We start from the raw sequence: 60,948 nt of genomic DNA on the forward strand, positions 1-60,948 counted from the left end.
GAATGGTTATGTTTCATTTCATTAGAAAAAAGCACTGCTAACTGATTAATTATTAGAATAACATTAGAATCAAGCAACCAAATTCAAAATCAACTTAAGTTTACCAGTATATACATTTTATGAATCTACTGGACAGCTGGACTGCTGGCATATATTATTGCACTGAAACAGGAAACAACAGCACATTTCTGTAATGTGTAATTTGTGTTTGCTGTAAACATGAAAGTCCCTTTTGATTGTGGAATGATGATCTCTAAAGGTATCACATTGAAAATACAAGAAAAGCAAAAGGTACATTAGACTGATAATGCTTCATTTTTTGTTCAGTCTCTGTCACTGAAGCATTTGCATGTCTTGTGTTATTAAGCTTTAAACAAATTAAAACTCTTGTCTTTCATACAAAGTGGGTAGACGCCTTGAAAATACATTTAGTTACATTTCTGTCAGCCCTGTCACAGTCTCTACAGAGCTGAGTATCAGAAATGCAATGCACCAATAAAAAAAGGGAAAAAGGTACAAGTGAAGAAAAAAGGCACCCAAGAATACAATTTATCCACTTTACAATAATTTTCAGACAAATGAGAGTGTTTGGATGGACAATTGTTTATTAAATAGAAAACAAAGGGTACTGTAAGGGGTGAATGCTCAAATTGGGGTGTTGCAATTAATTTCATAATTAATTTATAATAATTTTTCAAAAGATGAAAAAAGAAAAAGGAAAGAAACATAAATATGTTTTCCAGTCCCAATTAATTTGCGTTGGCCTGTGAAGCTAAATGGGTCTTACAAAACTTGTAACACAGACAGCTTGAGATTAATTAAAACTTGGAAATGTAGTATAAATGGGGACTCACATGTTCTGTTGTTCGTGATATTTGAAATGTGAAAGTGCAGTACTATTCATGTACATAATTCTGCTGGTTAGCAACAAATAAATGTAAAACAGCACAGCGGATAGAATTTTATCATGTTATCAATAAAATAAAATTAACTGCTACTGATCATAAAGACCGGCATTGAATGTATCTTCTTTCCTGTTTATTGATCTTCAAATCAAATCTTCTCCATGAATGGGTTTATTTGTAAAACACAGAAATAATTTGCACTACATGAATAAAATGTGGATCCCATGTATAAGCTCTGTAAAATTTAAATTGCTTTTAAAGTTGGTGATAAACTCTTTAATTGTAATATTAACAAGGAGGTGAATTGAGATCTGTTGATCCCTGGATGTTTTAAAAACAGCTATTTTTAAAAGAATAATAGTCTTTGTATCCCTTTTTGACAATATAAACAGAATAAGCCAGTTAAAGATTAATGACTACTTGAACTAATGGCATGAGATCATCAGGAAATGATGGTGCTTGCTCACATTCTAGCAAATTTTATTTTTAAATTAATTTAAAGGCTCATTTCCTTGCTCACAGCACAACCATCTGCTACAATGAATAAAAAAATCTAGAGAGCCTGGTCAGAACAACACAATATGATACTTTTTTATGTCACATGGCAGACAATGGCAAACTGCACCAGGTATGAAAATACTGCTTGACTTCACATAAGGTCATATGTAAATTAGTTACACCTAAACATGCAGCATATAAACAGCCCATGAAAACACTTCAAAAGCCCACAAAATGTTTTTATAGTGTGACTGAAATGTTGTACTCAGACTTCATAATTATGATCTAAAATAGTTTTAATAATTATTAAACCTAGAATAGTTAAATTGTTACTACCAAAGAGCTATTACATTTGAATGTTTAGGAGAGCAGGAAGAAATCATTTTTAGCACAAAAATTCTTGATGTAAGATTGTAAGATTTGTTTTAATTAATTAACAATTATCATTAATCTTACAATTAAGTTGAGTTGTCTGTCAGTAAACCAGATTCTTAGATTATGATGGTAAATCAGTTACTAATCTGTAATGGTTTCTGAAGGATATAAGGAGTTTTACAGTCTTGCCTTTATCAGATTTTTATCATTGCACTCTTTGCTTCAGATTTAATGTCCTTCTGAAGGAGCAGTGAGAGAAAGAACCAGATCTTTACAGAAGAGTATCCTGTCAAATCTGGTTTAGATCTGATACTTATGAAGTCTTCCTTGTATTTCTGTAGATACTTTGTAAGCAATAATAATTGGACATACAGTAACTGAATCATTATTAATGAAACAACATAATGCCATCAAACAAGACACTGTTAGTTCTGGTTTAGGACACTGTTTTCCTGCTCTGTGATGTTATCCCCCAGGATTTAAAAAGTAATTAAGAGATTTTGTTTTAGGTTGTGAAATAATTTTCCTGTTTTACTTGTATTTCCAGCAGTAGTTTTTCTAGAGCTTCCAGTACCCACACCTGTTTTCTTTCTCTTAAATATGCTGCTGCAGTCAACCAGCTGAAAAAGAAGGAAGAGTTTCACAAGGTCTATTGTGTTTTTGCTCTGCGTGTGTATTCATTGTTCTATTATATCTAAAAACATGTCTTCCAAAGGTCATCTTAAAGTACTAATCCCTCAAAGCTCAACTATATTCTTCAATGGCTCTTACACTGTATTGTACTCATATTTTTAATTCTCAAACTGTTCATATAATTTGCTGATTACACTTATTCTCTGTAGAAATAAACACATACCAACAGAGTGTTTACATTACATTACATTTACATTGTTTACATGCACTGTATCCACAGTATCTATATTATATTTTAGTTCTTACTAATTTATTTGGTTTTGCAGCACTAGTGCTGGTATTTGAGCTCGTGCTATCTTTTATTTTTACCTTACTGTACATTCACTATTGACCCTCATACTTACACATAAGTATTTTATATATATAGTAAGTTGCCTTGGTAAGGGCATCTGCTGAGAAAATAAATAATACATAAAAATACATAAGCTATTGACAAGTGTGGCACAATGCAATAGTTAGCATTGCTGCCTTACAGCACTTTGACCTTGGGCCCAATTCCTGGGCTACTATCTGTGAGGAGTATTTGTGATCTCTCCATGTTCACATGGTTTTCCTCCAGGTGCTCCAGTTTCCCCACAATCAAAGGACATACTGGTAGGTTAATGGGCTTCTGGGAAAACTGGCCCTAGTGTAAGTGTCTGTTTGCGTCTGTGTGAGCCCTAAAATGGACTTGAGCCCATTGCTTGCTGGGATAGGCTTGGGTTCCCCAAGACCTTCTATTGGATAAAGCAGCTAGAAAATGGATAGATGGAAATAATTGACATTGAGTCAAAACTGCTCTTTATTGCAGTATTATTGAATTCACTCTGTATATGACAGGATATTGAAAGGAAATGTCATCCAATTGCATTAAAAATGCACCAGCTGTATGTGTACTTTACCGCACTATTTATGTAATTACTGTCAATTCCCAGATAAGGCCTTTGCCATCTTGTTTTCTTCTGCAAGACCACAAGTAAGCACTTTACAGAAGATGCATTTTTTATATACAGTATGCTAATGGAAATGTTAGAGTCATTTTGTAAGGCAAAGAGGAAACAGAAAAGTTCTGTATGGTTTCTGATAAAAGGAAAAGGAATTCTGGGAAATGAGCAATGGAAAGTAGTGTAATGATTTTCAGGCACACCCCTTCTTCAAATGCCTTAGGGCTTACAAATGTTCAAAATGTCACAGAATGTAGATTCAGCCCTCCTAAACAAAATGTCTGGTGTCATATGTGTCGAAAGTTATCCATCCAGAATGCCACACAACTCTCTCTCCTAATCACAAAAATACACAGAAACAAAATAAATTCAAGCATAAATGAAACCTAATCAGCATGTCTTTGTGAGGTAAAAGGAAACGCACACAAAGGAAAAGCCAGCAACATGCAGAGCAATTTGGAAACGTCCAACACTGCTGGAACTAATCATTTTCATACCACTACACTGACTAATAAGCAATGCTGGAATCAAACTCTGGATCCTGGAGGAAAGACAGCAGTGCTAACGACTATCCCAAAAGAGTTCATAAGATTTGAATCTTTTCAAAAAGTTTTTTTATTTGGTGTGATCACAGCGATGCTATTGAGCATCAAAAATAGTGTAAACAGTCATATTTACTCATGTAGACTTCCTTTGCAAAAGTACTTATACTGACCCCCCACAAAACATTGTTTTAATGAATGAATACCATTATGTGTTCATTAGTAATGAATGATATTATGTTTTACAAAAACAAAGAAAAACATTTTTGTAAATCAGTTATATTATCAAAACTATATTATTTGAAATTAAAATCAATCACATACAGTTCTGTATACCCTGCCTTTGAGTTCTCCTCTTACTCATTGCAATCAATAGTTATTTTTTCAGCTCTGGGTACTGTATATTTTAGGTGGAATTTCTGTTCAATTATTTCCACATATTTCCTTCAGCTTCATCAAATTGGAAGTTTCATTTATATAGGGCTGTAGTCAGTCTATGGCAGCTCCACTAGATTCATCTTCATCTATTGAGAATGACAGTCAAGAATATTCTATACATCTGAATTCCTCTGTGTGAAATAATAAAGAACCAGCTCCCAAAAAAGACTGAACTATAGTTTTCCAATTCACATTCCAACACTGAGAATGGGTGAAAGCCCTTTTGTAAAACAGGTAAATGCAAATCACATCTAAATTTATCTGATCTATCTTTAGTTTTGCAAGTTAAAGTTAAGGTTAAAACAGTATACCTGCACTGCCTAGAGAGTATCGGGAACTTATTTTAGTGTGAACCACCACATTTTAAACAATATCTTTTTTTCACAGTGCTTAAAAGTGTTGTATTTGTTGTTTCTTTTAGAACTATGATCACCAATTAAAAATAAAGTTACAAAGAACTAAATTTTACCACCACTAAAAATGACATGCTTCATGTTCATTTGTCCTTGACAGAAAATTTGAATAGGCTACTTTTATTGGGAGCTCACCTTTCTCAATGACTAAAAATGTGAAAATAGTGCTTATTAATACAAGTAAATAATTGATACATGAATGTTATTTAGAGTTCTGATAGAATGGAAGGCAGAACTCTAAGGCGCTTCTCTGGGACCAGAAAAGAGGTTCACTCGCACGCCAGATAACAGAATGATAAAGATTGATCCCATGTGGCCTTTTCCCCATTACTTGGAAAGTGTATTCCAAAACCAACTGTTTGATGCAAAAAGTGACTTTGTATTCTTATTTAAGCTCTTTCCAGTAACACTAAGGGGTCTCTTTGCTGCTGAGTATACAGGATCATTAGTGAATGATCACTTACAATTTAAGAATTAGAGTTTTTTTTTCCTTTCACGTACCCAATGCTTTTTTTGTGTTGTGCAAGGGTTAAGTGAAATGAGGCATTTCTCAGTAAACAATATTTGCAAATGTTTCAAAGTCCCATCGGGATGATGTGGTATTTCTCTGCAATAGCATTAGCAGTTCACTAGAAGCACAATACAATTCCTAAATGGACAGTAAAAGCTTTCCAATGCAATTACAGTGTTAGACTTCTTGTATGGAAAATACTTATTTCCCTCAATCTATGTATAAGACCTTCATCTTGAGCTGGGGTCTTTTGACACACAGGCAGATGTTTACACCGCTGAATGTTTTGAGGAAAATGGCATTTTTTCCACATCTTTGAGGTCATTTCAAAACTCCTCAATTGAAACCATACAACAATAGTGCTTGTAATTGACAAAATTATTTGTGTTTTGACACACAGATACACTTAGACATTTGGTAATTAACAGCTGTTAGCTTTTAAATCTGGAAATGAAAAGTAAATATTATTGCATGCATTCTGAATAAAGAAATTAGAGTGAATGTTACTCTTCTATTTTTTTTAGTTGAAAAAGTACAGAGTACAATAGCAGTAGAGTAAATTCAGTAATATTTTATACACTCCCTTTTCCTCTGTAATTTGCACTACAATCACTACAAACACTGCAACTACAAGAAGACTAAAAGACAGTAAAAAACTTTAAAGTTGTTGATGGTCATCTTATACAGAAGGTATCATGGCATCAGTTTTCATACTCTAGAATTTTTGTTCATTGAGTTTTTTGTATTTGTATAAAGGATGATTAGTCACGATTTCAAATTGAAAACATGCTCACAAGAAATATTAAAAATGTTTTGCTTTGAAGTTGATTAACAATTACTTTTCACAAATATATTAAATGCATTTGAAAACTCAATAAATGGCACATCTCTAACAAAATTAAATAATTGTGACTATTGGCTGTATTAATAAATCATATTGTCACATATTTTTTTATTTGCCATTTAATTAAAAAGACCTTGCTTTATGAATCAGAGCCTTTCAGCTGAAAACGTGTAGCTCAGTGCGACACCTGCTGTTAGAAGCTGATTGTAAATTTAATATTCTCACCTGATTCTTCTCGATTGCCACTGAATTTTCCTAACTAGACGATTTTTAAAATTGGAGTACAGACAGAGAAACTCAAAAAGATATAACTGTGTACTTTAAAATAAACTGATTTATAACAACATAATAAATAATTTAACCTATTATCATAAATTATCTTATCATAGCTATTATCCCCAACTTCACACCATTAGGTAAAAAATTGGAAAGATCCTCTCATTTTTCTAAAATATATTATATACACCTGAGGAACGCTCCACGGCCAAAACATTGTGTTTTCTTTCTTCTCTTTTCAGTATGGAATAAACCTATTACTTGTTCCTTATCAGATATATGTACTTGTGTTTTTTTATATTATGATTCAGTGTGTCTTCTAGGTCTGGATTGAATTCTGACATTTACACTTTATTTACTAAATTACTTTAATGACATTTATATGTATTAAGTATTTGTATTGTGATCTGTTCCCTTTTTATCTGATAATTCATGACTCACCTAAAGTCATTTTAGGCAGTGAGTTGTAATTACAAGTTAAGAAGTGAAGAAATACTCCTTAACACTTATTTCATGCTTGATGAGTATAACATTCTCTACTGTTGATTGAACTGGTTTAAGTACTGACTTAATCTCATTTTACGAGGTGTTTTACACATTAGTTTTGTGTAAACCTGTTTACACCGGGTTTAACTGGTAATGATTTTGCAAAGTGATGGTGGTCAACCTTTCTGATTCTCTGAAATGTCTTAGGTGTGCAGTCACAGCTGTTTTACCATCTTTTAGCTTCAGATGTGAGTTGTCTAACAAGGCTGTCTAACAAGTACTGGGAGATCTCCCAAAAAAAAGGAGGACCACAAGGTGGCACTCTTCCTTTCAGATCACAATTTCCAATGCCCCAACACTGGCCAGGTGACCAGAGAATTGTACGGTGGCTCCTAGTCCTGGTCCTGGTGACCCACACACTTGTTGGGTTTTATTCCAGCCGAGCCCTCAGTGACACAATCAAACCCTCCATTGACTTAATAAGATTAATTGGAACTGATTGGTCCGAATTCTTGAACATGTTGCAGTTTTAACCTTTATATTTTGAAGTGAGATAAAATCCCAGTCCTGTGACTAGAAACAAAATGCAAATATTCCCCTGAAGCAACGTCTTAGATCAATGAAGGCTTCGATGATCTAATTAAGGTGGGATGGAATGAAAAACCAACAGGTCTCAGTCATCAGGACTAGGTTTGGGAACCACTGCTCTAGGATATCCTTTGGATTAAGTTCCTGACTACCTGGTCATTAAAAATCCAAGTGCATTGTTTGTAAGAGTAGAGTGCAGATATAGGGGCTTTTACCCTGGTATCCTACATTAATAATAGTAATAATAATAATAATAATAATAATAATAATAATAATAATAATAAACTTTATTTTATATAGAGCCTTTAAAGGTGGCTTCTCAAAGCGCTTTACAGGATGACAAATTATAATTATATTATGGTCTTTTTTCCTATGTAAATTCAAGCAGTTTCTACACCTTCTAGAGGATCCCAATACAAACACAAGGAGAACATACATGCTTCATGCAAGTCAAGAAATTAACTCACAGCACACACTCTGCAAGGCAGCCATGCTAACCACTGCACCACAGTGCCACCCTCATGTAAACATTAATCTACGTAATAACAATATTTATGATACAGTTTGTTTTTGTTATTCTTTTATTTTTTTCTTTCCATAATTATAATAGTATGGGATATCAGTTGGGACTAATTGTTTCTTTAAATGCAGCACAAATGGGCTGAATGAAAGTACTGACAACTCTCCCTAAGCCTTGTGTCTTTCAAAATCTCACAAGAACAACAATTTATTTGTTTTATTTATTTTATAGATTTGAGCAAGTCTAAACAAAAAAAAAGAACATATCCTGCTTTTTTTAGCATACCCTATGTAATCAGAACTGTAGGTGGGGTACACCTACTGTATAAATCAGCTTTCAATCTGTGAAGCAAATTGAAAACCTCTTTCCCCAGGAATATTTTTATTTCCTTCTTGATACGCTCACATAAAAGGAATAATATGAGAAATGTTCGCTTAATGACTATGATTCATCCTACTCATTTTTGACAAACTGCAGTGTTTCATTTAATGAAGAAGTCTGTGTGTAGCTTTTCCTAGTCTAAAAAAAAACCCATAAGAATTAGAAGTGTAGAGTTCAAGAGGAATATTATTGGACCCTAGTGAATGTACCCTGCTTTTACAGACGTATATGCTTTTACATACATATATTGTGGTGATTTTTTGGTTTGTTTTTAACAGATCCTGAATCAGATCTAGTCACACAATTTTATAGAACTCTAATTTAACTTTCTAAATATTTTGAGTACTTTATTGTCAACAAAATAAAAAGCACAGCCCAACTGATAGTTAACCATAAATCAATATAAGCATGTATTGTTCTAATTGGTTCCCTTTTAGTAAAATTGACTATTTTAGAACAATTTATTAAGCAATTCTTTAACACCAATACACAATAATATTATACATGATAAATTGTGTGTATTTCCATTTTGTCCTGTTTCAAGAACCTATGGCTTCCTGTCCAAGGTATATCCTGCATTTTGCCTGTGCTTGCCAGGATAGGCTTTGGCTCCCATGCAACCCTGTATTAGATAGTGTTTAGAAAATGGATGGATAGAAGTACTAGCGGTCTGAATGAGGAACTTCAATGATCTGCTTTGGTGCCTTTTTCAATTAGAACACTAGATGGCGCTGCTTCATCACCATTCACTTAGCTGATCCGAAAACCTAACCTTTATTGCAGTTGAGTTGATCACCGTGTACATCAATTTATCCAGTTGGTTTTCAAACGCTTAATAAGCCTGCTCGATATTTTATTATAGTTTTGAAAATCATTCAAATACATTATACTGATACATTCATCCAGAAAAGAATATATTTTGCTTTATACATTCACGTGTATATGTTTAAATATATATGGGAGAAGTTATGTACTGTATGAAGAGGAAATCGGTAAAAAGACACACCCTGAATAAGATGATAGGCTAGATTGATCGGATGCAAATGCACTTTGCAGACACTCGGAGAGGTTCTCAAGAACTATTTAATTTGGAGAGCAGGTTAACATATTTAGCCAGTCAGGAACTGGTTACTGCAAACGTTAATGTGTGTTAGACAGAAAACATCTACCAATTTGAGGTTCTCAATTCTCAGTCTAACATTTTGAGGTTGATGTACCTCGATTTGCTGTGAAAACTGTGCAGCTCTCAGACAGAAAGACTCACAATGGTTTGACCATTCACGGGACATGAACTACAATGAGCATGCATGGGCTAGCCCCATTAATTGGAGGGAAATCACCTCAGGTAAACTCACAACACTTCTTTATACAAATTCCAAGCTGCCAATGAGTGACACTCCCCCCAGAAATGGAAAATATTGCATAGAAATATAAACATATTGCTGGCATTCAAATGGAAACAAAACATGTTATCACTATTAATATTTTTTTCCAATTCTCAGTACAGTTACAGACTAAAAAAGGTGTTTCTGATTTGGGTGTATATTATGATAGTTTTTTGTATTGTATTGCCCCCACAAATTTTATATGTAACAAAAAAGGTGTGATATTTTCTTTCCAGTGTTCATTTTGTAGATCCAGTGGTATTTATTGTTGGGTAATAAAGGCTATTGTACTAAACGTTGCATTATTAAAATGTGATGCAAATATATAAAGGGTTAAAAACATGCACCTTCATTCTGTAGAGCAACAGGCTGTGCTATTTCCAGTTCACATGGTTACTAAAGACTGTGTTGTAAAGAGAATGGAGCACAAAACTAATCAACTGATGTAAAAGAATACTCTTCCTTTTCTGTGGTACAGCTGGCAGACATGGAGGGCACTGCACAGCTTGCAATTATCATTCTGGAAGAGTACAAGTCTGGCAGCTCCCTCAGTCACCCTCTTTCCGTGCTTTCTTCTGCCATTGAAGGACTATCTGGCTATAATTTCCCTCTGAAAGACAAAGGGCACCACATAACGCTATGAACTATCATTATTCTCTCTATACATTTGCCTTAAACATTGAAAACAATGTTGGGCTGCCTTTAACTGCTTCTACATAAAGTAAAGTAAGAATTACTCAGATAGATTCCTTAAGGTTTAACCACAACCTGTTTTAAAAAGAATCCTTCTATTATTCTAAACACATAATAAAGACTGCAAACAGGCACTGACCATATTGCTTGTTAGGCAGTTTAGCAGCTACGTGCAAGTGTATCTGAAATGTTGTCCAATAGGTTCTAGCAGTACCTCAGAGTTTGGGCCTCAACCACCTGGGAAGCCTCTTCCAGATACCCAAAACTCTATAAAAACACATTTCAAAATCCCCTGTTCTAAATAGAATTTCACATATCACCTTTGATCGGAGGCTTAATCTTAATAGATATAATGTGCTTCTTCACCAAACAATTAGAAAGTGCAATACTTTTCTTCTAAGTAAAAAATGAACTTATATTAAGAGTTCTTTGATAAATGTTTTATGTAATAAAATGTGTAAAATTACAATATATAATAAATCAAACTAGTTTTAAAAGTAAAAAATTAAATGTATAAAATACAATTCTGTTATTATTTCTTTTTAATAAATATCATGTGATTTCAAATTCATGGCATAAAAAGTGAGCACACCTAAATTGCATATTCCTGGGGAATGATTTGTAAAGTGAATGTTAATTTCTATGATGAATAATGTTGTTCAAATGGTTTTGGTCTGAAATGGTTTTGAACACTGAAACAAAGATAAACCTCTCTATAGAATGTTGTATTTCCCTGAACAAATCTACTTGCTTCTATTAGAATCTTATTTACTTAGTCTTATTTCTGGACTTAGGCAATTGTCTTTTGGTCAAATATCCTTAATGCCTCCGTAATTGTTTCTCAACTGTGTGGTCTGAGGAAGGAACAGCTCTAAAGTTAGATGTTGGTTGTGTTGTACTGTACTTTGCATTTCAAATTTGTATTCTTTTCAGGCAAGGGAACAGCAGGGAGCTTCACACTTGCACATATAAAACCAACACTGGAGTGGTTAAGATGTGGAACCAGAAAAAATATTTTTATATAATAAATGACTGTTTTATATAATAAAATCAAAATGTTGTTTATGAAAACCCAATACTTTACAGTAGAAGAATTCACCCCTATTTCTCTATGATCTTACCCTAAAATTAAGAAGAGTCAGTATTATCAAATTAAGAATAATCAGTTCATGTTAGTTGCATTGTGTAATTCCATTTCCTTTTTGCATTATTTCTTCTTAAGTCCCAAGTTGGATCAGACATACTGGAGAACTCAACAAAGGAATCGGAGACACACAGAGACAGTCATCACTAAAACACCATAAAGATGAGCTCACTTCTGGCTCAAAAACTATTCTGTGCTGAGGTAATTATGTGTAAATAAAACATACCACAGTTAATATTTAACTGTACACTGTATATAGTAATTCATGTATAGCATGAATGAGATGTATAGCAATTACCACAGTACACTTATAATGAATGTTTAAGAAAATATTAACTGTATGGATTCACTTTCCACAGGCATAAAATGAAAACCCATAAACATTGCATTATTTTTTGTATGTTTCTCACAAAATAGTTAGTGATTTTTTTTATTAATCCAGTATTTTGTCCAAATATTTTCCTCTACAGTCTCTGTGTTTCAAAGTGCTTTAACATCACAATTACATTACTGTTTGTAGTTTCTGTGACCCATTATCTTGCAACAGTGTATAATTTTGTATTCATTCACATTTGGCATGGTTTCATTTGTCTTCTGAAGACATAATTATATAAAAGGTTTACACCTAAAAATGCCCAGTTAAACACTTTTTTTGTTGTTGTTGTTTATACCTAACTGATCAAATGATCACATTCATCCATTTCATGAAATAATTCAGTTTCAGCTTCAATAACTGGGCACGATAGCTTGTTCCAGACTCCCAGAAACCTTTCAGTGCTTTTGAGCGTTATGAATTATTTAATCAGGTCCCCTTGTAATCTTCTGTGATCAATATCAATAATGATGTATTTATTTTAGCCTATCAGAGTAGGACATTGCTATTATTCTGTGAATATACATTATTGATTGTTTTTGGACTGATTTCAGAGCCGCCATGTATTTGACAAAATATCCTAAATGAGGAGTTGAACAAATTTGACATCCCTTGATTTAAATACTATAATTTAGACTATATTGTAAATCTTGACATTTCGTTATTTTATAGGACTTTTTTTATTGTTTCCCCACATTTTCTAGAATACAAAAAATAATGTCAGAAGAAACTATTTGTATTGTTTCAAAGTATGATTCACAATATGATCCACAATATGATCTTAGTTCCCTAATGGGTTTCTTAACCCTGTTTTCTTTTATCTATTTTGATTGTTTGGAAATACTGAATCAATACAGACATTCATTCTAGGAGATGCTCTGACAAACTAAATAAGAAAGCAGAAGCTGTGTCTGCCGTTTCAAATTTGGTCTGTGACATTTCTGATGGGTTTCACATGATCAAAACTCTCTTATGATTGTATTTAGGGCGGCATAGCAGCACACTGGTTAATTTTGCTGCCTCACAGCACTGAGGTAATTTCCTGGGGTACTATCTGCACAGGATTCATATGTTCTCTCCATGTTTATATGGGTGTCCTCCAGGTGCTCCGGTTTTCTCCCGCAGTCCAAAATCATTCTGGTGGATTAATTGGCTTCTGGGAAAATTGGTCTTGGTGTGAGTATGTGCATGCTTGTGCCTGTATATGCCCTGCGATGCACTGGAGTCCCATCCAGACAGTATCTTGCCTTACGCCTGTTGCTTGACAGGATAGGCTCTGGCTCCCTTGTGACCCTGTACTGGATAAAGCAGTTGGAAAATGGATAGCTGGGTAATTGTATTTAATGACCAAACTGCATCCCACTTACACAAATAGCCCAAAGAGCTCTGTGTAATACATACGCATAATATGGAATATATATAGTTAACAAAGGAGTTCATTGTATTCTGCCATTCTATTAGTATCCTCCAGTTTGTCTCATGAGACGTATAGTAGGTCATTATGAAATCTGTGTCATGTCAGTTATCAGAGCGAATCTTTGTCGGAATCTATGGAAAACAAAATAAATAGGTTGCAAGTTATTTTAGTTATCAGACAGGGTTGCTGTCGCTAATTGTCACAACAATAAGGCCATAATAATTGAATATGATACTTTAATAAATCATCATCTGTTAATGCATTATTATAATTTAAAAAATTCCTATCAAACTGACAATCAGATCAACTGATCTATTAGGCAAATTGCAATGCAAGCGATTGTCAGCAGGACTTCACTGCAGTAAGAATCTGATTAAGTAACACTGCTAGCTGTAACCATATATATGTGCTCAGAAATGGTTTATGGCTCCAAATCTAAACCTTGACCTAGTTATTAGATGAGTATAAGCCGTGTGTATAGTGGGGTGGAGCTGAAAAGAGAACAGGAAACAATTGTTCTGTTTGTGGCTTCACTTGCAAACCTAGGAAGGGAGGAGGAGAGCGATTGGCAGGCAGGGATATGGGTGGGGATGATCAAACTCTAGCCCACAGTGGGATCAAAACATGGGTTTCCTGTTTATCTTACAGAGGGCAAATTCCACTATGTGAAAAGCCATCGGGGGGGATGAGGTGTTGTTAACACCACATTGTGGCACTTCATTGCTTAACAATACAGGGTACACATGGCAGCAGTTGATTGGCTTGATAGTCAGCACTACTGCCTCAAAGCTTCAGGGTCCAGGCATTGCTGTGGTGCTTGCCTGTGTGGAGCTTTTATGTTCTCTCAACGTTCACATGTGTTTATACCAAATCTCCCAGTTTCCTTCTGCCATCCAAAAACACACGTGTCATGTTTGAATAACTGCTTGGTATTGTTATCCTGGGGATTTCAGTGCCTTTCTCACTTAGAAGCACTATTCATTTTGTTAGAGTACTGAACTTACTTTACTTATTGTTACTGTACAGCATTTTGTCATTTATTTTTGGATACTGGGCATCAAGGTTGCACAGTGGTTAGTATTGCTGCCTCGTAGCTCTGGAGCCCTGGATTCAATTCTGGACTTAGGGTGCTAACTGTGTGGATGTATGTTACCCCTGTGTTCACATGGGTTTCCTAGAGGTGCCCCAGTTTACTCCCACAGTCCAAAGACATACTATTGGGTAAACTGACTTCTGGGAAAATTGTCTCTGGCGTCCCAAACAATGTGTATCTCGCCTTGTGCCCATTGCTTGTGTAACAAGACGTCAGTTAGACTTGCCAGGATAGACTCTGGCTCCCCTTCGGCTCTGAATTGGATGAAGCGGTTAGAAAATTGATAGATGTTTGTATACCTACAGTATGTGTTGCTTTAAATGTTTTTGCTTGCAATAATTTATTTTTCTTTCCTTCATTTTAATTATTTTCTCGTTAACTGTTTAGGGGCAGCATAGTGTAGGGAATAAGTCTTTGGGTTAATAAGTGGTGGGTTTGAGGTCCCTGCTGCAGACATTTCTGTTGTACTTTTGTACCTTATGGGAGTCACTTACTCTCTGTCTGCTTACAACCATGGAAACCATGGTAAAATCTAACTTAATGAGCTGTTGTGACTTAACTGTGAAACATACCTATCTACCTTTTTAATTGTGAAAGTTCTGCAAGTTGTAGATTTTTTGTTGTTGTTGATACTTTTATATTGTTGTTGGTCTCCTTTGGTAAAGACATGATTCCAATACAGTACGTTGTTGTTGTTGTTTTATTAAAAATAAAACCTCTGAATATGTACTTCAAATGTCGACAGTGACTCCACAATTGGTTTTACAAGACTTACTGCTCATTGTGTTTTTAACAATCGTTTACCAGTTTTACCTCTTTACACTTGCTACCCAAAATTCACATTAGTTTTAATCGCGTTAATCGCAAATTAACGCAATCAGATCGAAAATTAATTTCTGCACTCTGACACTATGAAACGTAAATCGTTATTTCCTGCAACGTTTTTTAATTTATGTAAACGTTATATCTCTTATGATGTCTGACTCGTTTGTTTTTTGCCTAAAATTTTACTTTTGTGTTTGGTTATGCAATTGATCTTTTAAAACCCTTTTAACAGCACACACACACACAAAACTGTATTCTTCTAAAAGGTTACCGTTACCGTTTGCTCAAGAATGTTTTGTTGATTTGATCTCATTTCTAGAGTTGACATTATGTGTAGTGTTAAAATTATTTTTCTGTTTTATGTCACTGAAGTATATTGCCGAAATTTGCAGTAAGAACTACAAAGCAAAACCATTATCTAAATTCAAAGCGGCCTCTTGCCCGATTTTTTTTTCACTCGGGGAGTCCAAAAAGTGAAAACGTCATGGTTTAAGGACAAACGTTGTTTAACGCTTCCGACTTCGATTTATGCATCTCAAAAAACAAATACAGCTTAATTCTTAACAGAGCAAAGCATTGGTTTCTTTGATGTGTAGAGAAAGATGTGTTGTGTAAAGAAATTGTTATTCTTTGAGATCAACCGTGTTGGCGTAGAACTGGTTAATCCAGTGCAAACCCAAGTACTGGTTAAAGTATGGAGAAGCCTTTTTTTTTCCTGAATGGGAACACACTACGTTCCCAACGCAGAGCGGTATCTAGCACCTTTTTCTTCTACGGTATCTATAGCACCTGGTAATCTCTTGTCATTAGGTGCTGATTGCTCAGTTAAACATGCCCCACCCCCATAGCCTTCTTCTGTGTTTACAAACAGTCCTTGCTCGCATAGGTCACTGGCCAGACGCCACTGATGATGTCACCGAAAAAAAAGCACATGTCTGCATGCCACATGAATCCCCTTGAAAAGTCGCAGCCCAAAGGCTTCGTGAAGAACGAATTTTTAGCCTTTGCATCCTTTATTAGGGGGGGGGGGGTCAAGTGATATGGCCATGGTCGCTCAACTGTCTGGGATCTTTCTGTCGCTGGTTTTGAAGTATTTTAAACTTAGGCTTTGCTCACCGTGACCTCCATAATAAACCGAGCCTCATGGTGTATTCTGGGTACTTAGGTTTGTAAACCTTGCGCCGCTGCAGACATTTGTGCTGCATTCAAAATCGGGTATGGATTCTGTTAGGGACGGGGTGCTTGTTCCAAATACAGTAAGCTCAGACTGAAATGTGAGATGCGGTTCAAAAACCTTCAACTAAACATGCGCGACATATCGTGTTTCATAAACCATAGCGTAACACGTTACTCCTTTTATTGCTTTGTCTACAATCGGACAATTTTGATAAACGAAGATGTTCACGTGTTATTCTTTACTGCGTTACAATCCAGTAAGCCGTTTCTGGGTACAGTCAGAAATCCAAAAGATGTCGATTATTATTGTTTCTTCACATTATTATACAATTAGTGGTAGGCGTGAATAGTACTGTAATGTGCGATGCATGTTTCAGCATTACTTTGTATATATGATGAGAAGTTATTTGATTAGAATACAGATCATTGATAAACTGACAAGAGTATAGAGATCATGCACTATGAAGTACAAAACCCGACGGCTTCCTTTCTCTGTTTGTGATTTTAGGTTCCAAGCGCATTCCATTCTAGGAAGGACGTTTATAAATTGTTATAAGGGTGTGTCAGATACAATATTTTAGTATTCTCCAACCATATCCAGAACGCTTAAAGACGGAATCCTCTCCATCTTACCACACGCCGCTCTCCTTCTTTTTCAAACCACCTTTCATTTGCGTGCTAGTTCACAATGCAACCAAACATGCAAGCTTTACCAACCGGCCATAACTCCATTTCCATTGGTGGTCTCCCTATAACTCCACGTCCTTCCTCGTTCTTCATTGCCTAGGACGATTGTCAGTCATCTAGCGCCCGCCTCCTTCGTGCTGTTTGGTTGGTCCTTTCTCCTTCCCTTTCTCTCTGTGTCGCGGCGGTGGGTCGGAGCCGCTGTCCCTGGTCTGGCACGTTCCCTACTAAAATTTACTAGATTTAAATTGGATTCCCCTGCTAGAAATTACTCAGTTCGCAACCCATTCGAGACCCAAAATCAGACGTATCCCCCCCACTCTCTCCACAAAAACGTTTGGTGTATTAGACCCCACAAATTCAGTAAAATGGCGGTGGTGAGCGGGGTGTCCGGGCCGGCGGTAGCCCGGCTTGAGGGCCGTGAGTTCGAGTACCTGATGAAGAAGCGCTCGGTGACCATCGGGCGGAATTCGTCGCAGGGCTCCGTGGACGTGAGCATGGGCCATTCGAGCTTCATCTCCCGCCGACACTTGGAAATCTTCACCGCCGGCGAAGACGGGACCGGCGGGGGAGATTTCTACCTGCGCTGCCTCGGCAAAAACGGGGTGTTCGTGGACGGGGTGTTCCAGAGACGGGGGGCTCCTCCGCTACAGCTACCAAGAGTGTAAGTAGATGTTTATTGGTGTCATTGTTGCTGTTCTCCCCATTGCACGTGTTAATGGTATGCAGAAGGAAACAATACAGCAGATTGAAAAACGTGTGTGTGTCCCAGCAGTTTCAAGCACGAGTGGGGAGGGGGGAGTCGTGCATTATCTAGTAAATATTTTGGTTCGTTTCTGTTATTCTTTGTAGCTATTCGCTTTATTTCTGCCACAGAAATTAGAATGCATTGTTCCCGGAGATCAGGTTTACTAATACTGTGTAGAAATCGGTGTTTCATGCGTGAAGAAACCGAAATTAAAACATTTCCTCGTTTGTTTATACAGATTTCTGACACCGTGATAAGGTTCCAGTTAATGCTCGCTGAATGGTATACATGCGATATCCCGTGTTGTGGAATTGAGCATGATAAGGATCCTTCAATGTATAACTTACATTGTCCTAGAGAAATAAAAGGACGGTTCAGGTATTGCATTATCAATGTTTGGGTTTGCAATTACAGTTAACTATTGAAACTTGAGCACGTCATAATGCTAATTTAACTGGAAGTGTTTTTAAATACTTGAATTGAATACAGATGGTAGCTTCCAATAAGATTTTTACAACTAAAACCTCATCTCAGTTTAAGATTCAGCTGGTTTTCTCTTTGAAACATATGCGCTGGATAAACGTGCTCTAGGTCAGTCGCTCGCTTTTGCACGTCGCTGTTTGAGTTAAGTGTATTATCTGGCCTACATACGTTCTTAACGCTGTGGCAAAATTGGCTGTTGGCATTTTAATTACCGTGACGAATTAGATTCGCAGTGTTCAATAGCATGCATGGAACAATTAGGAAAAAAGATGTTTTCACCATACTCTAGCCTATTGTGAGAATTGTGGACGTTTTAGGATTGTACAGTTGTAATTCTGGTTTCTAAGACTAGAAAACATCTGGTTGTTAATCACATTTGCCTGGTGTTCTTAACGTCTGAAACTGGCCACTGAGGACTAATAAAAGTAGAACCATGCCTTTTAAAATGGTTTTGAGTGGCACCTTTTTGTGTCACGTAATAAACTCGTACCTTTGGTGAATGCAGCGTGGTTGTGTTTTTACTTTACATATCAATTGATTTAAAAGAATCAGCTCTTAGTCATGTGTTTGAAATGCATTTGAACACCTTTGAAATTGTGCTTTATTAAAGAGCCCACTTAAGGCTAGCTTCCGGAGACGTTCTGTTAAAAACCTCCCTTCCAGTTCTATTTTACGTCTTGTACGTATTTACTCTGTTTTAAGTTACAGCTATATAAAAATGTCTGACATATTTGGTTTCCTCATTGTGTGAGTGAATACAGCCACCGGAAGGAAATCCTGCTTACAAGTGCAGGAATCTGAATCATTCATAAAACATTTATTTACGGTGTTAAAAGCAACTGATTATAGCTTCCTTTTGCTTTGGTTTATGTAGCAGCTTGCAGAGTGAGCAATACTAGTTTTCACAGGATTCCAGCCAACGGTTAATTGTTGACTGAAGAGGAAATCTGGAACCATTTCTTTTGTTTTGGAGTAGTTAAGGTTTTTGATATTCAGCAACTAAAATGTCTGAAAAATGATGTTAAGAGTTCAGTGATATTTTTTTCACTATGCTTTTTGAGATTGTTGGGGTTTGTGAGCTATAACTGAAATGGAAAATATACAGTACACCGAGAACAGTCTGCCACAGCTGAAGAGAAGGTGAGTTTGTGCAGAGTAAAAATGTTTATATTGCTAAGGAGATGTAAGAGTCTTCTTTCAAACAAGTATTGATTTGGAGTAGGTTCATGATTTGAGTCTTTGGCTGTGATATGTTGTGCCAGTAAAGTATATGTTTTGGTTTTGCCATTTTGTATTGGTTTGACTGCCTTGTGTTGCTTAATAGAACTGTATGTAGTTATCAAAGCACACAAGTATGGAAGCATTCATGTTGTTTTAAACTGGGAAAGATAGTTTGAAATTCCCTGGCTATGCTACATGAAGAACAGATAATTCACATTTTGGTCAGTTATTAAGTCATTAAAATGTGTTTTTGTCTTGGTAAAAGAGTCTTTATAGTACACCTTTTCTTCTGCTCACCACTCATGGTGATATATTTGAATCCTTCTTGTTTTAAGAAAGTTCTGTTGACCCAAGATTTAACAGTTTTATGTGTTTTTCTTAAAAATAAGCATTCATACATATTGTAACATTTTCACTTCTGTTTCAATGTAAAGGTGCTATATTTTTAAGAACAAGAGCCTACCACTTTTGAATAATTAAATATCAATGGAACTGCAGAGTGAGACACCTCTCACTTAAAATAAATGGTGATATCCTACAAAAAGATTTTGAGAACTTCATTGATGCCTTCTCCTTTGTAACAGAAGTATTGATGGGGTGGGGAGGGTGGTGACATCAGTGGTTGTGTATTTGACTAAAATGATTCACATACTTTTGAGAGTTGCTTCAAAAACATCTCATTATAGAATTTTCCTAAAATTAAAATTGTATGGAACGATACTGGATCTAATATTCCCTTTGTCGTAAATACACATTGCTGGTAGGTATTATTATTGGTTTTTAAGTTTTTTGAAATATATTTCCTTTGTGATGGTTTATGATACCAAGGCTGTATATACTGACATTGTATGGAAAGATACCTTGTGTAGCCTTTTCAGGTGTTGGCTGGCATCTTTTCTTTAAGTTGATGCAGTCTTTTTCTTTTTGCCTTTTCTCCAAAGCTTTTCAGTTCTGTCCTTTTTTCACAAAGTGAGTCATTTTGATAAACACTCTTACACATTGCTTGAGTCAGTTTCACCGATGTAATAGACTAAACAACACACTATTCATTTTTTAGCTTCAAAACACATGTACAAATTGATTCTGATTGATTTCCCAGCCTCCAGGGTCATCATGTATTTGGAAAATGGAGCCTACATGGAGCTATAGTTTTAGTCACTGTTGCCATGTCAAAAAGGATAGTGTCTTTTTACTAATTATTGAAAGTGTATGTTTAAAGAATAATTCATTTAATATCTTTCCAGATGTACATAAAAGAAAGTGAATAGCTGACAAAGACCCTTCACCAGTGTATTGTTGAGTACAGAATTGGCAATTTCTGAATTTTGGTAATAGAGTGATTGTTTTGGTAGTTAATAATAGTAATGCCTTCTGACTTACTCCATAAGATTGTTTCCAAATGTCCATTGGCACTGTACCTTCAGAGCTGAATGATCCAGAAAGTTAAAGAGTGGCTCATATGTAATAAAATACAAAACTGTCGTCATTAGTGCTGCTTATTTGTATCATCGGAAATAGTTCCAAAATGATTTGTATAATGAAAAACATTTGTAGACTGCTGCACAAGCAGTTGGTAAAGAGTGCATTTATTTTGTATCATCCAGATAGACACTTAAGTGTATTTTGCAGAGGACAAATATATAGCAGATAGTCTATTCTCAGTGGGGTTTTAATCAGTATATGAGTGACATTGAAGGCAATGATAAACAGCCCATGTGTCTGTTTATCTGTATATCTTTGGTGGTATTTAAATAGAACTACTAAACCATATTGGTTTAACTGTACATTTAGCCTCTGCCTACAATGTTTAGTAAACCATGGTCTTAAAAGACTCCTGAACAGTCATGCCAAGCACAGGCCCTGCAACTCTGCAGGGACAAGGTATAGAAAAGTAAAAATGATGTGTGATATAAAATTTCATTGTTTCCAAGAACCAGGGGCAAACTGGTCATATTTACTTTGTCTAAATTCGAAAAGGCTAGGTAAGAGCTGTCTGGCATTTTTTCAAGAAATCTATAACCACTGATTTCTTTTTGTTATACCTACCCGCATTGGAATAACCAGAGTCGATATATCCCACCACACCCTGAAGTCTGGATTAACTCTGAGTGACAGTTGGGGCAACACCATTGGTTATTCCAGTTGGTTGTTCCTCTTTGGTGTATTTCACACCTTGACTTGCAGTTACTTGCAAGTGACTTGCAACCCAACAAACTCATGCATGGGACAATGAGAAAGTATAGGCTTAGTCCTCCAAGTTACCCACCTTTGAGTCACTAGTGTTTTAACCTGTCACATGTACCGGCTGCAGGGACCGCTGTGTTACTGAAAGCCAGTGGAGAGCTAGTCAATTAATCTTGTGGTGCCCTTGGCAGCGTTCAGCCAGTTTTGCACTAGCTGCTTGGGGGAATCCCCATCACCGCCAGCTTGTCACATGTTCCAGGCTTGAACCCATGATTCTAGAGCTCATCTTGCACTCGGATGAGAATCTGTTCTGGTATAACTCTTTAGTTTGGTTGTAAAGACAAAATGTCAACTCTGGGCTTGGAGTGAGGTGTGTGGGAGCACATTCTTGCATGCTGTGCAGATAGTGTCTTCTCTCTTGCCGGCATATTTAATTACCAAAGACACATCAGAAATAAAAGTTGGGAGTCTCTTGGTCTAGCATTTCTCCAGGTAGAATTTTGTGAAGCTTTGTATGAATACTTTATCTAACAGACGATTCATCTGTCCAGTATGGGTATATTGTCTTTTTTTACACCAAACCTATGTCCCGACAAATTGGTTTCGTTTCTAGAAGCAGAATGTATTTCAGAAATGTGTTCAGGTGGGACACTCGTCTTTTGGGGCATGAAAAATCACTAAGACTTTGGGTGGAATGAGTAATTGTAAACGAACTGTGAAGTTTCATATCACAAAGCAAAAACCACAGGCTAAACCTGAACCTCCATTTTTTGTTGTTTTTAAACAAGTTCCTTTTTGTACAATTAACGGCCAACTTTCAGTATTAAATTCAATTAAAATAGGTATTAGAGCTGTTTGAATTCACGTCATGTGTGAATTAAAGACTGAGAGATGAAGAGAATTAAGAAAATGTGCATCATAAACTGTAACATACTAAGTGTTTAAATGCAGTTTGACTTAACTTGCTAGATGGAGGTCCAACCAGAATCCTTAGAGTTACATTTTTAGAATTCTGTAGCAGTGGTAAAGTGTTTGAATACATTTGTGTAAAAAGTAATAGTAGCTAAAACAAACTATATTTGCTGGTATTGAAACCGATATTTATCCAACTATGCCAGAATAGAGTGCATTGTTTTTCACGAGTAGCAAAAGGCCTTGCAGATTGATTTAAACTGCAGTTTATTATGTTTTACTTTATTGCTCAAGTTTTGGAGTAGATTTCAAAGAGTACTGTTTGACATTTCAAAACCTGCTAAGGTAAAATTTCTTTTCTCTCAAATCTGGATAAGATTGGCATGAGTTAAAATTTCATTTATGCTGTTGCCTCATGGTAGAAGAAACAATAAGGTGGCTGTAATTTGAAGAAAAAAGGAGTTTATACGACACAGCAGAAAATCTAGTTTAGATTTGTTCACTTCTGACATACTGTTTCACCCTTCTTCAAAAATGGTATGATTCCAACCACTGTTTTAATACATGCAAGTCTGTTTCTGCATATATTTATGATGGTTATATTGATCTTTATAGTCATAGTGGAGATAATTTTGTGGTAACGTTTTTCTAAGTAATAACATTTGCAAAGCAATCCTGTGGAGTAGTTGTTAAAAATATTACCACATATTTCCTTTTCACATTAGCCACTTTGCAAAGACCGTGACATTGGGGACATTTCTAAAAAGGAGTAGCTCCCATGCAATGGAACTGTTTAAATGTCAACCCTAAGTACATATTCTCTCAATTTTGAAAGAAAAGATAGAATTTATTATATGCAGAATTCATCATGGACATCATTCTCTATGAGCTATATCAGCGCAGGTCAACAAGTTAGGTATTTATAGCCATGACAGTTTGATTGTTGCTTATTTGAAATCATGATTTTGTGACGTTATCCTGAAACAAAAATCCTGCTCCACTGGAGAACAACCTTTGGAGATGGGAATCTCTTTAAAAAAATACTCTTTTCACAAAAATTAAGCCTTAGGTTGTCATTGAGGTCCTGGCCAAGGATGGTGATAAAACTGGCGTGCCGAGCGTGAGGACCCTGAAGCAGACCCGAGGTCAGGATGCCCTGCTGAGGTCATCACTGAGGACCATCATATCGAGGCAAATGAGAGAGCAGCGAGATGGCATTTCCCATGGAGCATTTCAGTTGTCATCCATGGGTGTTGAAGGGTGTCTTGAAACCCTAGTGCTCAAAGTTGGCTGTAATTAAAATAAGCTGTCAGTTCCTTGAAGTCTTCAGTGAGTATCCAGCCAATCTTTTGCCAGTGCAGAACAGGTGAAGATACACAAATAGACTGCCGGGATCCTGAGACCAAACAAATCCATGCAGTGGAAGCATCACACAAGATGTCTTCTCAATGTCACACGGTTCATTTTCTGGGGTTCACAGGAATTCTTGATCGCAGGGTTAAGACAGCAGTTAATTATTGAAGCGACTGATCTTTTTTGTGCTGAAAAAAGTAGGGAATAGTAGTTGCAGTCTACTGGGGTTTTGAATGCACTAAATGCTGAATCCAGAAAGCAAGGAAAATTAGGTTTATTCAGCTGCGCCTTAGATTGAAACAAAACAAAAGTTTTATTTTAAACTAGAACATTGAGGCATTTTTATGTCTGCTTCTCTTACATACCTAGCGTGGCACCTGTAGCAAGGAAGGCTGGACTCTTCCCCCTTAACAGCACCTTGTTGCTTAGCAGCTGCAAGCATGCCAAATTAATAATACATTTTTGCAAACTCTTAAACTCTCTCCGTCCTCGAAAATACCAAATTTCAAGGGAGAACTCTTAAATGCAGCTGAGAACATTTAAACATTGTACTACTTTGATTGGTTTTGCTCCATTTTACTGTGTTGAGGGCTGCAGTTTGAGTTCCAGTAGAAGCAGCTGCCAGGCCACTTGGAGAAAATGGGTGGATTGAGACACAGCTGTGTTGTTGCAGAGGGAACATGTGGCAGCTCTGATGGTCTGACTTTCCTAAGTTTTTAACTGTTTATTACTGTTTCTTCATGCTGCGCATCCCTGGGGGGAGATTAACGTGTTAATGTTTTTATACCAAAAGTAATGTATTTGAAGAGTTGAAAGATAAATATTTTTAAATTTCCTTTTTACAGATCTAAAGGTATTTGTTTTCCTGTTTCTGTGTAAACTAGTTTTACTAGTGCTTGTATTGTGGAGGAGGTAAGCACTTTGTAACCACCCCACAGCTTCAAATGCCGTGTAGTAGTTCACCTATTTTGATTGTAAGATCACACTTATTAGTTTGTATTCGTAGATCTACTGCTACTGTACATGTTAACATGTTGTAATATGGTACTGTGAAAAGATAATGAAGTTTTTAGAGTGGAAAGGCAATAGCTAAAAGATAAAACAGTGGGCTGATGGGCTCAGAAAGATGATGCCATACTGACACATTATTAGTGAGTTTCTGCTTCTGCTATATTTTAAATACTTTGGAATTATAGAGGTGGTTTTTATGTGGGTCAAGTATTAATAGACTTTAATTTGTTTTACTCTAAAAGAACTACGTATTGTTTTGTCTAGTTATCATGCATTTCATCCATTTTGCAGATGGTAAACTAGTAACTCTCTCCACTGGATTATAATGGTAAACGGATAACTTGTCTTACTGGAATATTGTGCCAGGTTGTTGAAAGAGTTGAGGCAGATCAGAGAGACGCAAAAGCAGGTAATGCTGGCCCAAGGTGTGTGGCTGCTTGATGAGAGTGCTTCTGCGCACAATTCCCTTGTTTCTCACAGTGTCATTTGTTAATGTGACACCAACAACTTAATCACTCATCATGGAGTCCAAACTGCTTTTGAATTTTTTGAAGTCTGAATGCTTACGTCTATGGTATGAGGCCTGGCTGTAGGCCAGATGTGAAGTCTTCTGCATTGCTGCCCTAAAAAGTTTGAAGAAGTGGGCCAAGTGCATTTAAGTCGTTAGGGATTATAGTGAAAATAATGTAGAAGCAATATGGACTAAATCCACCTTTGTGCCTTTATCTGTCTACTTCTGTGTTCTGCAAGACATAATGGGCAGATGACTACCAGTGTCAGAAATATAATAGTTAATTTTGATTTTAAAAAAAGCTTGTTTCACATTCTTGAATGTAAAACAAGTTTAAATAAAATAATATCTTGAAAAAACACTTAGAATATTTGGCAGCAGAGTAGTTTCAATATACTAATGTGAGGTGTATATATTAGTTGTATAATTTTTCTCTTCACATACTATAAAATCCTGTCTTGTAAACTATACAGCCTAGGCTCTAGGGCTGTCTGACAAATACTAAGGTTGTTAGCACACCCACCAGGGTTGGCTAGTGTGAACCTTGTTTACCAACGATTCAATTCACCTGTGTAATAGCCAGCTTTGTTTGCTATACCCTAGCACAGTCTTGCTTGTTAATGCTGAAATATTGTTAGATTGTGTTCTATAAACAGTGATTGGTTTATAGAAAAATAGCCCTGAAATGTATGAACATTACAAAGTGTAGTGAAATACTGCTATTTCTTGGCTCTTATTTCCTGTGGCAAGAGTAAGGGTGTATTATATTTCAGTGTTCAGTATTTAATAAAAATGCATGTGCAAGCAACCTGCAATTATTCCTGTGTTCTCAGATTCTACAGAGAGAAAAACATGCTTTTCGAGGCACAATTGCAACTCTTTCTTGTTTGCGGACTGCCTAGCTCTTAACACCGATGAAGTGATTTTGTCCTGATCCCCAATTTAGACCCACTGCATCATGCTCTTCTCACATTCCTTTTGCTCCAGTATTACAGTGCTTATACAGTATTACATGTAATTTTAGATTTCTATTACTAGATAAGTCCTGCCTGTTGAAAGTGTGTTTGCGAAGAGAAACCACAGCTGATTAGGTGTCTACTGTATTATTAGTAGTAAATGACTTCTTCATTTTTAGTACAGACCAAAAACCGAATTGTACTGTAATGACACGATGAGGGTGTATTCAGGTATATTTTTTCCATAAATTCTACTCAATGCATTCCAGAATCAATCTGTTTTCAAAGCTGAAGCTGTATTTGTGAATACCTGGAAAATTGCTAAAGGACATCTTGCATAATATCCAGGCAAATAGAGGTAAGACCTATCTACATTTATTGTTATACTCATGTTTTCATAGTTATTTTGTAAAACCACTTGGTATGTGACATCCCTAGATTGCAAAATACAGATGTTTAGGGTACTGTCTTAGAAGGAGTACACCCTTATGTTTCATTTGAGTCTAAACCAAGCTAGACTTGTAGTGAATTTGCAGTTTTTACACAGTGAAAGGGGCTTTTCTTCAATATAAAGTCTTAATAAATCTGGGAATAACTGTTCTTGAACTACAGCTGTTTCACATGAGGCCAGTCTTAACTGGAGGAGTGCTTACAGAAAGTTGTGCATAATAAATTGTTTGTGTTAGAGCCCCTAGGATATTTTCTCTTACCCTGAAATGGGCCTAAAATGAAATTGCACCATTGAAAACAAATTTCAGATGAAGGAGTTTTTTCTTCAGTTTCTTACATTTTAAAATGGTGTGGAGTTGCTTGGTTGTTAATTAAGATGGAGGTCTTAAAGTTCTAATATTGAAATAGACTGGCATTAAAAGGTTTACTTTTTTGTTTACAGGGTTGTTTTAGTGTATCGCTAAGAAACACTCTACTGGCATCTTAAACAGTTGAGCCTGAACTGAAACAAAAGCTGGAGAGCGGGAAGCACTCCGATTCTGCTGGAGCTTGTTCTTTGTACTCCTAGTCGGGGGAGCCTCAGATTCCACTCCCATCACATGAGCAGCTTTCATGAATTACTGTCTGGTTTACACCAGCAGCCCTTTGCACTACTTCTCATTGATTGCTGCTTTCCAGGGTTTTTGTTTCTTCTTCTTACACAACATTCTCTTCCTGCACTGCCAAGCATTTTGGTTTTCTGCTTTCACCAGCTAAATAAATTATGCCAATACTCCTTTTTGTTGTTGTTGTTGTTGTTGTTGTTGTTGTTCTTGTTGTTGTTGTTGTTGCTTAATGGACATTTACTGTTTTTGAAAATTTGGTGCGTTTTGGTCATTTTGTGATTGGAAACTTGTCATTCAATACCACCATCAGCAGAGGCGGAGATATAATATTTTGAATAATGTGATATAATTCAAAATAGAAACATTCTGATTTTGAAAAGATGTTGCCTTAAATGTTCAGGTTTGTACTTTTTTATTAAATTTCTGATTTTGTTTATTTACTTTTACCAAAAACAGAATTTGATTATACATGCCACTTCCACAGAAATATTAAGTGTATATCAAATTAAGCTTGAATTAGTCTCCAAATAATAGGGTAGGAATAACTGTGTGGAGCTATACATTGTTGTAGATGGTGAAAGCAGTGAAAATGTTTTTGCAATTGTGAATCATACAAAAGGTTTATAGCAGGGAGTAAGGGATTAAATAAACTGGAAAATATCATGTCAGTTTATCATCAAAATTTACAAGGTCAGTTTCAAAAGTCAGTTTATAAGGTCAATTTAAAACAGTCTAGAAGTCTAGACATTTTCTCTGGGCTGTTTTACATAACCTGGTTTATGTAGTTTTAACAGGATTTACTTGATAAAATTATGTCCTAGTTTCAGGAGATTTTTTTTCAGTTTTAATTCTGTGTTGATTATTTAAATGATAACACAGTTGCTTTTTGTAGATGGATACAGAAAAGCTGAGCAACAGAAATACCTGACTCCATGTTACTACACTGCAGTGCAAAAAAGTTTTGACTCAATTTTAATTGGACATGGAAGTAGCCGCTGATTTGGAAGAATTCGCACAGCTATATTGTTATGAAATTCCATTAGAAAGATTTAGAGATGATGAATTCTGTGCTTATCAAAGAAATTAAGAGCCAGCAGGGATTGTATACTCCAGTGATCCGTTACATAGCATTCAAACCACAGTGAGGCAATTTCATTGCTCTTTAGTGTGGAGGTATTTAAAGATGATGACTGGGTAAAATTCCTTTATTTCAGTTCTGGGGAGGAAAGTTAAATTCTCAGTTGTAGAGAAATAACTTTTCAGTGTATTTTAATATTAGATCTTGAGGCTGTGCTATTTCTGATTTATGGGTTAATGAGGCGTTTATCCTTGCATTGGTCTGTTCTACACCTGGTAGTGGTGAGGAAACAGGATTGTTAAAGTACTGTGGCTAGCCTTTGTCACACAGTGAATACTTTCACTGCCAAGAATGCAACTCCTGTCCTGAATGCTTAGCATTCTTTTGCTAAAAAGGTTTTGTGCTTGTGTTGTGATGTGTTTTGAATGAAATGTACTGGTTCAAATAGGTCAGTTAAAATCTAAGCAAATGGGTATAGTCTGGGTGGTTCTTTGAGGATTATAGTGAGTTTTTAATCTTCCAGACAAGATGTAGAAGGAGCTGTAGCTAATTGTTAGCAGTTGTTAGTAGTTCTGCTTATACAGTAGTATAAAATGTATTAAAATAACTTAATTAATGTTTTTGAAAACAGAACACCGTTTTTTGGCAAAATAAACCTACCTTTAGTAGATGTTATTTAAATAAATAGTTTGCATATACTATAGACATTTAAATGTATACTAACTATACTAACTGAATGGCGTGAAAGCCAAACTATCTGACAGACATTATATAGATCCTTAGGTGGTTAATCGGGTAAAAGCCCTGGTATATTTATCTGAAGGAATCACATCTAAAAATTAGTTGAAAGTTAGAATTTATTCATTTTAGTGAAACTAAAACTACTAATTAAACAACCATTATGCACTCTGCCCAGAGTCCCCACATTGTTTAACTTGTAAGTTATTTACATCTAAACATCTTTAGAATAGGAGTTTATAAACCATGAACTGAGGGCCTTATAGGCTTATGCATCCTGATGCCTGATTCAAATCCAAATCACTTTGCATTTTTCCCACAGGGTCTAAGTTATTTTCATGTATTTAAGTACTATATATAAATGAAGTGTAACATTTCTAAATTATTCCAACTTATATTCTTCACTTGAATGTTATGTTCAGAAGGGCAAGATAATACTTATCTTTTTGCATTTTCCTTCTGGAGCAGGAGTTCTAAACCGCTGCTCCTGTATGTTGATAGGTGGCAGTGTCTATCTTTCTGGTGATATGTTAAAACTGTGGTCCTGACTACTTAGTCATTAAAGATTGCTTGGCACTGTTCATAAATGATGGGAGTGTTAATTCCAGTGTGGTACACTTACATTTCCTTTTTAAAACAACCCGTGAATCAGTTTCTCACCTCTCTAATCTAATCCACTATATAGTGGGGCTGCTGGTGCTTATTGGCTGGTGGGTGTCACACCAGGGGGTGCTGCGCTGTGTTGGGGAATGAAGTGGGACCTCTCTTGTATCTTCGGATCCTCTGGCACTCTTACCACTTTCCTTGTATAAGCCACAGGCTCAATGTCTAATCCTTAGTTATTAATTTAGGCTTGTTTTGAAAAGGAACACATTCTTGACAGAGTATAGGTCAACAAACTTAAGGAAACAAAGTACAACATAATCTTTTGAATAATATTTAGTCATTGGTGAGAAAACAGTAACTGAGTGTGCTTTAAAGTTCTTAGGGTTAATTTTACATTTGGTAAAATGACTTGTGCCTTTATTTCCGAGCAGTGGGTTTTAATCTGCAATTTATAATTATAGTTTTGCAGTATAATCTATCACTAGAAATTAATTTGTTTTTTTTTTAAACCGTTTGTGATTTTAGAGCTGCATCCTCTCACTGTAGTTGCTAATTTCTTTAATGTTTAAACTAACACCTTTCCTTTAAGCTGCAGCACATGCACAGCTGCTTTTCTTTTAAATGCACAAGGCTGATTTGTCGGTCCAGTGTCAGTGACACTGGCTCTCAGCGTGTGTCATGTAAATATTGCAGAAGGTTCAGTCCGTGTATTTTGTGGCACACTGCCCGAGGGGGAAGCAAGTCAACACAATAAGAGCTTTGATCACCAGACTCAGTGACAGAGGGGTTGGTCTGTACTCTGGTGTTTCTGTGGCAGTGCCAGTAATGGCACACACCCGTCCAGTTTGTACATTCTAGCTCCTCTTTTACTTCTTCCATATGCTTTTCTCCTGTATGCATTAGAGGTAGAATATTAATGCTAAGATAACACCTACTCGACCCACTGGCACCATTTCATAATACACGCAACAGAGAACACAAGCTGGTTTGGGTACATCCAGATAGAGCCAGAAACGAGAACGTTAAGATATAGAAATGAATCTGTTCAGCGGCCTTAAACAGGGGTTTCTGAAGGTTATGTACACCCTAGGAGAATGATGTGTGATGTAGTAAACCTTATAAGGAAGCATATTTGTCAAAAAATTTACACATTTGTAAAATAGTGTTCTATACTGATGTTTTGATTTTCTTTCTTTTTAGATGCACCTTTAGGTTTCCCAGCACAAATATCAAGATCACATTTACAGCACTGTCCAGTGACAAGAAGGAGAAGCGAGAGGCTCCAGAGTCACCAGTAAAGCCAGTCCAGCCTCAGATCTCACCCTTAACAATAAACATTCCAGACAACATAGCGCATCTAATGAGCCCACTTCCTTCCCCTACAGGAACTATCAGGTATGTTTCTATTACTCAGGAGTCATCATGTATGCTATTCATTTTAGTCTGCTCCTGACTGGGATTCTGCTGAATGACATGCAGCAGTATGTTCTTGACCATTCACAAAATGTATTCTTCCATCTTGTTGTAGAGTGTGTGTGTGGGGGGGGATAGCATCATCTCTACAATTCAATCCTTAAACCACAAAATGAAGATTGGGCATAGAGATTGATTCGTAAAGCATTTTTTAACATCTGGTCTTTTTCTGATGTTAAACTTGAATGCGGCGCATTCTGTGCGTTCGTGTATCATATGTTATCCAGTGTGTTTATGGTAAGTTTTGGGGAGGAAAAACTCATTTCACTAAGATTATGCCAACAGAAAGATTTATTGCATTTTTGTTTGTATGTTTAATACTTAGACTGATGGTCTCGATTTGATCTATGTATTTCCATCAGATGCACTGAAAATGTTTATATGCATTATACTAATTTGTATTGCTTCAGAATGATTGCCTGAAAAGGTCAACATCACAGCACTTGAAACAGCTGAGTTAAATAGGCCTACATTGTTGATAAATTTTAGGAATGGTAATTACAAATCATGTGTGTTGCTGTAAAGTCTAAATGTTTACTTCATTTTGCCTGGTCTTGTTCTGAAATGAATTACCTAGCTGTCGTATTTTTTCCATTCTGGCAATGCACTTTGCCAAAAGCTGATGATGTTAACGCAAGACAATTAATGCAAGATAGATTTTAAAAGCTTACAATAATTCATTCACTTGTGCTGAGTTTTATTAAAACAAAATGTCTGGAATATGTTTCACAGTTGTTTTTTAAATACTTTCAGAGTTTGATTATGTCCTCATTTTGCAAATCCACTAAGAATTAATTTTCTTTTTTCCATCCTTTCACTCCAAATTAATTTTCTACATTTTGAAATTTTTTTATTTCAATCAAAAATATGTTCAATTTAATGTACTTTACAATGTTTGCTGAATATATCTGAATACAATTCAGCTGCTGATGGTAGAAATATTCACACAGGTCTTACTGATCTTTGCTATAGTTTAAAAATCACTGGGCTCCTGTTTTGCAGTGCTGCCAACTCCTGCCCATCAAGTCCACGAGGGGCAGGGTCTTCGGGGTATAGGGTGAGCCGTGTTATCGCATCTGATCTGCAGCTTATAGGGGACAACTCGCAGTCAGAGAATGACAAGGAGGCATCAGGAGGAGATAGTCCCAAGGTAACTGTTCTGAAAATTTGGATAGTCATGCAAATGTAGGAATATGTGTCCCAGTTTTTAAGATCCCTATTTGTACGTTATTGTTTCAGTGACTTGAGATCTACACTGTATTTTCTAGGATACAAGGGGTAGAGGTCTGTATTGTGCTTTCTTAAAACATTTGCAACAAACCAGTGCAGAATAAGTTTTTTGCCTGAATCTGTATAGAAAACTTTGTATGTAAGAACAAGATTCAAGCAAATGTGTAAATGTTGATTTTAGAAAACATGTCTTTGGGAGGTGGGAGAAAACTTGAACAAAGCTGTACTTACAGGAGACATTCAAGTTGCTCCCCAGTCAGAATTGAACTTGTGTTTTGAGAGTTAAGATAGTATTGGTGACCACCATTCCATTGTGCTGCTTGCGATTAGACTGAAAACTGAAAAACGGCAATGGATGAGTGCATTAATTTGATCATACACCATTTTAATACAATGTTTTTTTTTTACATGCAGGATGACTCCAAGCCACCGTATTCTTATGCACAGTTAATAGTACAAGCTATTACAATGGCCCCTGACAAGCAGCTCACACTAAATGGAATATACACACATATCACAAAAAACTACCCTTACTACAGGACAGCAGACAAGGGCTGGCAGGTAACAACTTCTGTTTCTAATTATCCTTAAGATTTGTTTTGTATCAAGGCATGGTGAGAAAGCATTCTGATTGAGTAATCAAGTTTTATTTTCTCTGGAGGAATACCGATTGTTTTTCTTTAGCCTTTTCTTAAATGAAGAGTGTTTGGCATGTTTTAAACAAGTAAAACCACAACATTCTTTTTATTCAAACCATGCAGGCACATAGAACCAATATCCTTAGACCATATGTTTATACCACTTATATTTATATACTGGGGGGACAAGAGATTGGAGTTTTAAATACTCCTACTAGCCCTTCTGTTGAGATGGATTTGATTATTTAAATGGTTGTAATGTTAAGCAAATCGAGCGATAGCAATAGAAGGGCAATTTCGTAACAATTTGTATGGCTTGATTTTGAAGTTGTATTGAAAATTTGCATTTCACTAATGTTGTAATAGGTGACACTTGATTAATCATTTATGAAACCTAAACAAGACCTTGGTGCTGTTTATACTAACACTCATCTTCTGTTTTAGAACTCAATTCGTCACAATCTTTCTCTGAACCGCTACTTTATTAAAGTGCCCAGATCACAGGAAGAGCCGGGCAAAGGTTCTTTTTGGAGGATAGATCCTGCGTCAGAGAGCAAACTCATAGAACAAGCATTTAGGAAACGAAGGCCAAGGGGTGTTCCTTGCTTTCGAACTCCTTTAGGACCGCTGTCATCTAGGTAATCGCACTTTTCATAGTGTATTGACTATTTTCACCAACATTGCTAGAATTTAACTTTCTTGATCCTTAAGAATGGCTTATGTAGTTTACAGATACTATGTAAGTGGGGAAAAACATATTGGAAAAACTGCAGTGTATACTATTGTCCGTCTACAACAGTGATAAACAATTGGTCAGAAGCTAATTTGTGTTACATTGCAGTTGCCTTTACAGGCATATTATATTATCATTAGGTGGAGTCTTATAATTCCTGCTTGTGATCATGATAACATTTTGATTTTGGGACTACAGACAAATCAGAACCAAACCAAAAAATCAGGTAGAACCGAAATCTTGGTTTTTAATTTTTTAGAGTTGTGTATTTTTAGATGTCCCACTTAAGTGCTGTCCATTGCTTTCTTTTCTTCCCTCACAGAAGTGCCCCAGCCTCTCCAAACCACTCTGGGGTGTTATCAGCTCACTCCAGCGGAGTGCAGACCCCGGAGAGCCTGTCCAGGGAAGGCTCCCCTGTCCCAATGGAGCAAGAGCCCCCATCCGCTCCTGCCCCAGCTACTGCAGTCCAGCCCAAACTAGCAGTAATACAGGAAGCTCGCTTTGCCCAGAGTGCACCTGGTAAGAGAGATGCGGGCCCCTCACAGCTGAAGTATTGCTTTATTGATTGGCAATGTGCAATTCCTTGGTTTCCACCAAAACAAATTTCCCAGCGGTTGAAAATTATACTATTGTTGTATTAATCTAAATGTGTAATACAAATGCCTAAAACATCATGAAGCAATACAGTTTTTATCTAATTTCATTAAATGTTTTGTTACTTCAGTTATAACAGAGCAAATTTTTTATATAGTAATTCTCACAGAAAGAAAGCTGGGTTGAGGTAGTCAGTCATGGGCAGCAGACATATTTTCCAGAATCATAAGAGGTTTTACATCAGTAATTTCATCTGTTTCCTAGGACTGAACTATAAACAAAAGTTTACCACCAGACTGAGCTAATTTAATTTAATTTCTGTTACAGGGTCACCTCTTAATAGTCAACCAGTTTTAATTACAGTCCAACGACAGTTACCACAGACCATTAAACCTGTCACTTATACAGTTGCCACTCCTGTGACGACATCCACATCCCAGCAGCCTGTTATGCAGACTGTTCATGTTGTCCACCAGATCCCAGCCGTATCGGTTACTAGTGTGGCTGGACTAACACCAGCTAATACATATACAGTGGCCGGCCAAGCAGTGGTCACTCAGGCAGCACTAGTTAATCAGTCAAAAGCAGAACCACAGGAGAATGGAGAACACAAAGAATTAAAAGGTAAGGATGGCAAGCATTTTCTCTTATTGTGAGGTGTAAAAATTGGTATTGGACATCCAAATGTAGTAATGGCAAAAATGTCTTACAACTCTTTGTGTAATTTTATATTGTGCTAAATGTAGGGATTTGTCTTCTCTTTACATTTTAAGCACAGTAAAGCATTGTCAGTTGTTTTGACTTAGTGTTGTAGAAATGTGTAAAAAGTGCTAGGTGTCATTTTGAAGCTGATATCCAAGTGTCATTTAAGAAATGCTGGATTATATCCTTGGGCTAGTTTGCTACAAGTGATTTAAACTATGTAGTCCAAAAGTAGTCCTCTTGTTTGTAACCTTTAATTTCTTATTTAAAATAGATTCTTTGGAATGTATAAAATTGAGCTTTCATTTTAAATTGTACAAAAATCTTATACTTGTAGTGCTTTATTTCACTGTTGTGTTTGTCGTGTTTTTTATTGTACTTGGCTAATTGTTCCTCATTTTTCTTTTGCAGTGAAAGTAGAACCTGTTCCTGCTATTACCCATGCTGCTATTGGAGCTGCTAGTCGTATTATTCAAACGTCTCAGGCTACCCCTTTACAGACAGTTACTATTGTGCAACAGGCTCCTCTTGGACAGCACCAGCTACCAATAAAGACCATAACACAGAATGGCACTCATGTAGTCCCCATCACCACTGCTATACAAGGACAAGTGAATACAGGTAAGGTAATGCTTTGTAAATCTTCTGGTGTGCTCAAATACTGTATGCTTTTAAACCTTTAATGCAGTTTTTATTTTTGCAGGCTTAATATTAAAATGTTCTTATTAGGGAGTTTTTAATTCCAGCACTAAATCATTAAAAACAGAGTGAGGCATTTATTTGTTTGAGATTTTATTATAGTGGAATATTGCCCATCAGATGTGAAATGTTTTTGATGGCATACCAGATATTTGTTGTACCACAACACATTAAAAGTGAATAAGAGAAGGGTAACTACATTTCTAGATGTTCCCAGAATTCACAGCAAACCAGAGGAAGACCTTCCTGCTGACAATGTTTTGTTTTTCCCACAGTTGCCAGCCCACTACATATGTTAGCAACCCATGCTTCTGCATCAGCCTCTCTTCCAACGAAACGGCAGAATGGAGACCAGGCAGAGCAACCGGAACTTAAACGTATCAAAACGGATGAGGGAGAGAGCATAGTCATTGCAGTAAATGTGGACACTCCTGCTGTGAGTGAACAAGGCAGCCAGAAATAAAAACCTTTCAGTCACTGCCCTTTTTTTATCGACTCGAAGGTGCCAAAAGGAGAAGATCAACTTAAACCATCTTTGAACTTTGGAATGTGTTACCACCCTATGGGTTTAAATATAATAATAATAATAAAAAAAAGAAAAATAGTAAAAGAAAAAAAAAACATAGGTACCCTGTGAAAAGACTGTTATCAGGCAGCACTGGAAGAGCACAGGAAGCCTTAAAAAACTAACTTAGGAGTAAGAATCAAACTGAATGAAAAACGAGGCCCAGGTCAAGAGGCTGTATTGTACCTCCTGCTCAACTACCTCAGTGCACACTGGGAAATGGAGAGGTGTGGAGGACTGCAGCTAAATAAATGACACGTCTGATCTCTTAAACTTTCAAAATGGACTGAGCACATACCAGTGTAACGGCAGCATGACAAGCGCTTAGTGTAAACCAGATTTTAAAACAATAGTGTATTCTGCAAAGGGAACAAATGCGTGGAGCCATTTCCTATATCTCGGCAGCTAGCCTTTCATATTGACCTACCTAATGCAGTTGTTAGTAGATATGCAGTATTTTGTTGTTCATATGTGGAAAATTAGGATATTTTTTGGGTGTATTTTCATTTCTGTAGGCAAAAAGAAACAACGGGGTCACTGACATTTCAAATCACTCCATCTGTACTTTGGAATCACAAGCTGTTTTTTGTATGTGGAATTTTTATGTTCAGTGAAAATGAATGTAGTTTCCTTTTTTAAACTATCAATGGAGTGGTTTACTTTTGTCTGTTCTGTCGGATCCAAATGAAGCTTACTTTATTACACCTACAGATTTTCATATTTTAACAGATAACCGAAAATATATAAAATTATTCCATGTGTAGTGATCAAATGCTTTATCAAGCTTGCATGTAACTGATTAAAAAATGTAACTGAGCCGTTAACTGAAAATGAACTGAAAAAAGAACTGCTATGAATTTGACCAGAGCTGCACTTGATTAACCTGTTCCTAATTTTATTTTTTTCTTTTCTTTTTCCCTCTTAATCCTCTGCTGTTTATTTTGTGTTGGAGCTGGCAGTCCCTTGCTTGATCATTTTATTCTGTTCAGGCTACAGAAAAGTTTCTCTTCAGATTGTGTATGTTCCAAGCAAAAAAAATGATAGATGTTTGTTCTGCTTCAGTGGGTAAATGCTTTTTTTTATAAATTAATTTAAAAACCTTCCGTGAAGTTGAACTATTCTCCGTCTTTTCATGCACCACCAAAAGACAAATTACAAAGGTATCCAAATCATCTGACGAACTATAGAACCTAATGATGAACTTTTACTTTGTGATCCTGGTTTTTAGTTTCCATTAAGCTTAATGGCCACAACAAATGCACAAGCCTGAGAAATCCAGGATGTCTGGTTATAGTTACTGATGGTTTACACAACATATATGCATTGATATTCCATAACCTACTATATCTACTATATTGAAATAGTATTTCAGTTTTGAATAGGATAGTAATTTGAGTTTACTGAAAACCCACTTGCTTAGAGTCCAGGTTGAACTATGTGGCCTAGGCATCATTGATTGAAGTTGCTACCTTACTGTGAGCGCGATTTCCCAAGCAGCAGTGCAGGCTTGGCAGAGCATTGAGTACTGGGCACTCATGGCTTTCTTTGCAACAGTGGCGGCTTCTGCAGCTTACAGTGGTGACAGTACACTGTCATATACTGAATTTTCAGTCATGGTGTTTGTACTCCAATAATGTGCACACAAACTTGAGTATGATATGTTGAGTATGATATGTTTTGGATCTGACCCCCTGTTCCACACAGTTCTGGGAGGCGCCACAGAAGTGAAAAGACTTAAGAAGCTACATGACAAGTGATGTAAGTGCTTTTCTGCTTAATCTGTGATGCTGGAAGGTTATACAGTTACCTGTGAAAAATGTTACAGATGTGCAGTAGAGTGAAAATCCTGCATTGAAGCATCCTTGACTAGTTTTTAAAGCATGTTTAATACTATTCTCAACCTTCAACATGTGCTATTAGTCTTCCTGTACTCTGCTCATTTTTGCATATTTGAGTGAGGTACTGATACATAGGTTTTTCAGTATGTCATGTACTACTAATTTAGTCAGCCTCCAGCTCCATCAAGGCATCACACTTCCTTCCTTTACTGTGGTCTCTTGCCCTTCACATTATCTTTCCCTGCTTTGATAAGTTAAGTGTATTTTTCAATAAAAGTGTTCAGTGCTGAAATTTACAGTACAAAATAGTACATTAAATGAAACAGTTATGTTTAGCTCTGGAACTAGTTGTATTTTAATCCAAAGAAACTTTAGTAGCTTTGTATTAAGCTGTATCTGTATTATAGTCTTAACTATGATCATTTTTCAGTGCTTTAATGAATCTCTTTAATTTTGTGTCACAAGGGGGAAGGTTTCTTGTCCCTGAAAATAGGAAATAGCTATGTACTCTATAGGTGGGTTTTATGAGTTGAGAGAAGTATGGCTTTTCAAATTTCACCTTTTGATGAATGAAATTTTTATCATCTCGTATAGATCTTTGATCCACAAGGGCAAAAACTAAACTCTAAACTGCTCAACCTTTTATTTTCCTGCACTAGTCAGCCTTTTCTGTAAATGGGGTACCTATCTAGGTTAGTATTCTCCCTTGGTCCTCTTTTAGGAACACTCTTTTTAGAAGTACTAGGAAATTATAATAAAGGAACATTCACAGGAATTTTTTTAAGATCTCATTTTATGACCAGGTTTATGCACATTCATCTCAGTCATGCATATAGTGCACTGACCTCATGTCATTCTAGCATCAGTTTCCTAAGGCAGAAAAAGTTTTCTATAAAACATGGGTCTTGCAGTACTGGCAGAGCTGGGGGAAAGTTTTGGTTTACCCTGAAAGCCAATAATTCGATTAGATTTCTAAAAGCTGTGCTGGAAAAGCTTCAGGAGAGGCTTATAGGTTTGGGTGTCTGTATTAGGGTTGTCAGTCTCATGGAGCAGTGACTGTGTTGTATAGACACCCGTTAGACTAAAATCTTAAGAATTTGTGTCTGACCTTTAGAAAAATTCTTAGTGGTGCAGTTAAGACAATGAATAAACTTGATTGGGTCATAAGAATAGAGGCAGAAGTCAAGCCAATAAACTGTGGTCTTACAGGTCTGGGTTAGCTAGACAATTGAAGAAAGGTACAGTACATACTATAATTCTGGGAGTACAAGTAGTTGGTTGAGCTTGGATTCCTCTTTCTCTCTGATAACCTCAGCATAGTTCTGGCACTAGTACTGACAATTCTAATTCTGTGATGTACTTGGAGAACTAATTTGGTCACAGAACATTTTTGAAGTAAGTGAAGGTTCATCACTGGTGACACAATCCCAGGGCAATGTTTCAGTTCTCAGCTGTCCACTTCATGTCAATCCTCTGATCCCAGTTGGCTGCCAGTATCTATGCATTCACCCCTTTTCTAACCTCTTTATCCAATCCAGGGTCTCTCAGCAAGCAACAGGTACAAGGCAAAGTACACCCTGGACGGGATGCCAGCCTATCTCAGGGTACACACAAGTCACACACTCTCGCACCAGAGTCAATTTTCCCAGGAGCCAGTTAACCTACCAGTATGTTCAGGACCATGGGAGGTAACCAGAACAGCTAGAGGAAATCCATGCATAAGAGAAGACCATACAATCTCATGTAGCTAGCAGGAAACTGAACCCAGGGTCCCTGTGATGAGGCAGCAGGGCTAATCACCGAGCCACTGTGCTTCCCCGGTGACAGTATCTTAGTTGACAAATGTCACTATGTCCAAGGATTCAATCTTTCCATTTTCACCAACAAAATGTAATAGACCTGTTTTCACACTGTGTATCCTTTAATCAAAGGGGCAAAGTTAATCTCGATAGTTGCAAGCAGCTGATCAATGAGAGCAGAACTTTACATTGATTACACCCATGAAACAAATATAAATGCAAAAGCCAGTTTTTATAAAAGAGTTTCAAGCTCTTTTATATACAGCTGTTGTACATTTCAATTTAAAGCTTAGAATGTGTGCAATTACTGTTTTGGAATAATTAAATCTTTTCCACCAGGAAAAACAATTGTTACAAATTTAGCATATTTCTGTTTTATAGTTTACTTTTGAATTTCATTACTGACAATTTCAGAATGCAGTTTGTTGCTGAAGAAAAAAAGGATTGTTGGGTAATTGTCACTCCCTCCAAACAATGATGCTTATGTTCTTAAAACATGACCACAAAAAAATACTGGGTTCACAAAATGTCTGATATTACTTATTCCAGTTAGTAATTCAATAAATACAAATCTGCAATGCAAGATTAATAAAGATGTTAGTTTTTAATTAAAAATGCCAAGATTCTGGTACATGATGCATATTGATCCAAGCTGAGGCTGACCGTACAGGAATTGTTGTGCCATGTCATCCCACACAGATCCCACACATTCCCCAAATGTTATGGACCTGAAAGGCAAAATGTATAATGCTGGCATTGCTGATATTTGTTCTGCAAATCTTGAGGTACTATAATGCCTGCAAATTTACTTGGAGGACTAAAGATTAAAAAAAATAGGTTGGGATTAAAGGTGCATTTTTTACATCAAAGACTAAACAGAAATAAATTAAAAATTAAGGTCATTAGTGTTGTAAATTATATAGTAGATTTTATATTTATGTTTAATATCCTAGGGTGTAGGATGTTAAAAGGAATTAAAATGTGGTATTTTGAGAATGTGCTAAACAAGAAGCAAATATGATTTCAGAAAGAATGAATTTAAGTTCATTGTGCTTGTCTTGAATGCCAAAGTAGCATTTTCATTATTCAGTATTCATTTTGGGACTCAATTTCAAACTTATAAGAAGTGTTTTTAAAACAGGCTATAACCCATAAATTCACTATACTTATTTTATAATTTTGAGTGCAATTCCCTGTCTAAACATTTGATTATCTGGAGCAATTTGCACAATGTTTCCAGGCAAAACAAAACCCTATTTTTATAAATGTTGGTCGATCACCTGCAATATTGAGCTGAGTGATGTGCTAAATGAAGTTTGACTGCTGATAGTTCTCCTTATATCATAATCATGCCTGAAGATAACTTATATAGATGAAAGAAGAATGTTTAAGGAATAAATGTGTACTGCAGATTGCATTAAAACAAAACTGCAAGGGATTAAGAAGTGAGTTTAAGAAGCTCATTGAAAATATGGAGCCATATTGATAAATTGATAAACAAAAAGACAAGAACATGAATGACACGAGACAAGGACATTTAGCCTGATGTCAGTATTTCTAAAAAGTTATTTTTTGGGCTGTATAAACCAGACTCTTAGTATTTATGACTGTAAACGAATTATGAACATCAAGTAACACCATACTAAGAGTTCCTTTCCCTACCCAAGTCCAGAAGAGTTGCATATTTGCTGTGGAGCTGGTTACCACAAATCCTTACCTCGGCTTGTGTACTTTAGGGAGAAGCCACCTGCTTTTACTGAAAAAAATGGACACCTTAATTGTACGTGCCAGCAGCTTTCTGTAATCTGCATGAATTGGCACCTCTTTCAAGCAGTCAAGGACGTCCACATCAATAAGCAGCACATTTGAGTATCAAGAGGCCTTAAATTTAAAAGAAAGGATCACTGCACTTTTAAGATAAAATGAAAACCACCTACTTGACCATCAATGCATGATTTGATTTTATACATGATTTTCTTTACATATAGCTTCAGTTTGATGTTCTATACAGCAAGTAAAACAAAATCTACCTCTACTTGACATTTTTGTACATATATATAATACACCCTTCTTAAACCAACCCGGAGGCACTCCCTATGCTAAGTGGTGTTAGTTGACAAGAAGGTTATGTTATGCTCTACCTAGCAGAAGTAACACTTCTTAAAAATGTAGCAAATTCCCCCGAGATTTTCCTTTAGTGTGAACAGCACACACTAGTACCCACCAGCAAAAAGGTGGCCTGTGCAGCCAACTGACTTCGATTTTTCATTTAAAACACTGTCCTTCCAAAACTGCTTTCCCTCATCACCTGTAAATTTATAGGGACACCTGAAGAACACCAGTCAGGTACCAATTGCTTCTTTTAAAATAGTCTACATTCTTTGGTGACCGTCCACTTGTTTTGATTAATTTATTTTTTAGCAAAAAAAATAACCGAAGCAGGCCACAAGTTCCAATCCTCTCCCTCACTGTTTCAGTCTGGCCAGCTGTATCCTTGCAAAAGGAGTGATGTGGTTTTGGAAATTGGCGACAGTGATGAGCTGCTTGTCCTTCGAAGAGCTGGGCAGACTTGAGACCCCCTCAGTAATGCAAATTCCGTCAATGCCCTCAAATCTTCTCGTCGGTCATCTCCAGGAACTGTGCATAGACATCCCTTGAACATTCCCCTTTTTGGTTGAACAGGAACTTGTAGTAGCTGCCGTCTGCGCAGATAGCTGGAAGAGACAGTCAAGTCGGTATTATCAGTTATTTTTCAGTTTGCAATGTTAAGTCAAAAGAGGAAAACCTTCAAAGAAAGTAAACTGTATGCATGAGGGTCAGGTATTTCAATGCTACATGCCACTCTTTTATCAAGAGCATTTTCATCTTTCTTACTTATAATGTACTAAATCTGACATTGCAACTGATTTCCATAAGGGGGCACTGCAGTGTAGATGACAGCTCACAGGCTACCGAAGTAAAACTAATTTGGTCTGGTACAGCAACATTTAAAAAAATAAACATTTAAACAGGCATTATAATATTATAAAATATATACATAAAACTAAGAAAAGTTACTTTGAAATATTTTTCTATCAACACCTGTTCAACCATTCTTCACATCCAGTACATTAAAAGCTCTTCATAATACTTCGATACATTTTTACTCCATGTGGAAGTTTAAAAACATTCGAGTACATGAAATGGTATTAGCAAATGTTAAAAAGAACATATGTTTCCAATTAATGGAAAGAATAAAAATTACGAACGGCACCTTCAGTTTGTGTTTGTATGCCTGGTATATCTTTGTTTTATTTATTTTTTTATGAAAGGCACTAAATGTATGCCTCATACTCCTTGTTTCGAAATTATAAGAATTTTCTTATTTTATTGAGTTTCATATAGGACATTTTCATACTTTGTGTATTGAATTTTTCAGGAACATACAGGTTGGCCACCCAGCCTGCCTGGTTTCTAGTAGCAGGCTAGGTGATCTGAGGATTTCATCCAGACATTTCTTGAAATGCACATGTTCCTGTTTGCATTATCTAAATACAGGAACAATGAGAAAAAAAAACTAGTTTCAGTTTCATTGTCTGGAGCAATTTAACCAGTAATTAGAGAAGGGAGTTTAAGAATAATCATAAAAGCTGCCTCCATTCCAGCAGGGTTACTTGACATGAGTACTTCCGAACATGGGCAGAACAAACTCATTGGCTAAAGGAGGACTTTGGCTCCCAGCCTGAAACTACAACCATCCCCAACAAATAACCCACACATGTATGCTTTTCAGTAAAAACTTGCAGTGTGTATTGAGAAACGCAGCCAAGACACTGGAAAGAACTACAGATAATTTCTCCCATTGAGCAAAAACAGCAGTTTTATACTGGCTCCAGTCCAAACATTTTTTTTGCTCAGTTGAACTTCTACTTGGAGTACATGTATAATGTATGAAATGCAGCACATTAACCTTAAAACTATGCTTTGGATTGCTGCCATGCTGGAATATCTATTTTCAGCCAAGCTTGAACTTCTTGGCAGAAGAAAGTAGCCGTTTGGCCAAAATGTCCCGGTACATGTTGCAGTTTGTGGTCATGTGTAGGTATGTTGGCCGAGGTCACAACAGAAATGTGCTCAAAGGGGACTTGAATCTATCCCGTTAACAAGTCCATTACCTCTAAACACTACTGCATGTTGCCCCCGTATATGAATTCTGGGCTTCTATATGTGAATTCTGGGCTGCCACAGCCCTTGTCTGAAGAAGCTAAAGGATAATGGGTATATATACAGTATATGCATTATATACATATTACATATGTATTGTATATGTGATGTGAGAAAGAAAATAAGAGTAAGATATTATACCTATTACTGCATTTGGCTCAGTTCCAAAGGCACAAACACAGGGGGAACCAGAAGGAACCTGAAACTTGGAGAAGCTCCACTTGGAACTGAAGTATTTGGGAAGGAAGCTCGCAGACGCCAAACTGCAAAAGAAAATGAAAATGATATTTGTATTCAAATAAACCAACAAATCTATTATGAAAAAAGGTTTTCACAAAAAAATGTCAAAGCCTATAGCTCATAGGGTGAGATATGGAACATTTATACAACAGTACAGTAGAAAAAGTTAAAGAATGGACTGTGCCAAACCAGTTTGTTTCCAAAAAATTAAACTGATGCATAATTAAAACACAGTAATTTGTTTTACTTCAATATTTCATTGGGCAAATGGCATAATGTTATTTACATGTTTGAAGGTTTTAAGGTTTTCCATACCTGGACTGCTTGTTTCTTTTTGGATCCTCAGCAGCAAATATATGTACTGTACCATGGTCACTCGACACACAGATTAGAGACGCATCCTGGTTGAAATTAATGCTGGACACACAAACATTAAGGACGGGATTTAAAGTTCATAAACAGTCATGCAGTAATTCCAAAGAGCTGAAAACTACAATTCACTTACATACTCAAGACAGGATCGTGTCATGATATTTGAACAAGATGCTACAGTACATATATACATGTGAAGATATCTACATACACATATACAGTAGATTTAAACATCTATGCCTGTCAAGGTAATTTAAAATAAACTGTTACATCTCCCTGTATAAAAATATTCATAGATATAGTAAAATGTGTACTGAGAAATTAGATTGCAACAAAAGGTATGATTATACCCATGTGAATATACATGATGTATTATTTAGATTGGTGTGCGTCTTATTCATCAATCAATTAGTATATAACTACTGCGTTCTCTTTCATTTTACTGCATCTTTGTGAATAGCAACACCTTACCAGTAAATGTTTGCTGCTTGTGAACCCCTTCTTAGTTCCTGGATTAAATGGCCACCGGAAGTATCAAATATCCTAATAAGAGTCCCCTACGACAGAAACATAGTCTTAGTATATGTTGTAATGTTCCCAGGAACATTTCTGTTTTTTAAAAAATAATTTTCTTCAAACTGAGAATCTGACAGGTTCCTCTAAAACCTGTATTTTCTTCATCAACACTTACTTCAGAAGGGGGAAATATTTTACTATAAAAGCTCATCCACAGTTATATACACTTTTTATGCTAAATGAGTGAATAAAACTAGTAATAAAATATTAAACTAAGCAGTCCTGAAAATAGACACACTAAGGATGAGTTGATTTATCTATGATCCAGAATATTTGAGTCTGGGTCATGTCATCAGTCAGTGAAATTCTCCAAGCAGCATTTTAGGACTGGAAGGATGGGGATTACTTGGGATCTCCCAGCAAAACAACTGCCTCCTGGGTGGGTATATACAGTAGTATAAACATGGTAACTGAAAAAAGGCTGAAAGATGACCGTTTAGCATACTTTTTCTGAAGCTGTGGCTATCCGCGTTCCCTGCAAATTGAGTGCTATGCAGCTCAGGGCTCCTTCATGAGCTGGGATGTCTACTGGAGGCTTCTCTGTATTGGCTAGGTCCACTATCTGCACATGGCCTGTATGAGTGCCAGGGAAGGCCAGCAGGGAGTTGTTGCTGTTTGGACACAATACACAAAGACCTGCAGAGAGACAGAAGAGGTCAATCAATATCTCAAAATCTCAAGAACTGAAATCACAGAATTGGAAAACCTCATACGAAAGACAGCTTTGTACTGTAAGGCCTTTTGTACTAAACTGCACACAACTGTAATTCAACAGAAAACAAGCACTTTCATTAAAGCAAAAAAGATGAAGACCTTTCAGCTTTCTCCCCTTATTTGAGCATTCTACACTAGAATAAGTTCCCTTTTGGTTACAGAAGTAGTAAAAGAATAATGTTATAGTTTAATGGGGATTAGCCTTTAGACTCTATTAAGAAGCTGGTAATCTTCAGTACACATTCCTGGTGCACATCCTCACAACAGACAGCTTGTGTACCACATATCTTCCTACACACAAACACACTGAAACACACAAATCAGAGCCTTTGACCTGGAGGAGTTCAGTAGTTTGAGCTTTTACAGATTTTGGATGAACTATAGACTTTGTAAGGTTAGCCACATTATTCCAAGCAGTAACATGGGCTGAGCTGCCAACCCACAGTTTGTGAACTTTTTGACATAAACTATTTTTGAATCTTCTATTCAAGTAAGGGGAAAGTACATAACAGGAAACTGTCACATCTAATTTTTAATGGGTTTTTTTTAAATCTGAAACAAATATACCATGTTGTACATCATGAGTCAGTATTATTACTATTTTACTACTGTTTACTATTTAAAAACAATTTGCTTAATTGAACAATACTTAATATAAGAATGCTTATAAATATGTGATCTATACATAAATGTTGCTATTGTTCTACCTACTATAATTTCTACAATGTCATTTACAATTTCCTTTTGGTCTTATTTTAAAAAAAATATGAATACTAGAGGGTACAGAGGGAATATCTGCAAAGGCAAAAAGTACAGACCAACCTTTAGGGTTGTAGCAGGTCTCAAAGACATGCAGCTGGTGAGGGTTGTGGGTAAAGGTGAATACTTTTATCATGGAGTCAAGAACCACCACAATCCTGGAACAAGCACATTTAACAGCGTTTAGTATTTTTAGTTTATTTCCTACCATGTACAAGGACACACACCTCCAAACTTTTAAAACAATCAAACGTTCACCAGCTCATTAGTGTCAGTGCTGGACTCTTATCTTAGCACTTGAAAATATATGCTTACTTAGATCTGTTAATACAGATATTAACCAGAAGACCTGTTTAATGAGCAATTCCCATTTCAGTCTTTTAGTTTATCATAACCCTGATTAACCATCCTCAGTGAAGAGTTTCAGGTAGCTACACATCCACTGAGACTGCTTTGTCCTCTCATAATAAACTAGAAATAACATCCATAACAAAATGTGGCCATATGAAATTAACACTTCTTTTAGCATCCATAAAATGGATAATAACTGACAAATATACTTCAGCCTTTCATGTTATATTGGGAATAATTCTTCTGCTTCAATCATGAAATGCAGTTAAAATGATCTAAAACAATCAAAGACATTTCACTGCCATTTTCTACTGCACATGGTAGACATTTGGCTATTTCTGATTTACATTTGGTATCACCCCATTAAATTGTATTTAACATAGGAGCTTTGAGATTTATCCAGTATACTTGCTGTGTGCTGAATATGCTTATTGCCATATCAGAAAACTGTGCCTTTGTTAAATAAAACATTTTTTTTTTTTTATTAATCTGAGTTGTAGGAATTGAACAGCTTTTCAGAAACTTTATGGGAGGTCTCAACACTTTGACTGTTGAAACGTCTTTGCAGCACACTTGTGTGAGTCTTTTGTATCTATCTTTGTGGCTTTCAAACTGCTCATCAGATCCAATATTGCCTGGAACAATCCCTTGTGATGAAATAAAGAAGACTTGAGATTCTAAACCTGGCATACTTTTCAGTAATTATGGAAGCTCTTTTAACATCACAGTATCTTGTCAAATATTAATTTATTTTTCTACAAAACCTGGGTAAAAAACAATCAATGCCTGTGTTTGGGATATTACCTGCCAAAAATGTTAAATTATGTTACTCACAATTATGTTATGTTACTCACAACTGAATTTGGCAACATGCTTCTAAAGAATGTCAGTGTATGTTTTAATCATGATGAATCTCTGCCATTCACAAGTCATACTTTATTTCACTTACGAGTAATTCACAGTGCAAAGATAAGAAACTATTTTAAACTTCCACTACTTTCAGTATTTGCCAAGTCTTGTAAAATAAAATGTCCAAACCACACAGATCTTTTCTATCTGTAGACTCACCATTAACTGCAGATACACTGTTACGTTTTGATGAGTGTGTGGATTTTCTCTTTATTAAAATAATAAATTCTGAGGAAATATTATTTTTTTTAACATCTAGTAAGTACTGCTCTCTCATTTATTACTTTTAAGAAATACAAAACAGTTTATGGTTAATGAGCAGAGACAATGCCTTTGTCAAGCCATCTTTTATATTAACAGCTTGACACATTCCAAATTTTCTTTACCTCTGTGTCCTTTTCCAGACAACTCCTGTTATTTCTGTGTGTGAGAGTTACTGTAATATTAATTATCAGTTTGTTAATTTTCAAGTGTGATCCAAAGATGAACTGCAAGTTGTACAATGTAAGTTCTACCAATCCATGTAGAAACAATATGCCATATGACTGCAGTTCTTACTAGGAAAAACAGGTTCAATAATGATTATAAGTATTCTATAACCATTTATTCTTTTTTCAACAATACAATCCACACACAAATATTTTATCATCAAACCTGATCCTAAGTGACAGTTCCTCATGTTAGACATAGTGTGTTGCTTTGTTTAGGAAGCTCAAAGTTGGTGACAATGCTAAAAAAATGCTTATATTCTACTGATCACTGTATTTTACAGTCTTTAATACATATACACTGTCAATTTAGACTCGTCTACTGTAACAGACAGCCAATACACAGATCCCAGCAGAATTTAACTACCCACTAGCTAGCTTTTACAGGCAAGACAAAAATAATAAAACTGTTAACAGAAATCTAACTCGATCTCATACTGTAGAATTCAGTTACATGAAATTCTTCCATTGAAGATTCTGCTAGTACCTGTGAAGTTTATACAGATATTTATTTATCCCTCATTCTGCTGCATGAAGTAAATGATTTATTTATAAATTAAATTAGGAATCTAGACTGGAATTGCAAACGTGCTATTAATACTTATTTCCAGGCCTTCTTACTTTGGTGTCTCCAAGCATTCCTTTGTTATAAATAAGACAGCCAAGAGTTAATTATTCCAGCACGTTAGATGCTGAAAGTAAAATTATCTGCCACGTCATTTATTCTTGTATTCATATATTAAATCTATTAAATGTAAATCCCATTTAAGTTTTCAGACAGTTCAGCATTCAAAAAAGGAAAGGCTGTGCAATTCCTTATTATTAACTTTAATCTACATTCTTTATCAAATAAACAACAACAATATTATGAATAAAAAAGTGTGATTACCGATCACGTCTAAGTTTCACAGCTTTCACTTCTGTGGAAAACTCTATTTCTATAACCGTCTTCTTCTTCAAATCGTCCCATATCATCACTGAGAAGAAGAAATAGGTCAGTTTAGGCCTAAATAACTGTCTTGCTGTTTAGTATTTAAATGCTTCAGAATAAACAAAATGATCAATAACGTGACATAGCAAAACAGCAAACAGGCTATTATTCAAAGCAAGAAGTATTTTCATAATTTGTCCCATACTAAAATTCTTAAAACTCTACAGATATATTTCTAGAATAAAAAAAACAAAGTTACAAACTCAACTGCAGTTTCACTGAAAAATGCTAAATTGTATAATAAACATAGGACATTTGGCCTTTTTTCTGAATAATTTCACTCCTCTAACATAGCTTTAATATAGCTAAACTTAATCTGCTTTACATAAGAACATCAAAACATTTTCCTAATGAAAATAAATCCACAAAATGTTTCACAATAAAATTCCAACACACTCCATAAAGAAGTTGAATGAGACAATCTAAAAGCTCTTGTTCTGGCTGTAAATATACCTTTATTAGGGGGATACTTTGGCTTCTTCCCTCCTCCAACTAGTGCTAAGTAGTTACATCGGAACAGCATCTCAACATGGCCTACACCACCTTCCAGAAACTCTGCAATGAAACAAAAAGAAAGCTTGGACTCAACAGAAGCAAAACTGACACAGGCACAGCATCATGACTATCAGCTGTTATCACTGTGCAGAAGTGGTGACACAACAGCCCCCGTCACAGCTGAACAGCCTACCATGCTTTATTTGAAATAAGTTATTGCAGACAAATCTGACAATTAACTTCACTACTTGGAAACATGAACTGGTAAAGAAGTCTAGAACTGTTAATTAAAATATGCTGTTTTGCACCAGTCTATGTGGTCTGTGTGTTACACAACTTCTCAGGACAGGGCTAGTCCTGCACATTTAAAACAGATGTATCAGCACCTTTGTAAACAATACCCAAGAATATTGTGCCTCCTGTGTATTAATCACTTGAATTCATTTAAAAAACGTAAAAGGGTGTTAAAATCTTTAAATTAGTATAAAAAATGCCTAAAATCCACAATAAGATGTTACTGCTTTCCAGCATAGCATGTGATTTAGGGCATGTTACAACTCTAATCCAAGACACTTACAACCACTATAAGCAGAGTGTCAAAATCTGTTATCTAACCACTTCAACGACAAATTAAAAAAACCTTTTAAATGTATCTGAGAATCTTTATGAAAGTCTATACCAACACAAGAATATTGTCCTAAGAAAGGTTTCTGTGCTCGCTCTTGACTGAACACCTTGTCACAGCACTGTAAACAAAATCCCTGTGTAAGCAAAGACAGTTAAAATCAGGTGACAGTCACATCTGCAAATCTCTGTCTCTTTTCCACTGGAAATGATTAACTATGTGTTACTTGTCTAGTTTTCCATTGAGACCAGATCACATAAACATAAGGAGAGGAAGTATCTTGAGTCTTATTGTCAGGAAGAATGTCATGCCGAGTTTAAAAAAAGTGTCTTTACTAAGGGGACAAATGTTTTTCAAAACTGCAATTGGTACTATTTTTAGAGTACTGTCATCATTGTTGTATATTTTCTGACATGAGAACTATAAAAAAAAACATTAAAATTCAGCTGGCTAATTTCCAGAAATGTGTACTTCCAATACAGACTGTAAAAGTAAAACAAAATTCCACAAGTGTCTAGGGGTACAGGGGTGTAACATTTAGGAGAATTCACTGGGACGTAACAGTAGATCTCAAAGTAGGTAGTTCTGTCAAGATAACTTAAATATAAAAACGCAAAACCAAAAAAGTAAAAACTATGGACATGCCTAGTGCGAAAAATACAAATACTTCTGTGGTCACTTCAGAGCACTATGTAAAAGCATCCCTTGTATTGTCTATGTTATAAGATGCATACTAAAACTAACATTGTTCCTGAATATAGGAGCACAGATTTCAGAAACAACCAGCTACCTGTGTAGACAGTGCCTTATAACCACATTTATTTAACTGACAGAGACAAATCGATTTTGTATTGCATTTGTAAAGCAACAGATGAAGTATGCCTAAGAATGTAACTGGTATGCAATCAAACTATGTTTGACCTAGAGCTAAAATGTGCACTCTAAACAGCATATACTTACAGAAGGAGCCCTACCTTGCTTTTCCTTCTCTTTAAGTGGGTCTGTGTTGTAAACTCTGAATCCATTTTCCATTCCACACGCAAAGCACCCTGTGAAAAATGCAAAAGAGGAGCTGGTTGGACATTGCCAACTTCACCAAACTTCATTCAGAAACAGCCCAGGCCAACATCAAAAGGGCAATTTGCAGCAGTTTCCTACAGAAATGCAGTTAAGGTTTTTTCATGGTTGCAGTTCCAGGGGAAATCTCACTAAGGTTAAGATTTAAACATTCCTGAAGAAATTATACCAAATTTATAACAAATCAAAAGAAATGAAAGTATAGCAAACTTCATATAGAAAACATAAAAAGTATGAAATAACACTGTTGCAAGTACTTCAACCTTGAGTACTTCTGCACCTCTGAAAAGAGCCAATGAAAAAGTTTCTTTTTAAGCCACATGTCCAAGTGCATTACTAAATTACATTCCATTTTGTCGATGCTTATAGCAGAGAAACTAGTACATAGTTTTGTTTTGTTTAGACATGACTGTTACAGTGTCTTACTTTCAGGTTCTGACTAGAACTTGTTCAGGCAAACATAGCCCATGTCTTAAATTTACAACAATGACCTATTGAATTTTAGATGTAGTACAGATATTGCTCTTGACTTTTAAGGGCAATAATCTTTCCCCTTACATATCTCAAGATAAATTACATGTCTTGTCAGTAAGAACATAAACCATGTGTTCAGGCTTCCTTCTAAAATAAAGTATGCAGGCACCATTCATTAAGTTATTTGCCTTAGGGGAATGTAGGCAAGGCTGTCATATTACAAATTGCTTGTTCTCCTGAAGCTAAAATGATGCACTTCAAACAATAGCAGGACTTCAGTACAGTTACAGAAACCCATTTGCTCTTTTTATAGCACAGAAAGCTGACAGACATTCTGTATGTGTCTGTATCTGCCCGCATCTAGAAAGGAGATTTTGGTGCATTCATTAAATGTCCTTGAACAATAATCACACAACCATAGGAGGCACAATTTATTAAGTGCCAAGTGCATAAAGGTATTACTAGGTCTCAGCTCATACTTGGATTTTCAATACAAGTGGCCTACAACTGGCTGGGCACCCCAGTATAGGAAGGGATCGGCCAGGGCTATTTTGGTTTTACTGTAAAAAGATGAGAACTCATTCAAAGCTCTTTTTATGTTACATTGTTTTCTAAACTGCACTGAGGTAAAAAAAAAAAAAAACAGTTTAAAAGTTAAACTGACATTTCCGCAGACCTCATGTGAACCCTCCCAAAAGTGGCAGAAACAGTGGAAAAGTCCATTTCAAAGCTAAAGAAAAACATAGCTGACTGAAGAGCCTGAACACAGGAAGTTAAGTTACAGATGGATGGAGGGAGGGGGGCTTACAAAATGAAATGGTGCAAACAGGATTTCAGCTGACCAGACACCGAAAGCATCAAAGTACAATCTGTTCATCCAAAATGAATTGGACAGCCCTGCTGAACAAGCTGGGTCTATTGAATAAGAAGCAATGTCCCAAAGTTATTAAACCGTTGCTGCTACAAATGACATCTGTTAAAAAGATCAAAACGGAAACATGAGTTTTCTTTGCATTCTCTACTGTTTCTGTCACCTTTCAGAGCATACCATCAGCGGCAGGTATTTTTGAGTTTTAAAATAAATCAAACTCTCTGGAGTTCTTTATTTTTCCAAACTGCCCCAAATGCTATTGACTGAAAGATATCATATCCAAAGACCAGGTCTCCAATCACAAGTATATGTATACCATATTTACACAGTACTCAGAGGATTATAATTCCAATTATATTTGAATTATATTCAACAAGATGTGTTGAGGACCAAATTGGGTATTAAAATGAATATAGGAAAATTAGAGGGTTACTCCATAAATCAATTACTTTATAGGCTGACTGAAACAAATTTCATCCAAATATCCATCCATAGTAAAAATGCCATTTATTCCTGATGTATCTGTTGCGGCAAACCAGAACCAGTCCCAGAAGTATTGGGATGAAACTAATTCTAAAGAGAAAAATCTGTTCAATGTCTGCTATCTGTAGTAAGAGATGTGAATGCAAGGCACAAACAAAAAAGTAAAATACGTGGACAAGACGAACTAGATCTCTTCATTACAAGCAGAAAATACTCATATTTCTAACATTTCAACCAAATCTTTTAAAAAATAATTAAATTAAAACACTGCGAGAAGGTCTGCTAAGAACAGCTCAGCTAAAAATAGCTGAAAATAGCTGTTCATGAAAGATGGGTGGACAATAAGATTCAGGCTATTCCACTAAAGGTCAACGTCAAGTGAGCTCAGTTTTAAATTTCCAATTATTATATGATTATTGTCCACATCCATTACTACAATCTGATACCTGTTCCAAAGTAGGTATTATAATTGCAGATGCAAATGTCCAAGGTATTAGCGGAAAAGTTATATTGAAAAAATACAAATAAAAAAGCAGTATCGTTTTCTTAGAGTTCCTTTTTCACTATTGAAGACAATTTTTGAAGACAATATAATTCCTCCTTGCTTTGTAACAGGAAGCTTCTGCTTCCAATATAAAATCTCATGCGCAGGAGGAAGTGTGCTGACAGTATGGTGTAGTGCAGGCTGCAGCACAGTACTAAGCCAGCACAAATTCCTGGCGCTCAGACCCAGAACAGGCAGTGACTCATTCTGACAACTACAACTAGTCAGTTTTAAAGACTTAATCAATCAGTTTTAGAAACTGGAAACAGTAGATTTCAGTCTAGTAGACTGAAGATGTTTACCTTATTCAAAAAATATTTTAAAGGGGAAATGCAGTTCCAAATTTTCAAACAAGTTATTAAATCTCAGCGACAAAATAAATCGTCTGGTATCATAAAATTTTACAAATTCCAAATTAAGCACAAAATTATGAACTTTGTGAACGTTGTATAGCTGCCATGCTGTCGAAAACTGCTGGTCTCGCAATGGGCAAGAGCAAAAGTGTGCAAGAACTCACTTAAACTCTCCCTGATTACTAGTCACTGTAATGGCTAATGTAATGCAATGTACAAGCGAATACGTACACGTTGTGGTGCAGACGTTTCACCGCAGAAATGTTCCAACGTGATCTGCATGCAAAGTAAGTAATTGTCAGAAAAAAGAGATGTATTCGCACGCCTGCTTGAATACAATGTAATAGGGCCACAACACGTAACTGGAAGTTCTGTTGCCTCATTCTGAATCACAGACAATGACCGCAATATGGTGCTGTACAGTACATACCCAGAAATTGTCTATTATGTAATTTTTTGGAGTTATTGTCTACACCTACTTTCGTTGTGAATTGAAATGCACTCATCAATTCCGATTCTAACCTCATAATATAAAAATATCCTCGCAGTTCTCCTTTAAAAGGAAAAACAGCTCACTGTGATTTGCATATCTACAAGTCATCAGACCTCGTTAGCAAATATTTTTTTTAAATGGGACTGATATGGAAAAACTACACAACAAAAACGTATACCCTCTTTTTTTTATAATAAAAAATTATTAAAAAATTGGAACAACTCTAAACAACATTGAAAGATGATAAAATAGTGTGTAAGTTTACAATAGCAATTGTACTGTTTCACAAGTGGAATATTTTAAATGCCAAGAATGCTGAAAGAGTTCAGGGTTCTGATTGCCTATACAATGAAATGATTTGTTCACATAATTGTTTTCACCAATCTGAAGACCTCCATAAATGCAAAGCATAATGAAGGCTGTCAAGCACAAGTTTCACAGGTGTAGCTTGGCTTCTGAGGTTTTATTTGTTCTGTTACATACTTTGTGGTTTGTTTGATCCATTTGAAACAGACTCATATACATACACACAAGTGTATTAATTGTAATGGAAAGCTGTTAATATTGTGCCAGTCAGAGCTGCCTTACCCTACAATCCTAAACACCCCACTTGCTCCATCTTTTATACTTCATCCTTTATTTTCTCCTGTGTGATTTTAAACATGGATTATGAATAATGGAACAAGAATTACACATAACTTGCATAATTCTACACCTACTGTTAAACTCAAACTATGGGACATTCTCGAGTGGAATGTTCTTCAACTCAGTACATTTTAAAATGACTGGAAATATTCTTTCTATTAGGAGTATATTAGACAACCAATTACTCATAGCCCCTGAGATATAAAACTGTCAATGCAAGAAAATCTCTTTAAGTACAAACAATAGATCACATAACTAACTCACAGTTTCCATAGGATGGAATGCTTTCCAATTACAGAGAACTGTTTTACAGAATAACTGTACTGTTGAGTGCAGACTGACAGAAATTCAATTCACAAATCAGTCATGGAATTCTAACAAAATGTCCCGTTATACACAGGAGTTTAATTCACTAAACCAAAATCCCATATAACTTTCAGTCATTTCAGTAACTGGTTTCTTAGATTACAGCATTATATATACTCATATGCAACAGATGCAATGCTTTATTCTTCATCCAAATAAATCCAATCATATAAAATAATAACACATTACACTTCTTGAAGCTTATTTCTGCATTTTATTGTTACAGACCTGGCTGAAATACTGTACTTTTTGAAAAACCAATTAGGGCCGTATCAACCGGAAATTCTTTAATTCATATAAATTATTCTGTGTTTTCACATTTTATACGTGCTAATGCAATCATTACAAAATTAAAAACACAAACCAAACAATTTTTAAAACTTGAAACACCAGTCAAACTCTGCTGACGATGCTGTTGAAAAGCCTGTAACAAAAAAAACCTCCAGAGCCCTTGTTTAATTTCAGCCGCAAATTCATTTTTCAGCACCTTTTAGACATTCGTAAATGGAAAGCTTGGAGGTTTGGCTGAATAGCATATTTTTCTTGGGATAACTAAGCCCAAACCTCGTGATTATAAAGTCAGGTGTTCACTGTTTGATATTATAGTTATGTTTGATATTAAGAGTTATGACCATACCATGTTTGACTAATAAAGATTTGACCCTATTTTCTAGGGTGGTTTGTCAGGGAGAGAACATACTTAGAGAAAGATTTTGTGCTTCGACAATCAGCACACTGGTCCATAGAAAAAACAGTTTGTGAGAGATAATCCACATCCTGAAAGGCAGAGGGTCACCACACATGCCCAGGACTATGTCACATTCATCTGAGCCTTATGAGTAATTGTTTTCTCACAGAACTGGCTACAGCACAAGAAATTCCAGAATTAACCTGCGAGTCAGCAATCAGAGAATGTTATGGAGTATCACACTGACAATTAAAGGCACAACAGCCATTTTCTGTGTGCCAGACAACATATGAGCAACACGATAAATTCCAGGAGGAGATTACTTGTGCACCTTCACAATGAGTGGAGCTTGTCGTCTGTGTGTGTGAAAACAATCTGCATGCTCAGAGGCACTGCAGACGTAACTCTGACAGCCGAGAGCCAACATCGCCATCTTAAATGAGCAAAAATCGAGTGAAGTGGAAGCAGAGATTGGTGGACGTTGAGTCACCAATGGATCCTGTTTCGCCTTTGATAGACTTGATGAAAAACAATAAATGTGAAGACTGTCATGATAAAACAGTTGCTGACTTGCACTGTTGAAGGTAACTGGTGGCATGATGGAAGCATAATGATGTGGGAAGGTATCCCTTAACAGATGAATGCCCCAAACTAAGGTCAACCTTAATGCTACTACTACCTTATATGGATGAAGTCCTTGGACCAACAACTGCTCTGTTCCTGCAAGCCAGTTTGCCAGCTGATTATCCAACAGGACAATGCAAGATCATACATTTCTAGGATTACAATGGAATAGCTTTAAAAAACAGGTGAGGTCAGTTTTGGCCTGAGTCCAACGGAACATATATGGGACAAACTTGCCAATACCACCAAGGATACACAATCTCAGCTTGCTAACTTTCACAGACTGCCTATAGTTACACAGAAAGAGTGCTGGAAAATCTCACTACAGTCTATAAAGAGCCTGATTTGGCCTATGCATCAATGCTGTTAGGATTGTGTTAATTCTAAGGGATGTCATATTAATTTATAATATTTTCATATTGAGACTATCAAATTTGAAACACAAAACTTAATATTATTCATTGACCTATGCTTTCTTTACATCTGGTTTGATATCTCTGTTTATAATCTATATCTAACATTCCTTTTGTGCAACAGTTAGGCAGGTCATAGTCCTGCAATAGCTGAACCTTGGTTGGAACCAAAAGGTGGCCTAACTTTATTTTGGCATTCTCATTTGAGAAAAAACAGCCCTGAGTGGTCTTAATTGTCAATTAGCAGTTTACAAAAATACAAAAGAAACTTAAATTTACTAATTATACCACAGTTTTGGACCATACGTGGAATAGGGACAAATAGGGAATATTACATCACACACATTTACATTTCTAAGTTTACAGATACAAAGTTACCACATTTACAGTCAGACCCATTTAGCTGGAAGATGTCTGAAAACAGAAGCTACACTAGCCAATGACCTTAGTGAAAATTAAAGCTTGGCATTTGAAAGAACGGGGAACTTTTTTTTTAAAGATAAAAAATAATAAGGAAAAGATAATAAATATGACTTTCCAAGAGAAAACAATCCATTTTCTTTTTTGTCTTTGTTACATAATACTGCACCAAAACTCAAGAAACAAGATTTTTAGTGTACACAGAGGAATGGCTAAGTGAAAGATTGTTATTGAGCCTTAGGAGAATTTATTGAAGTCTAACAATGCAAAAAGTTATCATGGAAACAGTTATTTAGTCCCTAACTACAAATGCTCAGGATTAACTTTCCTTCAAATTAAATATTTAAGGAATTTTCAGCCTAGAATGTCACATAGACTGCCCTTTGCCAACAGCCCTGACTGGAAGATTGGCCAGACCTACAACATGGGCAAGATATCAAAATCTTCTATTTCTCTGCTAAGTTCGCATAATTACATTACACTGTATAGCACAATCATTTTTCAATTCAGATGTGCAAGACATTTGAAGGTCTTATTGTCAAAAAACATTCTTAATTCCAACCCTGCTATTAGACTAGGAACAGTGGTGTTTTATCATCAGCTAATAAAAACACTTTTTAAAGAGGTTAATTTTAGAGGAAATCACATGTTTTACAAATTCCAGAAATTAAAAGTTTAAGAAGTCAGTAATTGTGAATGAGCTTTTTTGTTTATGGGCAAGCCCAACAGACACTTCAGTCTTATATTTTAATCCATTATAGTATATTTGCTTGATTCAATTCAGTATAAAGCAATGATTCTCCTAAGATCTGAAACCAGTAACACAGGCAGTTGTGATAACAAGGGAACTTTTAATTTAAAATAGTATTTAAAAAAAATATTTACAAGGTTGCTCTGATGTAGTTAGTGCCATTTAAGTGACATAATTTGGTGAAAGTGAACATTAAATCTTAAACCCCCAAAAAACGACAGCTTTTCAGTTCTGTTCGTGAGGTAAATCTGAAAATCATACCAAAAATACACTTCCTTCAAAGCAGAAAATGTTAGTGTAGGCACCATAATCTCCACACAGGCTAGGTTGCATTCCTTTTCTTGTTACTTTGCTACATGGAAACAACCTCAAATTGTTCATTTGTAGCTCGCGGGCCAATACACCTCCCAGCTCGATATTTATTACATTACTGTTATAATACCCCGAGTTCAGGTTTAAAATGTAATTTATAGTCACGGGCTGTTAAAAACCACGTTTACTCAACCGATTTTTACACTAGAATGAGCAACAGAATAATGGCTAAACCTTACAGTATGTAAACGTGTCCAAATGACGTGTAAATGTGAACACGAGAAAGCTGAAGTCGTAAATACGTAAACGAGATATCAGGACCGAATTTCTCAACATTCGTTAACTATAATGTAAGAAAACATTAAGTGACAATATAGGGGGGAGTGTAGCCATAGCACTTTCAAAACAGTTGTGGCTATTCAACACAACAGAACTTCGCCCTATACCTCGCCCTTAAAGCTCAGCTGGTTAAATATTTGAATCTTAATTAATCAAATGCGAACCAAACATTTCTTAGAGCTTAAGGCCAGGGGGGAAACGTAAACTGCAGTCAAATGTATAATAGATGAACATATATATCCACTGTGCGTCCAACTGTTAATAATAACACCATGTGGTACTGTTGTATTAACACAGCAAATCCTGTGACTACCATACAATCAATGGAAACAAGCCAGCAAAGGAGTGACTTCCTTTTGCATTTCAAGTTTCGATTGAGAAATTAAGGTTTACTGCTACCAAGAGTATCGTTTCTGTACGCAGTTACGCATTGCCCTACTAATTACAGCATTATATTAAGGTATTTTCTGGTGCTTTGATTCGGTACTTTTGATTAAAGAGCTGAAAGGTTCCGGGCCTAAGGCAGAGTACAATACGTTAAGAGCATGCAACTAGCAATCACCACTGCGAAAAAGCCTGAACCCAGAACGGTTATATAGAAACTGAGCGAAGTCTATGGCCTCACCATGATCCTGGTTAAATCCAGCGTACAAAAGCCCGTTCCCATGTGGGTTGGACGGTAAAAGGTTCATGATGGTACCTCGATATCAGAATTATCGTGTTTTCAATTTCAGCTTAACGGAACCATCCCTCCTCTGTCGTCCGTCAAGACACAGAAAACAACACCAGTACCCTTTTTCCTCCCTTGCAAGGACGCTGTGTGGCACGCCGAGCCACCGAGCAGGGAGGAAATTGCTGCATCGACTGCGAGCAATCGAACCGACCGACTGCAATTTGGATTTTGATTGTTTTTTATCTGATGTTACAACACACACATTTCCATTAATTATACTCATGTTTAGGTTGCATGACAATGCATTGTTTTTGCTTTATAAGAATTGACTGATATGAGGCTTTTTTCTCTATGACTTCACTATCAAAACATGGGTTCAATTTGGAAAG

General features: G+C 36.1%; 2 protein-coding genes across 5 annotated transcripts; one reads left to right on the forward strand and one right to left on the reverse strand.

Moving 5' to 3' along the window:
- Positions 1–17,335: 17,335 nt before the first annotated feature.
- LOC148652647 (forkhead box protein K2-like) lies at positions 17,336–37,776 on the forward strand. The gene is made up of 9 exons (XM_088599627.1): positions 17,336–17,847; positions 31,240–31,434; positions 32,515–32,662; positions 33,157–33,303; positions 33,825–34,018; positions 34,436–34,632; positions 35,035–35,331; positions 35,821–36,030; positions 36,384–37,776. Exons 1-9 carry the CDS (start codon positions 17,552–17,554, stop codon positions 36,569–36,571), a joined length of 1,872 nt encoding a protein of 623 aa, XP_088455753.1. The 5' UTR covers positions 17,336–17,551; the 3' UTR covers positions 36,572–37,776.
- A 3,119-nt stretch (positions 37,777–40,895) lies between these two features.
- On the reverse strand, positions 40,896–60,715 carry wdr45b (WD repeat domain 45B). Of its 4 annotated transcripts, XM_088599630.1 has the most exons (11): positions 60,512–60,709; positions 55,067–55,111; positions 52,008–52,082; positions 50,367–50,468; positions 49,812–49,899; positions 47,238–47,332; positions 46,147–46,337; positions 45,597–45,682; positions 45,069–45,170; positions 44,655–44,776; positions 40,896–43,024 (listed from the first exon to the last, which is right to left on the reverse strand). In XM_088599630.1, the coding sequence occupies exons 3-11, from the start codon at positions 52,063–52,065 to the stop codon at positions 42,918–42,920; spliced, it is 951 nt and encodes a 316-aa protein (XP_088455756.1). In that variant the 5' UTR covers positions 52,066–52,082; positions 55,067–55,111; positions 60,512–60,709; the 3' UTR covers positions 40,896–42,917. The 4 variants fall into 4 exon arrangements, with proteins under 4 accessions (XP_088455756.1, XP_088455757.1, XP_088455754.1 ...); XM_088599631.1 differs by lacking the exon at positions 55,067–55,111 and having other exon boundaries at positions 60,587–60,715; XM_088599628.1 differs by lacking the exon at positions 55,067–55,111 and having other exon boundaries at positions 60,512–60,713.
- Between the last annotated feature and the right edge of the window lie 233 nt (positions 60,716–60,948).

The sequence above is a fragment of the Lepisosteus platostomus genome, chromosome 11 (genome assembly GCF_059453375.1).
Source record: "Lepisosteus platostomus isolate fLepPlt1 chromosome 11, fLepPlt1.hap1, whole genome shotgun sequence".
NCBI classification, from domain to species: domain Eukaryota; kingdom Metazoa; phylum Chordata; class Actinopteri; order Semionotiformes; family Lepisosteidae; genus Lepisosteus; species Lepisosteus platostomus.

Bases quoted from the DNA above. Each gene is read 5' to 3' on its own strand.
- LOC148652647 (XM_088599627.1), top strand. From the start codon at position 17,552: ATGGCGGTGGTGAGCGGGGTGTCCGGGCCGGCGGTAGCCCGGCTTGAG. The intron at 34,633-35,034 runs GTAAGAGAGATG...TTTCTGTTACAG, and splicing joins CTTTGCCCAGAGTGCACCTG to GGTCACCTCTTAATAGTCAA. The intron at 35,332-35,820 runs GTAAGGATGGCA...TTTCTTTTGCAG, and splicing joins AGAACACAAAGAATTAAAAG to TGAAAGTAGAACCTGTTCCT.
- wdr45b (XM_088599628.1), bottom strand. From the start codon at position 60,578: ATGAACCTTTTACCGTCCAACCCACATGGGAACGGGCTTTTGTACGCT. The intron at 47,333-49,811 runs GTAATCACACTT...TGCTTGTTCCAG, and splicing joins GTGAAACTTAGACGTGATCG to GATTGTGGTGGTTCTTGACT. The intron at 44,777-45,068 runs GTATGGAAAACC...TTTCTTTTGCAG, and splicing joins AAAAGAAACAAGCAGTCCAG to TTTGGCGTCTGCGAGCTTCC.